Genomic DNA, 67,638 nt, shown 5'->3' on the forward strand with positions numbered 1-67,638 from the left:
TAGGTCCCTAGCACAAGGTGAGAAGCATGGCAGATGCTGTCACCTACCAATGTCTTATGCAGACTCCTCCTATCCTCAGCGTATTTGACAGAGCAACAAAAGGTTTGATGCAACTATTCAAGAAAAGGACTACAGATATTTATCAGGTCCTCTTTGTTTTCAGAGGTTTGCTAGACTCTGTCCCTGAAAGAGCATGTTGCAATGAGGAAGGCATAGTTATAATTACAGTAAGAAACTCCGGTGTAGACCATTCACAACCTTTTACCCGGTTGCAAATTCCTCCCCTAGCTGCTAGTCACACCAGTGGCTCATAACTTAAAGCCTTACCCTTTCTCTAGGGTGATGTGAAATGCCTTGCCTGGGCTTCCTCTCTGCCCTGGCCATAGAACTAGGGCACAAAGTTCCATCCCCGTCTCTTCATTCTAAAACAAATCTATGATGTAGTTTATCTCTAGAGTCTCCTGTACCTTAGACCAACTTTTGAGAACACCTAAAACCATCTCTTTGTTCAGATTTCTCTTGCTTTTCTTTTTTCTTCTTCCAAAGCTTCTTCTTGAATATGTGTCTCCTCAAAAGATATGTTGTTGAATCTCTACCCTGGCTTCAAGTTCCACAAACACCTGGCTCAAAACAGAGGCCTCTGGGTAGAGAAGAGTAAAACACATGGAGTTTTACTAGTAAACAGATGGAGCAGGAATTAGGAGGGAGTCACCTTGGTTGAAGGTGGCTTTGATGAAACAAGGGGTTATGAAAATTAGAAAGTACTTGAATTAATTTTGGCTTTCTGTCTTGGGGTCATGATCATTCCCACCAAGGCGACTTGTTATAAAATAGAAGCTGTGTTGCAAACAATGAAGATGCCACAAAGAACTAAGGTCATCTATGTACACACATTCTTCCCATTTCATCTCTGTACCTCTTTCATAGTTTCTTCTCTATTCCTTAGGCCTTGGGGGAGAAGAATCATAAACCCAGCATTCTTGAACACTATGGATATTAACCCCCTCTTCCACTCAAAAGACTGAACTGGACTGTGGCATCCCATTACTTTGTTCAGGATAAGGAATTTTTATTGATTCATTTGTGCCAAGGAAACTTTGAGCCAATCAATTTTAGGCAAGGGACAAACATTTAGGATCCATGTAGCATGCAGCATTATAAAATCACATTGCAGAGGCAAAGCCTTTGTGGGTCACATAAGAGAGTAGAGATGGTTCTCCCAATACCTTGTGAGTGTTCACCCCAGTAGTGAATGCAACATGCTCTGGGAGTATATGTAAACCCTCCCAACCAGAAGGTGATTTCCACCTCTCTTTTACCCACCATGTTTGCTAATGATGGAGGCAGTATGTGGATCACTTCCTCACACTGACACTTCAACTGAAAGGAATGGCTAATGTGCTAGAGGAGAGAGCAAGGGTACTTACTGAGAAACTTCAAAATACTTAGTGCCCTCAGCGATAGGATTGTATGTAACAGGATTAATAAAGGCTTTTTTAGCTGGATTAACATTGAATTGGTAATAATAGCTTGAAAGAAACATGACTTGACAATAGTTAGCAACAAAAACCAAACCTTGGGATTTTACAAGCTGATTGTTCATTGACTCGGCTCCTAATGAAGGTTTTATCATTCCAGTTGCATTTGTGAGTATGGTATCCAGGTCAGAATAGGAGGCATGGAGTCTGGAGAAGGTTATTTTTTCAGCGTTCTGCACTTCTCAGGCCACAGGGATGTCAGCTATAGAAACTATACTTTAAAGGCCAAACAGACATGAACTCAAGAATGTCTGTTCATGTCATGCCTACTTGTTGGTTAGACACTACTGACAGAGAGATTTGAAAATCCAGGGCATGGTTAAATGGGTTACCTGGAAATACATTTGTACAGAAACAAAACTGGAAGTGTCCAATGAGTGATAGCTAGAAGCCACAGAGTTGTGTTCTGGTATTTGGTAAGTCGTCATGCGAGGGAAGATGAGACTGATCTTGGCTGTTTAAGGGAGTGAAAACTGCCTACCAGATGTCTAGAAGAGAGAGGCTGAGGTGGAGTTCACCTGTAACTAAGCTGGTCACTGTTCATCATGCTAAAAGGAGTTATGTGGGCTCCCAGGGAAGAAAAAGCATCAAGTCCTTTCTCACCCAACTGTGGATCCTGTGTCCTACGATACTGGTGAATCTGCACTAGTTCAAGATGTTCTCCCTGGTGCAACAGCGGATGACTGTTTTGAGGTAATCAAACACTTTATGATTATATTTTAGACCTGCTCTGTAGGAAGAAATATGTATGTGCTACTATAAATCTTACAAAAGTCTATGTCTGGGGATGTTGCGGTCAGATGGATACGTAGTCAAACTATCTAGTAAATATTTCAATTTACACCTATCCGCAGCACTCTATCCACTTTGTCCAGTGAATCGTCTATTTAGAGTGAGTGACGGTTAATACAAAGACTCATAACTAGTAAAAATGCTAAGAATGAATGACTTCTGAGTACCCAGCCATAAGTGGGATATCTATATCACCACCTTTAAGACCCAAGGAAGATCATGGAGGAAAAATTGTAAGAGCTTGAGGGTGGAGAGAAGTGCTATGAGACACTGTCTTCTGGATATGCCATGGCCAAGGCCATGGTGAACATTCAGTAGCTATGGCCACCTGCACAAGGCCGAGACACAAATATGAGACGGGGAAGAAGAATGTGGCATTCCACAATTCTTCTAGACAGGATTGTTTGGGAAGATTAATGGGATAATAGACTAGCCACACTTCCTCCGCAGGATCAGAACAAAAGAAAACAGCTAGTAAGGTTCAGCTAAAGAACAATGTCCAGACTGATGAGGCTTAACTCACCAACTCTAGCAGGGTGACAAGGGAGTTGTCCTACCACACTCAGGGACGTTTGGTGACAGAGGACCCATATCCCCAAGGAGAGGACAAGGTCCTACAGCAGTAAGAAAGCAGGGTTAACTTTTACTTGTTCTTATACTTTCTAGGTGGGGTGATATACATCCTATCCACACTGCTAGCCCCCACTAACATTTGACTTCACAGATAAGAAGCAGTGTCTGGACATGAGACTCTCTAGTAGAATGTTATGCAGATTTGGGATACACTAGTGTTAGTATTCAGGCATCTGTACTGGTGTGTCTTTGGGGTTCTGGCAGGATGCGCCCTCAGCTGCAGCCACTAAGAGCACTGCCTGTGCATATTCACTAGGTTCTCTTCCTTTCTGTCTGTTCCCCTCTCTCTCTACCTCTTTCTTCTCTCTACCCTCTTTCCTTTCTCCTCTCTTCTGCTGCTCCTGTCTCCAGAGGCTAGTCTTCCCCCTCCCCTTTCCCTTTTTTATGATCCCTTTCCCTAATAAAAACCCCTCTACTTGCACCCTGTCATATGGCATCTTTTTCTCGTGTGCTGCTTTCTTAAATTACAACAACTAGTATTTTCTAAGATATGATTTTGATGGCAAAAAGAGTCATGGTTAGTCTTTCAGTTAAAAGTGTGTTTGGTCATCAAGAAATTCCTGAAAGTAGCCAGGTTTGGAGGCACACCCCTGTAATCCCAATATAAAAGAGATTGAGGTAGGAGAATTGTTAGTTCAAGGCCATCTTGATCTACATAGTGAGACTTCTTTAAAACAACAACAAAAAAATCCAAAGGGTATTGTGGCATTCATTCTCCTAACTTTAGGAGGTCAATAAATTTTATGAACTATGTTAGTGAGTCTTCTGCTGTGGGATTCCCTCCAATGCTGTTAGAAGAACAGAGGGGGCTCTGGGTTCCCTCATTCTTTTGTCTGCTACTTCTTTTATATGATTTATGTGGTGGTGGTGAGTGTGTGTGTCTGCAGGTGTGTGTGTGTGTATTCATGTATACTTGTATCTGTCTGAGCAGCTTACGTGTCTGAGTACTCTGTGAGTACATGCATGTGTGTCTATGTATGCATGTGTATAAAATCCCCCTATCCTGTGGCTATCTCATTGGCTTCTTTTGCCTGTAACCTAGTAACCCAAGTTTATGATGCTTCACTGCACTTTGCCTCATTGCTAAAGTAACACATTTGGAGACTAGATAAATTCAGGTGCTGCCCATAGTCCTGTGCTTTCAAGTTTATAAAGCAACAGGGAAATGTTCTCTACAGGTCTGGAAGCTATTACAATATATGGATCACCATCAGGAAGTGTGGAAAGATCAGGATGAGTGGTACACCTGATTGGAAAGTATCCCAGTATCCCTCCAGCAACCTTCCTGTGCTGTCCTGTAAGCAGAACTCCCTCAATATCCAAGCATTTAAAAGCTTCATGCTTGCTCATGGGTTAAAGCTCTATTATCTGGGATTCCCAAACTTGAGGCCCCTGTCTGTGATGGAGAGGAGGGGCATTTTCACACACACAAATTGACTTTGAGTGAGATGCTCTTTAGGTTTGTGCCCTTTCTGGACAATGGGGACACCATTTTCCATGAATAATTTGTGCCATCCTGGCACCTCCTCAATCTTCCTGGCTGATATTTATGAGTTTAAATATAGCTAATGATATCACATGGCTGCCAGATGGTCAAATAGGAACTACCTGGGATATTTGAGCATCAGGCACACGTTTTATTTCTTGAATTAGGACTCAACTATGAAGCCATTTTTGGATGAGAATTTAATTGTAGGGCAATTTATAAACCTTGTAAGAGGTAAACAGAAGTGGTCAACGCAGATGAATAAGACAAGACGTTTCTGAAGACAAACCGTGCATTCTTCTTACTGGGATGCATAGCTCTGTCACGTTAATGCAGTTTCTTGCCCTACTGCTCTGCTTGTGTGTTGTTTTAGGACTCCTGGTACCACGTAGGCTGAGAGCTAGCATGCTTTCCTCTGTGATCTGTCATCCATCAATTTACATTGCTCATACGGCCTTGCTACTTCTCCACAATGTGCAGGAGTTTCCTCAGTCATATTCTTCCATATGTTGTGTTGCATTCCTTCTGGTCATCATTTTTTTAAGTGGTCTGAACGCTCCCTGTTATACGCTACCCAAAGGTGTCTTCGTGGTCCCCCTGCTTTCCCTGGCAGCTCCACACTGAGTATCTACCTGTCTGGGTAACTACTCCTATCTCCCTTACTTGATTGTTGATGGTCTTCTCTGAGCAGCCACTGACTCATTCTACAGCTGTATCTATAGTTGGCAAACAGTTGCTAATGCCCCTAGAACTGAGTGCTTCTTCCTGATTACCCAGGATGCAGTCTGATTCCTTCCCGCAAAGGAAGACTGACCTCTCAATGGAAAACTGTTGAAAGAACCATCACCCAGCCCTCAAAACAAACTTCTCCTTTTAATTGCATGTTAATTTGTGTTGTTTCCTGATTTTAAAACCACTTGCCTGGTGGGTGTGGCCGCCTACTTGTAGGCTTTGAAATCTGGAGATGGGCCCTCTGGAGCCAGATGCTTAGCTAGACAAGCCATAGAGGTCAGCTTTGAGCTCAGTTGAGAGACCCTGCCTCAGTGAATAAGGTGGGGGGCACTTAAAGAAAACTCCCAGCACCGACTTTGGCCTTTCACATGGACCCACATATGTATGCAAACACGTGTGTGCCTCTACACACATACAAGAGTGCATGTGAAATAAACAATAGATGGCCATGAAAAGGCAGGTGTATTCCAAGGGCTATGGGCATTGCATACAAATGATACTCTGTGCATTGTCAGTTAAATTATTCTTAGAACTAGGTGTGGGTATGCGGTAGGGAAAGTTTCCCAGAAGGAGATCTCTGGGAAGAACACAAAACAAGGTTCCAGTGGGAGAGGTCAGGGAAGACAGAAAGCAACTAGAACGCAGTCTCTGCACACCAAAGACTGGGCTTTTTCTTTAATTATCAATGTCCCTTGAGGATTTCCCAAACAGCGCACCTGGCTCGCCTCATTGTTCTCTATGTCATATCAGGGACTCTGACAGGGTTCATAGAGCTATATGCAAACAAATATACAAACACAAGACATTTGTAAAAAGGAAGTCAACCTCCCTAGCTGTGAACACTCCCCCATCCCCACTCCTGCCCGGGAGAGCTCCATGGAGATGCTGAAGTGTCATTCAATGCCCCTTGCCTGGTCTTATCAGGCTCATTCACTCTTAGCATTGTGCCAGTGAAAACCAGAACCCCCACCAATAGACCAGAGCTGGGAAAAGTCCTCTCCACCCTCCTTTGTTTTCTCCCTACTTGGTCCTGGGATGTCCCCAGCAGGCATTGGTAATCACAGGGTGGGTTGCCTCTCAGGCAAAGCTCTTTCTCCTCTCTTCCTTCTCCTGCCACCTCTCAGGGACAGACATGCTCACCATGCTCTTCACCCTGGACAAGGAGACATTTCATTTAAAAAGGAAGGATGCCTGGTCTCTGAATTAGGGTAATGAAATAGTTCTTGTAAACCTAGAATTAAGATGCAGACAATATAAGAGTCCTTCAGTTTCCTTTTATTGGTTTTCAGAGGTGAACCCGTGAAGAGTTGTAAATAGGCTTGGGGGGGGATTTCAGTATTGAAACTCCATTCACAATAAAGCTAAGTGCCCCTGATTTGTCTCCCTGATTCCCCTCCCTCTTTTGCCTTGTGTCTCCCAGGCTTCCATCTCCCTACCTTGGTTGCAGTGACTTTGAGACTGGTAAGAAACATTGGGAGGTGACACTCACAGCTGTGTGGTCTGGAATGCATTATATTGCTATGTCTCAATTACAATATTCTTAGGCTGATAGGGAAAGCAGGCACAGCCTGCCTTAGAGCGCACTGCCACCTCCTGGAAAACACCTGCTTCGTGTCTCCTCAGATACCACCACCCGGAAAACAGGAACTCAGACATGGCCTCCTATCTTTAGCAGCAAAGATCTGGGTACACACAGCCATGCTCTTCAGTCCCTTTCAAATTGGAACACAGTGATCCCTGAAGGAGACAGAAAGGTGTCGCATTGCCATCTTAATTAAAAATAAGTAACTAGGTCGGGGAGGCCACTGGCGTGGAGAGCTGCTATCATTATGCTTGCCTTCTGCTCCCAAGGTGGGTAACAGACACTGTAAAGAGTACCTGTCACCAGTAGGATTTGCTACCCTTGGGATCTCTGGAAGTGGCGCCAACCTTATTTACACCAGGAAGGACTGGACAGAGGACAGAGGGCAGAAGCTGTGTGCACAGGCAGAGTGGAGACGGCCCTGAGCCCATTGGTCTTTGGAGCAATTGTGTATGGGGAGTTCACCATGGGCTTGTTGGGATAAGCAATGATCTATTTCCAGAAAGCACTGAAGAATAGATGAGTGACAAAGGTTCATTTAAGCTCACAGCATCAGAAGGCCAGTTTCTGTCCCCGAGGAGAGTCTTTAAGGGTTAGAGGCTGGGATTGGCCCAGAAAGATGAACACATTAGAGAAGGTCTGAAATTTGACTGTGTGAAAAAACAATGGGTTGACATATTTCTCTATCAACAGCCTTCCTTGGAAAGTAACAACAGAAAAAAACAAGATTGCTTACATAAAGACAAAATCATTCTCATTAAATGAACTAAACCCAACTAATTAAGCAAATTGCCTAAATTCAGCTAGTGTCCCTCTGAGTCATTAGTTCCTGCCTTTTGAAAAGAAGGTTATAGACCCTTTGAAAAAAGATAAAAACCTGAAAATTCTTCTTTCTCTAGAGAAATACATTCCCATTTTCCCTGTTATTTAAGAAGGTGGGCTGGCGAGATGGCTCAGCAGGTGAATGCGTTTGCTGCCAAACCTGATGCTCTGGAAGTTTAATCCTTGGAATCCACGTAGTGGGAGAGAATCAGCTCTCTCTGACTTCCATATATGTGCTGTGACATGTGTGTCACGCACATGTTCACCCCAAGTAAATAAGTATAAAATTTCTGTGCAACCTCACTCACATCAAAGTGCCTGGAAAGACATTTATTAAAGCCACCCTTTGCAAGCAGTGTCCTTTGCAAGCCTGGGCTTAACTTTGGGATCTCTGGTTGTATGGTGCAGGGAGGAAGAAGCCAGGGGAATATTTGCAAATGAGAGCTCTACTTTTGGCAGCACCCAAGAGTGGCTAGGGTATTTCTACAACTCTCCCCTGGCCTCATATTAAAGCAGTTACATTTTCATCCTTTAAAAAGCCTGGACTTTCTCAGAGGTGAGTGTCTGAAAAGCTCTGATAACACCTGGCTTCCGCCTGGCTCCAGACAAACAAAGCTGAATCAGAGCCCTGCCTTGGCACCTGTTTGGATGTGTCCTTTGTCTTCACTCCTGGAGAGAAACCTTAATGAAAGCTTTTTGGGAACACAGCCTTCTTCCCTTGTGGCAGGAGGATCACACACAGCGTATTCTGACAATGTCATGGCGATAGCCCCACAGCTCTCCCAGGGAATTCTAGGAATGATAAAAAATATGAGATGAATCACAAGGACTACATTAAAATGTGGGCATGGGGGATTTATTCCAGGATTGAACCCGTTCCTCTCGGACGCTAGTTCCTAAAAATGTCTTTTATTGCTTTCAGTTTTTAGCATCTGTATCATCAATTCCTGGAAGGAAGCCTTTTGTCTTCCCCAGTTAATCTGTTGAGAGAGGCTACATGGTCACACAGTTATTTCCTTGTTTGAGCTTCTGAAGAAGCAGCAGCCCTCTCCAGCCTCTCTTCTTCCTCAGCCACTTCAGAATGTCCTTCAGACTAACTCATTCTTGGTTCTCTACCTGAAAATGGTGGAAAAGACAGTCTCAAATTCACGTGGTACTTTTCACACACACACACAGACACACATGTATGCACACATATACATGTATAGACACACATACATATATAGACATAAGCATACATATATACACACACATACATATATATGTACACACACACACACACACATCCCATTCAACCTCATCTCTTTGTATAGCAGATGGGAAAGTTGAAACATGCATGGCTGGTGACAGTGAACCCAAACTTCCAGCACACAGAGGTGATAATAGCAGATAAGTAGTGATTTGGTCTTGGGCTCAGTACTTCACAATCATTGTCTTATTTCTTTCCTAACCCCCTCGTAAAAGGATACAACATGGACTGGTGAAACAGTGAAGCAGCCAAGGACATTTCCTCCCAAGCTGATGACCTCACTTTGATCACCAGAGCCCATATAGTAGAAGAACAGAACAGACTCTTGAAAGTTGTTCTCCGAACGCCACACTTGTGCCATGACATAGGGGCATGTGCCCATATGTACACAATCAAGATAAATAATGTAGTAATAGAATTTCTAAATGGCTACAATTTGGGATCCTTTCAAGTTAGAAAAATGGGTATATTTTAATATTGCCATATGCTTACCAAATGACCACAGAGCCTCAAAGACACCCAACTGGTCACAGGGGTCTATGAGTTCCCAGAATTTGGCTACACTAAGTTAGCTTCCCATGTGGTGACTCCTCACTGGACTGGTAGTCTAGCTGAGGTATGTTCTTCTACAATGGTAGAGAGAACACCCACAAGCGTGGCACAGGAAGCCACTTACACTTAGAACTAGCATAGGGACATGGGCACCCACGTAAAATCAGTCAGCCAAAGCATGTGGCATCTGAAAATTAAGGAATGAGGGTGCTTAAGATGAAGTATGATGACAAAGATACATATAGACAATGGTAACTAGAATCCAAGCTAGCTAAAGTTGGATCTGGCTTTGTAACAAGGTCACCTGGTTTTAAAATCCTAGTTTATTTTGCTGTAGTTACATCTAGGGAGACGTCACAAGACTGCCATTGTTATCAAAGAGACTCAGGTTGATCAACAAAGACAAGAAAGTGTGAGTGGGCGGGGACATTCGGAAGAGTATGGAGTGGGAGCTAAGTTGAGGCTGTAACTCCCTTTGCCTGCTGTCCACTATTAGAGTAGCTGCTGGTATTTTACTTCTCCTTTTCAGCCCAAATGAATAAAATGCCCCCATTTCATCTCCTGAGATATTGATATTGACACACAGCAAATGATTTACGATTCAGCATCAATTTTAAGTGATACATGGGTAGATGGGTGCGGTTATAATGCTGTGTTTGACTTTGGGTGTAAAAGATGATGCTCTCTAAAACATGGAAGACACCTCAACACCATGCTCAAGAGGAGTCAGCCCAGGAAACAGAGTCAGCCCCACCAAGCAGGGGAAGACACACTGAAGGGAATGCAATGTCATCTCAAAGTGACCTTTGAGGATAAATGGATTTACAGGCAATAACAAAGGCAAATGGAGAAACAGTGGGTAACTGAACACACTAGAAACATTCACCTGCCAGGGGACAGATAATCCATTTTCTATTTTAGGAAACTGAAAGACAGTTTAGTTAGTGATTGGTGTAACATTTTGTACCTGTAACTTTGGACCTCAACCTGGAGCAAGATTGCTAGTGTCTGGCAGCCGTAATTTCACTGGATAGTGGCCTGTGTCAAGATTAGCTTCCAAAGGTCATCCTCCAGCAAGAAGCTGTGAAGACTTGAAAGCATCCTTCCTAAAGAGAGATGACTAACTCCAGGCCATCTAGTGCCTTCTGGCTGCATTGTGACTTCAGACTTCTGTGCTTTCTTTGGCTGTGACTTATCTGGAAAACTTCAAACAATGATCACCAAGTGTGACTTTTTTCTCTTTATCCAAAACATTTAAGAAGCCAGTGATAACTCACTCTTGCTTTATACTAGGTGTGTGTGTGTGTGTGTGTGTGTGTGTGTGTGTGTGTGTGTGTGATACAGGAATCTGGCTCATGAAGAGACATGGAGAGCTAGCTTGCCGAACGCCAGAGCTAACTGGGAAAATCCCAGTAGAGGCAACAATGGGAATGAGGCCAACAGAGGTTCTTACAGGACGAGACAGATTATCTCCTGCTGGTGACACTGATGAAGAATGAATGTTAATGTGAGTGCAGGGGCTGAGAAGGCTGCAGGGATGTGGAGGACCACTGCGATATTTGGACAAGGATGCGGAGGACCACTGCGATATTTGGAGAGATTCCTTCATCTGTACTTGATCATTTTTCCTTATATCATCAAGCCTTCCATTCCTTGTGTCTTTCTTGAGGGGCACAGTCCTTTTTAGTGATGCCTTATGGGTTCCAGAACGACAATGTGCTGGAGACTGGGAGATAGAGGAAGGAATAGTGGGAATATCTGGTCACTGAGAATCATATCACATACAACAAAGCAAGTCACCATAACAGAGGATGGTAAGTGGCTCAGTTCTCAAGATACTTTTCTTTTCATTCCTAAATAACTGTCAGAATTCCCTTCCCGTATTGCACCTTCCCTACAAAAGCTGGGGAAGAGGAAATAAGAATCATAGTCTTAATGACTAATATTTACTATGCTCTTATTCTGGGATTGGAAAAGTAGACCAGAGTGCTTTAATATCTCTATGTAGAAACATCAACACCACTGAAAGTACTTGATAGGTACACACACACACACACACACACACACACACACACACGCACACAGACACGAACACACACACACTTTACAAGCACTCATTGGTTTAATCTTGTCCAATGCTGTTTAAGGAAAACATTCTCCTCAGAACTTTGCTCTTTACACTTCTTGAAAGCAACTCCTATATACATAAAACCCAAGCATGGTCCATGAAACAGTTACTTAAAGAATCTGTGTCAGAGTACACTACAAGCAGAGGACTCTGTCTTTCCTTCAGGCGACCCTGATTCTGATTTTGGATGTATGCCCAGCCCACATTGAAAGGCAAATTAGTTCTTTTTCTTTGAGAAAATGTGATACTCTGAATCTGAAAGTATGGGTTCTGATGCTTGGGAAAGCCCTGTTCTTTTCCTGTTGCATTTTGATTGGGCCAGTATATTCTCACTCCTTTTCCAACAAAAGCACCATGACATCATTTCCTGTCTCAGTCTGTGGGTCATGTAGTCAGTCTATGAGTGAGCAGGTGACCTAGATCTAGAAAGTTGCATATTCCAAAGTTGTTCTTAAACCCAGGAAGGCGATACAATTGTCTTCGTGGACTGTGAAAAAGACAATCAGCTTCTTCCATGGTCATACTTAGGATAAGATCAAGGCTCAAAGTTGCTGAAGGGGTTGCTACCTTGTTTCCACCAAAAAAGAATACTCTTAGATAAAAGCTTTAGGGTGAAAAATCTATTACAAAATTTAATACAGGAATCTGCTAAACATTATAAGATCTCTAGAACCTCTGGATGCTTCTGTTCTGGAATTTCCTCTAAGTTTATTTTAGTTAATTGGATCAAGCCATTTACATTTAAATTCTATCCATTTACATCTGTGGCTCCATAGAATAAAGGCACATCTCTCAATGCTGGGCAAAGAACTTAGTCCTCTAAGAGCAGGGATGTGGAGATTTCTTCCTCTAATGAGACAGCAGCTGCTGGACTATATCAGAAGAAAAGAGCCAAAGACAGCCATGTATTTCTAAACTGTGCCCTAGAACTCTGTGTAGAATAGTTATTCCAGACTCATCTTCTTTTCCCATGTTCTACTGACAACCCCCCAGACTCCCAACTCTCCCTATCCTACCTACCTCAGGTTACTTGAAATTACAAAATAACTGTGGTCAAGAGCCCATGACTACTAATAGAACCCAAAACTATGGATTCTTGCACAGATCATAGGCCATTTTGGCAGTCAGACCACCTTCAAATTCTGCTGAAGTTTTAGCACAACTAGGAAATTCCCTCTCTACCTCTATCCTACACCCAGCCCACCTGAAGTAAGTCAATGGCTCCTCTCAGGTCCTTATATATAGCCTCCATTTCAGTATTTATCTTTATGCTGGTTGTTTTTACTATACTTTGGGCTAGATTCTAAGATAAGAGACTTTTCTTCTTGTACTCAATGAATGCATAAATAATTCCCCTGCACACCAAGTGGCAGCTTTATCCTAATTATAAGCCAATTTCTCCAGCTCAGATACCACATTCTCTGGGGAAATTTTATTGGCCTTACCTGGGAACTTGTTAGCAATACAGGTTCTCGGGTCCCAGTCACTGAATCACATTTTTGAGATGGAGTGTAGTAGATTTGAACAAACCTTTCAGATGATCCTGACGCCTGTTAATGTTGGATATTCTTTGCTCTAACTTCTTGCTACTTGATGCATAGGAGTCTAAGGAGCATAAGTATCAACATCCCTTAGGAGCTTGTGAAACACATCAAATCTCAGACTTCACCACTGACCTATTGATGTAGCCAAGAATCAGTGTTTGAACACGTTTCCTAGGTTACTTATGTACTCTGAAAACAACTGGGGTTATCTAAATTGTCAAGAGCATCAAATTACCTAGGAATCTTGTTTTTTTTTTTTTTTTAGAAAACTAATGGTTAAGAATCCAGTACACTATACTGGTGCTATCAGTTCATGTATCACACTATTGAGCGAATGTAAATTCTCCAGGACTGTAGAAATATTATGGAAGGGGAGGGTCACTCTAGACTCACCATCAAGCCTTCACCCCAAATCAGACGGGAGAGCTATACTCTCTGACTTACATGCTGTACTTCAAGGTAAAAATTTATTTCAAAGGAGAATTCTCTACTAAACAAATCTTTTAAGTAACAGCCTTAGAGAAAATAGTCAACCTTTAAAGTGATAGACTTGTGAACCTAATTATAAAGTAAATGTCATAGGGTAAATTAGCGTGTATGCAAGAGGAAGTTGGTGGGAACTGCAGTTGTTACTTTTTTTTTAAGTTTTGTTTTGCCAAATATCCATATTGAATAAAATTTGGAATATGGGGTTGAAATGAAGACCACTTATCACTTTTATTTAGAAATCACCTGATTTCTAAAGGAAAACCAAAGCTGGGTCTCAATTGGCACGGCAAATGGACAATTCTGCGCTTCCTACTTCCTGTTTCAAGCTGAATGGCTCCTCGTGCTTACATATTGCTTTCCTCTGGATTCTGTGCATTTAGAAGTCACATTTAGGCGGTTTCATTGTTTTCCAGGCAGAGATGGAAGAAAGCTCTCTTAATCTTACAACAGCACAGTTTTCCTAGTAGCATCAACTCCTCTTTCCTCCATTTTCAGATGGGTGCCACATTCAGTCTTTTGAATATCTCTGGCTTCTCTCTCTTCCTTTGTAAGACCATCAGTTCAACTCATATATAACTCTGTTTATGTGTGCAGGGCATAGTATTTAACGTTTTGCACTCCCTTTTTCCCCTACCACTCTTTGACTTTAGTTCATTTTTCTAGGCAAATCTCTCTGCAGCATATGCCACACTCCTGCCACTTTTCCAGAGTGTTAGTGATCTCAGAAGCCTGTAGAGATATGTAGATTCCTGCCTGATGTTGGTGCTTCCAATTTTATAAAACAAATACTAGAAGATATAAAAGGTCAGAGAGGTCCTAAAAGAATGATGATGGGAGACTTGAATGCTCCTCACTCATCTCTACTTACTTATTTATTAATTTATTTATGTAGTATATGAGTGTGTGCTATATGGATATGTTCATGACAGTGTATGTAAATGTGTGTAGGTACACACACACATATGTGCAGGTGTATGTGGAAGCAAGGTCAGATATCTTCCTCAATTGCTTTCCACCTTATGTTTTGAAATATGATCTCTCCAGTGAGTCCAAGTCTCCACTTGTCTCTGCCCCTCTAGTGTTGATATTACAGACATGTATGGCCACAACAAATTCTTTTTATTGGGGTTCTGGGGATCCAAACTCATGGCTTTGACTTTGCATTGCAAACACTTTATTGACTGAGCCATATCCCCAGGTCCCTATTGGAGTCTTTGAATAGGTCTCCTAAGCTAGAATTCAGCAAAGAAACCAGAGCTCAATTAGACTTAACAGATGAGTACGGAAGGTTGGACTTCACACTCTCTTCAGTGGCTCATGGAACCTTCTGCCACCTTGATCACTAGGCCACAAAATAATTGAAATAATTGCACCTTGTCAGACCATAACAGAATAAAACTGGGAATTAGCAAGAGAAATGACAGAAACTGCACACATACTCATAGACTCAACAGTATACTTCTTTGTGAGTAGTGAGGCATTGAAAGTATCAGGGAGGAAATTTTAAAAATTCCTAGTATCAAATGAAAATGACTGTACAACTTATAAGAGCTTCTGGAAGACACCTAATGCAGTTCAAAGAAGAGGACTTATATCTGTCTGCTTCAAAAACCAGAGAGATCACAAAGAAGTGTCTAACGATGTACCTCGAGGCTCTAGGAAAACAAGAAAAAGCCAAATCCAAATGCAGTGCTTGGCAAAAGAATCATAAAACTCAGGGTAGAAGTTAATGAAACAAAGACTAAAAGAATATTATATGGAACCAATTAAACAGAGAGTTGGCTCTTTGAAAAGATTGACAAGGAAGTTGTAGCCAGAGCAACGGGACAAGAAAAGGACAGAAAACAAATACAAACAGAAATGGGAGAAGTCAATATCGCCCTATTTGTAGAAGGCATGATTCTATACATAAGAGACCCTAAAGACTCCACCAGAAAAATGCCTAGAGCTGATAAACACATTTTGAACAGTAGCAGGACACAAAAATTAACAAAAAATATCAATAGCTTTCCCGTATACCAGTGGCAAACATACTGAGAAAGAAATCCGGTACACAATCCCATTCATAAATGCCTCCAAACAAAAGATATTTGGATTAAAGTGAAGTGAAGAAATGAAAGCTCTCTACAGTGAAAACAGTAAACTCTGAAGAGATTGAGGCAGATAGTGAAAGACTTGCGAAAACTCATGGACCAGAAGTTTAATCTTATAAAAATGACCATCTTTACAAGACTATCTACAGAGTCAACATGATCCCAATCAAAACGTCAAAGAAATAGAAAGAAAAGAAACAGAGAGAAACCTCTTAGAATTAATGTGCAAACACAAAAGACACTACCAAGTCAAAGTGATCCCGAGCAAAGAGAGTAATGTTAGATGTATTTAAATGCCTGATTTCAAGTTATATAATGAAGCCACAATAATTAAAACAGAATGGCACTGGCACAAAAACAGGTACATAAGCGGGTTAAAACAAAGGACCAAAATACAGCTCCACACTACTATAGTCACCGAATTGTTGACAAAGAGGCCGGAGCTACACACTGGAGAGAAGATAGTGTCATCAGCAAATGGTTCTCAGGAAGCTGGATATCTACCTATGGAGGAATGAAACTAGAGCCTTATTCTCACCCTGCACAAAAATCAATGGCAAATGGAACAAAGACATCAACACAAGGCCTGAACAGCTAAAGGAAAATGTTTAAGTAGTACATACCATGATATAAGCATTGGTACAGAGTTTCTGAATAGGACTCCAGTCAGCAGGAACTGAGTGAGATCAATAACTTACAAGTAGGACCCTATAAAATTAAAAAAAAAACCTTCTATGTCACAAAGAAAGGTGTTGATTGAGTGAAGAGGCACCTGCAAAATGGGAGAAAACATTCAAGAGCTACTCAACTGACAGAGGATTAATATGTAGCATATGCAGAGAATTAAAAAAAACCCCACCAACTTAAAAACCAATGGGCTACCATACTAAAGAGAGTTCTTAAAATAAAAGCAATAGAAATGGCTACTTTTTAAAGTGTTCAACACCTTTAGCCATTTAGGCAAGTTAGAACTATTTTGTAATTTCATTTTTATCATCGTCAAATGTTATCACCAAGAAAACAAATGACAGCAAAAGGGATTCCTTATTCACTGTAGGTGAATCAATGTGGAGGTTTCTTAAAAAAGGAATAATAGAATTTCCCTATGACCCATCAACAACACTCCTTGGCATATATCCAAAAGAATCTATACCACTGCAGAGAGATACGTGCACATCCACATTCATTGTTGCTCTACTCACAATAGGTAGGGAGTGGAACCAGCCCAGATATCACCAGCCAATGAGTGGATAGTGAAATTACAGTACATATACACAATAGAATTTTATTTAGCTATAAAGACAAATCGTGGCATGTGTGTGAAAATGGAGGGAACTGGAGAGTATTATGCTGAGTGAAGTAACTTGGGCCCAGAAATCCAAACACAATATGCATACACTAGCTTTAAATTCTTAGGTCAGTATATTCCTGTAGGAACTTGTAGTTCCTGTAGCTAGAAAGCTCAGGAAGGGACTACTAGGGGAAGAAGTGGGGAAAGTGGCCTTAAGTTGGGGGTCATAATAGAATATATGTATATGAAAGTCATGGGAAAATATTAAGGATGGAAAGGTTTAAGAGGAGATTAGGGTGGAAGAGGAGAGGAGAGGATGGAGGAATGATTAGTCAAAACTAAGGATACTTGAAAAATGCCATATGGAAACCTACTATTTGATGGACTTATTTTAAATTATAATTTTTAAACACATTGAACAAAGGTGCCATAAATGGGTGGGTGATGCCCTGCCTGAAGTCATAGATTGCTGAACAAAACTCCCAGTGATGGATAGGAGATACCTCACTAGGAGCTGTTGGCCATGGAGGTCCTAAAGACCACTGAGTTCCCTTGCATCAAGGTGAGCGCCATTGTTCTTGGTTGTCCACCACAAGTAGATGGTAAGAATCATCTGCTCAAGCCATCACACTTGGTTTTAGGAATAGAGAGGTCTGGCTGGAACTGAGCTGAAAGGCTGTGTTCTATAGGCTACCATCCATGGTGCCAGAACCATATCAGATGCTGGAGAAGTCATTAATAGTCTTACACAGCTCTAATCTCTGCAAATACAATATCAACCTTCCAAGCAAACATATTTATGGGTGTAACAGTGGTATGACTATTATGGGGTTAACCAATGTTTCAGGGTACTTTTTTTCAGCCATTTCTTTCCTTTGTTTACAGTTTGTGTTCAATGCAAATCAATTCCATAACATGAGAAGTTACTATGAATCAAAGCATAAATACACAAACACAATATACAATCAAATAGATGTACAGCATTCAGGTAGGAGGTGGGAGGGAATGTTCATTCACACACACAATAGCTTGTTCCCAGGTAGGTTTCTAAAGATGGAGAAAGTGACTCTGGTTATCAAGACTGCTGTGGCCATATTAGATCCCAGAATGTGTAAGCATCAGTGTGTGACCATGCGAACAAAAGATTTTTCTATATTATAGAAGGTATGTGTGCATCAAGGCAGTCAGAAAACCTTAACTGTAGAACCAAACCCCCTTTCAGGCACAGGACCAATGTCAAACTATCTAAAAATATGAACTGATAACCAAAGTATTCCAAATGTGGCTATTCTGATCCATTGTTTTGTTTTTCTCTTAAAAAAGTATTTACAGAAATTGTATAAAAGACTTTGTGAATTCAATGCAAGTTATCGTCCAGTCTTCATGTCCCAAATACTAGGTTTATGGTTTTGGCTCCTGTTAAGAGAAGCTTTTTCCTTGAGAAGGATGCCTTCCCGCCCACCTGGTTCCAGATTCTAATCAGTCCCAAATAAATACACAGGAGGCTATGTTAATTATGAAGCTGTTGGCCTTGCTTGTTTCTTACTAGCTAGCTCTGACTTAAGTAATTACCCCATAATTGTTAATCTAAGTATGTTTCTTACCGGAGAATAGTTCCAGGCTTCCTACCCCCATGGCGTTACATGTTGACTCTCTTGTGTTTCTCCTTCCCAGAATCCTCCTGGACTCCTAGCCCCACCTATCTAGATTCCTATAGGTTCAACAGTACTTTATTGACAAATAACAGGCAAATAACAGGACTTCCCCAACATCTCCTCTTTTCTGTTTAAACAAAAGAAAGGTCTTAATTTTAACATAGTCAAATTGTATATGACAGAACAGTTATTAAGTAAGAACACAGTTACAACATTTTGTCAATTAACATTTAGCAAGATCTAAAGAAAATATCATCTATCTCATTCTTGTGAGTCCAAAGTCCTATATGTAGCTTTTATCATAACTAAGGAAAACTATAATTATAACTATCTATCTTCAACTCCATCAAAGACCACAGAAGGATAATATATAAACACTAGGATTGACAGAGACATCTTACTGCCTGGACAGTCACCCGAAGTTCCTCTGTAATGTTGGGGCATCCATCTTCAGCCCATAGGCCACAATGTGTCCAGAAGATTTCTCAGCAAAGCAGGAAATTTCAAACTGTCCATCTGCATTGGCAGTCTGTCAGTAATTTCTCTGTCCTGTAGAAAGTCTGGTAGACACTTCCATGAAGCAGGAACCCTGTAAGACTGAGTTTAGTAGTCACTTCTCTGTGGGTCCTGCATGTCCAGTTTATACAGCAACAGTCAGTCTAGGCAAGAGCAGTTTCTTGCCCAAATGGCTAATCTTGCCATGTTGAAAGCAAACTCCATAATGAGTTTCTTCGATGCCCATCTTCCTCTCAGACGTAATTGGTGCTGCCAGGAGCAGACATTTCTCATTGTCAAGAAAAACCCTAAACCATTTTTAAATGTCATTTTCTGAAGGTCTTTGAAAGGTTTGAAGACTATCTATCTGTCTCAAATATTATCTCTATATATCTAGAAAACTTAACTTACCTAACTATAAATTCTATTATAAGTAACTATCTATAGTCTGTATTCAATTATGTATTATGTTTTAAAAGAACAGTATAAGCACAATACTTAATCAAGAGGAGAAATATACATATCACAAAATTGACTTTGAATTTGTATCAATAAATGAAAAACAATACCCATACCATAATTCCCTTTTTTACCATTAAAAAAAGATTGGCTGTGATAACTAGCCAATTATAAACAACCCCATTTAAATGAAAACAAAGATTTATAAACAAGATGGGAATTAGGACGTCGCTCATTTCAAACTGCTTCATGCTGGAAGGGGGCGCTGTTCATACCATGGGGATCATGACAAAACTCAGAAACCTGCATCAGTCCTTATTTTCGGGGTCTGTAAGACTGTATCATCTTAGCTGTTTTGATTGTTGGAACATCTGATCCACTGCTTCCGGGGGTCTTGGTTTGTCAAACCACAGAAGCATGGAAGGAATCCTCAGCTTTTCATTTTCTGTGGAAACATAAACTAAAACTCCTTTTCTGAGTAACATATCCCTATACTTAAATTTTGAAGTCAAGGCATTTTCAAAAGATATAAGTTGAATTAATTCAGCAGCATTTATAATCAAGTGTACTTCAGTAGCTGTTCCTTCCTTAGCAATGAAAAAACTGAAAAACATAATAGCGTACATTATCCAGACTCTCTGTGTATTTTCCATCTTTACGTGGCTTATTTATTTATATATTACTACTTTATTTATTTTAATTTATTTTTCTCTGAGACAGGGTTTCTCTTTGGAAATCCGCCTGCCTCTGCCTCTGGAGTAATTCCTACCGGCGTGTGCCACCACAACGCCGGCTTTTGTATTTATTTACCACTTTGCCGTTTCATTTTCTCTCTCAATCTCACGTATATTTTTAAACACACTGTAAACCTTTAGAGGTTTGTTCATCCAAGTCTGACTTTACTGTAAATCTTTAAGTTTTTCTGGCCACGTGTCTTATCTGTTAAAACCGCGGCTGTTTTAAACTGCTGCCTTCCAAGATGGCGGGTGAAAGCGTGATTGCAGCTTACCGCCTCAGTCCATGCTGACCTCCAGCAAAAGCTGCCACTTCCAGCTGTACGTACACACCTTTCGATCGTTAGCAGAGTCTCTTAAAACAACCTTGCTGGTTTTTTTTTTTTTTGTTTGTTTGTTTTTTTATGCCGAGTCAGGAAGACTCCTGTAAGCGAGGCACGTGAATCTCAGCTTGTCACTAGCAAAACAGAGCACACCTGAGAAAAATGCTGCTACCAAAAATCTGTGCTTCTCTCTGTTCTTCTGTTTCTAAAATTCCTTTAAATCTTTTGTTATTTTGCGTGGAAATTCAATCCCATTCCTGACAACCATTCTGTTAAGAGACGCTTTCCTTGAGAGGAGCCTTCCCGCCCGCCTGGTTCCAGAGCCGCTTTCCCGCCAGCCTGGTTCTAGAGCCGTATCAGTCCCAAATAAATACACAGGAGGCTATATTAATTATGAAGCTGTTGGCCTTGCTTGTTTCTTACTAGCTAGCTCTGACTTAAGTAATTACCCCATAATTGTTAATCTAAGTATGTTTCTTACCGGAGAATAGTTCCAGGCTTCCTACCCCCATGGCGTTACATGTTGACTCTCTTGTGTTTCTCCTTCCCAGAATCCTCCTGGACTCCTAGCCCCACCTATCTAGATTCCTATAGGCTCAACAGTACTTTATTGACAAATAACAGGCAAATAACAGGACTTCCCCAACAGGCTCCTTTGCATATTTGTCTTTAGGATTTCAAGATTCATAATTTTACCTTCCTAACAGATCACACCTTAAATCATGAAAACCCTCAACATACGAAGAAATAAAAAGCAGTGATTGAAGTTGGCTGAGGTCAATGTAATTCTGCTGTCTGGAACCAGTTAAGTGAACCTGGCACTCTTGTTGAGTGAAAAAAGATGATGGAAAATGCCTACTATTTGACTTTTGAAATAAGATTTATTCAGTGATGACTGGATTTGGGGGTGGATTCCAATCCATAGTTGCCTGGCACATGACAATTACTAATAAAGGTCATATATAATGTTGAACTTAAAGCCACCGGAGGGGGTAAAATGTTTAGTTCCAAAGAGAACAGCTCAACAATGTGGAACTTTACCTAGAGTTTAGCATATTAAATTAGTAGTAATGAAACAATACATTGAGGATTTAAAGTAACACCTGGTAGTTCCTTCCAACATATACATAAATAGCATCAGAGAAACCTTTAATATCAGCTAGCTGTGTTATAGCCTCACAGGTAATGAGCCAATGAAAACTAAATCTTCATCCCACATCCCATCCTTATCTCTACATAAATCCTATGCTTCATTTAAAGATAGAGTAAGCGTCCACATTTCTTAAGCCTCGTTCAAGGAAATCACGTCGTCAACACTGGATGTTATCTCTTCATCTTGAACATAAAACTCCATCAGATTTAATATTGGCGTTCATCATCTGTCATAATACCCTTCACATCAATTCTCAATGTTTTCTGTTGAGGTGCGGCAATAGTAGATTTGATGTGGACCTGTTTCTTCCGGGTCACACTGGACTTGTGGTTACCATTTGGGCTGGGTCTGGAAGATGGGGAAGTAGAGACATTTCTTGGCCTGAGTCTCTAACAGTAGAAATGTAGGAGAGAAAGTGAGATGGCGAGAAGACCAGCTGTTGACTGCAGGGCACTGGCACCTGCTCTGGTGGTGGCATTGGTTGGATTTGGGGCAGTAGAGATATTCTGGTTACTTGAAAACGGTGCAACAGATGTTTGGTTGCAATAAATCTGCGTGGGTAGGAGCAGTGCCAGAAGCAGCAACCCCAGCCCCAGTCTGACCACCATCGCTCTGCCCATATCCGCTCCGTCGGTGCGCTGCGCGACTCTCTGGATGCTCGCTGCGTGGAGATCTGCTCGTTCGCGCGGACGCAGGCAAGGTGGGGGTTTCAGGATACTTTGATTGTGCTCTGACAAATAAAGCTTCCTTGGAGGCAGAGGGCAGAGCTAGCCACTAGCTGACCTAAATTAACCATAGAGGTTTGGAAGACTGTAGACAGAGAGCAGACAGGAAATAGTAAGGTAGGACAGAGAGAGGATCTCAGCCATTTTGGATGGAGAATGCTAGAGGTGGGAGGTGACTGGTGACTGCTCCCTGCTTCTCTGATCTTTACCCCATATATTGGACTACTGATTTTTTATTGATAAAGATTAATTAGATTAATGTTTCAAAATAACCACTATATAGTTGAATTTGAGGTTCGCTCAGGAGAGGGAACTTATGCCTGCTATTATAAACCTAGTCATATACCCTAAGACCCATTAATAGTATTGATTAATACATTAATAGTATTGATTAATAGTATTGGTCTTAGCTTATAGTGTGTTGAGTTGCTCATTTGTTAAATGGCAATGTGTTTGTATCTATTGCTTGGCACTGTTCTTGGCCTTGGTCAAGGAAGCTTTAATTTTACAGTAGGCATTGGTTAATGCAAACACTAATAATTGGTCATTGTGCTGAGAATAAGTCACTATTATTGTTCAGCCCTAAATGTTACATCACTCCTTCCAAGGCTCAGCAAACATTGTGGAAGAGGAAGCAGAAAGAATGTAAAAGCTAGAGGACAGAGAAGAGTGCTACAAACAATGGCTACTAGACAAGTCATTCTCTCACACTCATGAACTCCCCGTACTGTGGGTACCTTCACAAGACTGGGTCTCTCAACATTTTCATGAGTAGAGGAAGGGTTCGTGTTGTCCTCTGGGGAACTATTAGTGGTTACCAGTAACTGGGAGAAGAAAGTGTCATTTTTCTTCAATGGTGTAACTGCTGGCAAGTTGCCCATGCTTCAGTGAATAACCCATTCTACCCATGCTTGTGCAAGCAACCCTAATTAAACTCAGTGGGCCATAAAAAATAAAGTTTAAAGTAAAAACAAGGAAGTAGGAGGAAACATGTTGAGAAGAATGATTTTTGAGAGAGAGAAGGATGAAGAGGATAATTAGGGGGTGAGAGAGAGAGGAGAGAGAGAGAGAGAGAGAGAGAGAGAGAGAGAGAGAGAGAGAGAGAGAGAGAGAGAGAGAGAGAGAGAGGAAAAAATAAATCCTTGTTAGGAGGAGGGATTCTCTGGGAAAGAACATGTTGACAAGATGAGGATGAACAAACACATCTATCACTAAAGATTTCTTTATTTGTATTATTTTAAATGAATTAATCCTTCGAAATAAAATGCCTTTTTGGAATAGTAAGAAAATACCACAAACTCTCACTTACAGGAGAACAGAAAGCTGGGTATGTGGTTATTATTTTCACACAATATCAATTACTTCAAAAATGCACTAATTCGTAAATGTGAACGTTTCCTCCTGATAGTTTGGTGGGAAGAAATGGAGACAGGAAATGCAGTCATTCAAATGTCCTAAGAAAAGGAGAAGAAAAAGCATTAAGGAAATTGTTTTATTAGCATGGACATGATATTAAGTTGAACTGTATTAAATTACCAATGCTCAAGTTTTTAAAACCTTTGAAAGCAGCAATTTCCTGTGATTCCATCTGACACATAAAGCCTATTGGGAGACAGTCCTTTACTGACCTTTTTGTCTCTGACATCCCGTTAAGGACGCTAAGAATGCTGGGAAGACCACTCCTCACCAGGTCAGTTGTCTGTCTGCAGCACCCAAGCGACCCAGCAGTTAGTGTGATGAGGAAGGATCTGTGAGATGGAGATGCGACACACTGGCTGCTTGGACCCAAGCTCGGTGTGCTCTCCCATAGCAGGCATGCTCTCCCATAGCAGGTGTGCTCTCCCATAGCAAATCTCTCTTTATACGGCACTGGGCTTCACTGCATCAGCCCGTCAAGACTAGAGTGCAGGACATGGATGTAAATATGCCTGTGTTTGTGTTCATTAATGTGCTGTGAGAAAAAAATAATGGCCTTGACTTTGACCCAGGAATTTCATGGTCTCTGACACCCATGAAAATAACAGAATAATTTAACTTTAAAGTAGGGTCAAAATCAAATACAAGTCTCAAAAACTAATATAGTAAGGCTATTCTCGAGATTATAGATTATAGGCATTGAGTTATTGTAGCAATCTCGACTTCTCAATAATCATTTTAGAACCAGGAGTCTGAAAACATCCTTAAGAAAAACCTTCCATCATCTTTCCAACCTTATCCTATAGGATCCTTCCACAGGTTAAAAGATGCAGGGAGAAGCTAAAAACAGGTCATGGCCCCCACGCTTCCCTCTTAGGTATCATATCAATTTTGTAGGCAAGAGATCCTATAGCATGCAAGCATGCAGATCATTTTATTTAAAACAAAACAGCACAGGGCTACAGAACAATGACCTGAGTATGGCTGCCTGCTTGCTTCGTGAACGTGCCATTGAGTTGGTCACATCAGCTCTCTTCTTTTCCAGGCTGACCATGGATGAAAACTAACTGGCCCCCGCCCCATGCTGCAATTGTGGAGTTGGCATTTTCATGTAAATCTCTGTTCCTTGATTCATGAAACACCACTGGCCCTGACATTTCCTTTCTGACCCTTATCAGCCACACACTAGGAAAACATGGAGAAATTAAGAGGACAAAGAAGGACAACAAAAGGGTTCCGACTGGGAAGTGTATTGTGACTGTGACCAACAAGGAAATTTGGAAATGGGTGACTAAACACTAGGGACATCCTGTCAGCCAGTCACAGCTGCATTTGCTCAAAGCCTGTCAAATGCTTAGCACCATTTCAAGGTGTCACATGGAGATACACAGGAAATGACAGCACTTGAAATTTAATAGACGAGATAGTGCAGTTAAGTGCCTAGATAGTCTCAAACATACAGGCTGGCCCTTTTAGCTCTTAACTCTGTTTCTTCATAGCACTTGGAGTATTTCATTTATTTCTTTGTGTTCATGCTATATTGCTTCCACTAAGCTGGGGCTTGCCCTGGATGAGACAGTGTGTCCATTCCAATTACTCATGGCTGCTATTTGAATCTCACTCACTGTAATATAAAATCCAAATACATGTGGACCGTGCCTAACTTAATCACCATTGTGAATTCCTAGCCATTCAAAACACACTTAGGTGATGCTATAATATTAATAATAATAACAAAAATAAGCAGAACAATTAGATAAATACTTAAAGCTAGCAGCAACCCTATAGACAAATTATATAACCTATTTTCTAGTTGCTGCCACTAACCCATGAATACAAAAGATCAAAGACACAAGCAAATTCCTAAAGAATTCATACGGTAACGACTGAAACAAGACCCAAGGAACTTATTTGTACTTCCTCTCCTCAGTGAATATTGGGATCATAAATTCAAAATAATAAGTAGAACACAGACGCTGGTCAGCGGGTTTCTAATTAGATTCCAGGTACAGTGGGATTTTTCTGCACAACCCCCAGAATCCTAACAATCGGAGCTGAGCATGTCTCTGCTGGGCTGTCTCATCTCCAAAGCTAAACCGTGAAGCTCAGGGCTGTGATAACAGCAACTACAGTGATTGCAATGAAGACCCCAGCTCTCTGCAAGCCTCACTTTGTATTCTGCCCCACCCTTCAACTCACTCAGACAACTAACATCCTTTGCTCAATGGTGAGGTTTCGATTGCTGTGATGAAATACGTGACCAAAAGCAACTTGGGGAGGAAAAGGCTTATTTTGCATATACTTCCACATCACAGTCCATCACCGAAGGAAGTCAGAGCAGGAACTCGGGGCGGGAATCTGGAGGCAAGAACCAGAGCGGGGGCCATAGCGGAGTGCTTGCTTCTCCTAGCTTGCCCAGTTTGTCTTCTTATATACCCCTTCTAGAAGCACCTGCCCCAGGACAGCTCTGCTCACAATGTACTAGGCCATCCAGCTTCAACCACCAATCAAGAAAATTCCCCCACAGACTTGCCTACAGGCCAACAATAGAGGCATTTTCTCGATTAAGATTTCATCTTCCCAGATGTCCTTACCTTGTGTTGAGTTGACATAAAAAAAAAACTAGCCAGCACAAATGAGATGTTAACAGTACAATGTAGTCAAAAGTTTGAATAGTGTCTGTAGGCTGGGGCTTGATCCCCTCCTGCAAGTCAGGCCAAACCTGCTGGAAAAAAAAAAGATACAGGAGCACAAATATAGCACCTCATCCAGGTTCAGACTGAGCCTGGTCAATCCAGTCAGCTGCTGCTTAGCTCAGATGCATCAGTGAGCACGGCCACATCAGCAGAATTTTCTCACTGGTGTACAGGTGCACGCACCACTGGATTTTAAGAGGGTTTAGTTTATAGCTTTATAGTTGTAATAGCTAAGTAGTACAATATTCTTCTAGAGCAATAAAAATTAATTACCAGCAAAGCAAATGTTTAAAATGCTAACATGACTCTTTATTAGAATATAGAGTATTTTTAATTTCATGCTTTGGTTTCTGTACAACAACACATACCTTCACCTTAACCATATTCCCATCACTGGGACTAAGCAGGCCAAGGCAGGAGGCCCTTAGAGGAGAGATGTGAGGAAGCGCAGCGGTCAGTGCAAACATTGTGGCTGTTGCCTTCCTGGCACCGTTGGTGAGCTAGTAATTCCTGTACACACCATCAAGGAGTGAGAGAGAGCATTGCTTCCAAGGTCTCCTCACATGTGGGCTGGATGAGAGCTTCAGGCAGAAGAAAACCCAGTGGGTACCATCGTCCCTCAGCACAAATGTATATGCGAAGGAGCTCCCCAGTGTCTGGAGCCCAGTCTTTGGAGGATCCTGACAAAGCATCTCTAAATGAAGACAGGAGATAAATGTGGAAGTCACACTTTGAAAGGCAGGCTTCTAAGGCCATGTCAGGGCATAAAGGATTCTTGGTAAAATGAAGGAGCTGTCCCTGATTAGGACCCCTCCGGCCTTGGTAAGCATCCTGCATTTTATTTGGCACCTTGCTCTTCCTTGTGCCTGGAACATAGCAGAGGCTTAATTAAAGTTTCTCAATTGATCAAACAAATGAGGCGGTCTTGAACTGCAAGGCAAGAATGAATGGAAGCATCGTCACAAAGAAATTTAAAAAGAAAAACAAAGACCAAAAATCTGAGACAATCACAGGAAAATTATGATACAAATACTAGGTAAGTGGGGCCCAGGGGCTCCCTGGGGGAGGTGCTCTAGGCTGGGAGAAGGGCAACACCCTCCCTCCCCTGAACCCTTTCTTTGGACCCCTCCCCAAGTCCTGCCCTGTTTTTCCTTCCTGGAAGGCGGATCCCCTGGGATTGTAGTCAACTGACCAAGCTTGAAAGGACAATACCCTTCCTGTTAACTCCTGTGCCTTCTAACTTGACAGCTCTTTTTAACTCAAGCCAGAGAAAATTCTGGGTTGAGCCAATGTATCATTGTTTTTCCTTCACTCATACTTTATCCCTAGAGAGTACAATACTGAATCACACAGACTTCCTTTTATCCTGGGTCATTTTGATTCGTACAGCTCTCTGTGGGTCACAGGAACTCCTGCTCTTTGGCCCGTCTCACCATCTAAAACTTCATTGATTTCTTCTGTGCCTTAGATACCATTAAAGAGACAAAAAAGTATTCTTACATAAAATATCTGCACTCGATCCAACTCTATAATTGGTTCCATGCTTTGCTTTGCTTTCAATGCATTGCCGCCTTCTGTCCAACTTGAATCTGTAGGTGGGAAATGCCGAGAGAGCTGGTTTTAAAAATAAATCCGACAATCCAAGGGTTTTATGTTTTGTACAGATCTATCCCTGAGGCTTTACACTATCTCTCCAACCTCCCATTGGGCATTCGTGTCTAGGTAGCTTGTTGGTATCCCATACTAACCACGCCCACATCCCTTTTCATTATGTCTTCCACCAATGAAGCTGTCACTATTTCTGGTCTTGCATATTGTAGATATCTTTGACTTCTTCTTTTCCCCCTCAAAATCACCAAGTGGATTTTCATTGCTATTACTCCTTGTCAGACTCATTACCTCAGAATTGGTCTGTTGCATCTTCTAACACACTTCCCGCCAGCCTTTATCCCAGCTGATCCCACATGGTTTCCAGATGCATATATCTATGTTCATTATCCCTGCTGAAAAGCTTTCAGTATCTCCTCATTGCCCGCTGCATTAAACACAGACTGCCTAGCCTAGATTTTGAGATGCTCTACAATGTGTTCCTAATCTACCTTTCCAATACTGTATCCTAGACACTTACTCTACATTGTAATCAAATAAATCTTCCTCACTGTTCCTAGGACACACACCATGTCCATCAACTTCCCTTGTTTCTCAGGATGTTTCCTCTACTAACCTCCCCACCTACTGACCCAACCTTGAGGGGTTTCTCCAACTTCTCTGCCCATCTGCCTTTTCCTGATCTCCTCTACTGGATTCTCTTTTTTCTGGCATTGTTTCTTTCACAGTCCTTCCGTCATGGCCCTTTTATGGTTTTACCTGTTTGTTTTTTCTCACAGATATCTGATGCATCCCTCTATTCCATGTCTCCTGATTCTGCAGGCAATCTCTTGGGATTCGAAGATCCCTTAGGTCTCTGCCTTCCCTTCTGCAGGTTCTTTCCTGAGATCAGTCACTATTGAAACACAGCACTTACTGAGCTTCTGCTGACTCCTGTGTTTACTGACTTCCTGATAAATCTTTTTAAGTAGGTCTGTTTGCAGACCTTCTAAGTACTTCTGATTCCAGACGTCCCAACTTGATAGCCTATCCTCCACATACTACACCCCACAGCTTCTGCTTAGATTCTACACAGACACCACCAAAGCCTCTTGTCCCTCCTGCCAGCACTGTGGTGTTCAGTTGTGTTGGTCTTAAACAACCAGGTCACTTAGAGGTATATTAGGTCCCCTGACTCTCTCAGCTAGTAGAGGCCTAGTTTTAGAACCCCCTCTCTCCTTTCCTTTTCTGGAATTCACAGGTGAGTGCTAAAAATGCTACTGAGAGGTGCTTGGGTAGAGGTGGGAGGAGCCTAGAGAAATTCCAAGGAATCAAGCAGGCAACAAGTGGTGGTAGTACGGTCAGGGGCAGCATCTTCTAGGTATTTGGAACTTTCTGCATATTCTTTACACACACACACACACACACACACACACACACACACACACACACACAGGCTTCTTACTTCTCTCCCCTCTCACTGCTGAGAATTCTGTCTCTGCTCACTGATTCTTTCTCTTTTCACATCAAACAGTTCTGAGTCTGTCTCAGTTCCCAGGTTTGTGTTGCCCAGAACAGAGAAAGGGGTCGAAAAGGCTGATGAAATGCCAGGAATAAAGCAGTCGCTTCACTGAGAAGAGGACACTGTGAGAGGAAGGGGGTCGGAAAGAAGAAAACTTAGCTATGAAAATGAGAGTAGTCCAGGGGAAGGACTCAGGGAGCTGCTGCCTGTCACCCGTGAAACTAAGAGCAGTTCTGGGGGACAGCGACTTGCCAACTATACTCACTTGTGAAAATCATCTACCGAAGAAACAAGTTGTTTCTAATCATTTTCAATTCACATGTGCCCCAGTCCTTCCCTGGATCAAATTCCATGCCAACTGGTCTGACAGGGTCCTTATCCTCTATTTCTGTCACATGAATCAGCCTTAGGCTACACATTTTCATTCAAATTACTCCTCGATTTTTTTTTCCTTTTCTGAAACTCATCCCAGCTACCTCATGGCCCAGCCTTTACCTATTTTATTCTCTGTAGTTCATTCTCTTCAAATCTTAGCTGTGGAATAGCACACAAAGATTTCCCCCTCTTCATTGAAAAAAGAACCCTGGGAATTTTTCCCCATTATTAATTACTATAAAGAAGTAGAGAAACAGAATTGTGATGATTAGCTTTTAGATACATTTGATTCTTCCTGAGAAGACAAAATAGAAACTCCATAGATTTCTTTCTGTTGTTTCAATTTTTATTCATTTTTGTTTGTTTGTTCTCAGTTTTTCACTTTCTTTCTATTTATTCTTTGTGTCTTTCATATCATGTATCTTGATCCCTTTCATCTCCCTGTCTCTTTGCATCTGTCCTCTGCCTTTGTAACGTCCCCCAAAAAATAAAATTTAAGAGAAAAAAAAGAAAAAAATTCATCATGAATGCTGTAGTGTGATACACTGAATCTTGTAGTAAACCCTTATATCCAAACATCTTTACTTAACTGTTCATTGCAAAGAGTCACTGGTCCGGTTCAAGGCCTCTAGTTTCTGCTACACCATCAATACTGGGCCCTCACTGGGACTCCTCTTGAGTATCCTGTTGTTGTCCTGTGTTGTGCAAATCCTGCAGTGTTGGGTCTGCAGACCAACCTCTTCACGTTTAATATTTCTTTGAGACAGGTTCTTACTATGTAGCTCTAATTGGCCTGAACTTGATTTATAAACCAAGCTGGCTTTGAACTGACACAGATCCACCTGCCTATGACTCCTGAGTGTTGGAAATGAGGTGTGTGGCACCAGGCCCAGCTTCCTTGGATTTACTTCATCTCAGGATAGAGCTCCAGAATAGACTTTTCTCCTAAACTGCACTGAGGGCCAGAAAGGGTTGTTATGTTTGTGTCTGTCTTTTCTACTTAGAGGTGCTTCCTAGAAACAAAGGAAATCCACCTTTCCAGTGGAACATGATATATTGCTAAAGCCTTCTAGCCTTCTCAAGAGCTCTTTTGCTGGGCTGTAAGGACATAGTTACAGGCAGATGTGCAAAGACTTTTATTAAAGACCCTGATGTGTGAAAGAAACAACTTGAGATGGAGTACAGAGATTTGTATGAAAGTGTTCAAGCATGAATAGTTCTAGCATGTAAAACTTTAAAACATTCTGATAGGTGTTCTGATTTCAAGAGCAGTTTAGAAAGTGGATGTATATATATACATATATATATATTCCTGTTTCTTCTACAATAGTGACTGTCAAGTTTTGGCTTTGTAAATACACAGTCACTGTAAATAATTCCAGAAATGGAAATCTCCTTGGAGCAAGGGGATTGGTTCAGTGCTTTTGTGCAGTGTTATAGCTTCTCCTCAGGAATCTGAAAATGTTGACAAGATTCAATAAGATTGACACATAATACAAAATTTTCATACTTCCTATCAAAAAGTTTAAAGATAAATATTTATGCTTATTCTTCCGCACCCAATGCTGCAAAAGACATAGAAGTCTACTGGTCTTTATGTGTGAACCCAATGATTTACCAATATTTTCGTCTTAGAAGCACTTTCCAGCAAGCAGTTCCTATGTTACTAATCTAAGCCTCTCTCTCATGCTCTCTTTCGCCTGTGGCCATAGGGCTCTAACAAGAAGGGCAATCTGAAAGAGACCCTCTGACTTTTGTATTTGTATTCCTGAACTAAAAGGAATGACATGAAAAAATACTGAGGTATTATATTGAAAGATGATACCTTCCATGAAGACCTTTGGTTGCTGGAAGATACCTTCCCACTGAAGATCTACAATGTCTCTGGAGATTCACCTGGCTTTGCTACAGTTCTCTCAAAGAGAGAAGAAATCTATAATGACTCTCACAAAAGCTGGTAAATGAGCCTAGTTCTGGACTTCATAACTAATACCCGTATATTTGCAAATTTCTCTACCACAGGAAAGAGTGCCAGGAATTACAACTGAGGATGAAAGAGCACAAGGTTGATGGGAAATCTACATTGATTAGTGACTTCAAAAAGTCAAAAATCCTTTCTAAGCAGAGAAAGGCTTTGTGGAGATGATACAAGGGCTTCCAGCAAGCAGAGGACTAACCCAGGCACCTCCATGCTCTCCCTGGAGGGGTCTGGGAATGTAGGCAACCCAAGCTCTATTTATATATTCCCAAAGTGAGTTTATTATGTCATCACAGGAGTCAATTGATATTGGCTTTAGAATCTCTCTGTAGTTGTAATAATTCCAAGCAAATATTAGTTATTTCTACAAATTTCAAAATAATCACATAGGATAAATTTTTGTAACTGTAGAAGGAAAAAATGACCTGAAGAAAGGCATTTAGGTATTGCTGAGTATTTTTGACTTCTGGGAGCTTCCTTCGGCAAAAGGTCTTTCGGGGTTATCTTTTAGCCTTTGCCTGTACTTCATGGGTCATGCTCTAATGGGGAAAGGACAGGAGACATAAAATAGCCAAGAGGTCACCTGGCCTCTGTGACATCAATGGGATAGGATTTGCTCTCATCCACCCTATCATCTGCATATCATGAGGACCTTCTTTTTAAAAGTTAAGTTCATTTTAATAAATATAATAATAACGAACGTCGGCAAGACTATGAAGAAGTGTGAGCTTGCACGCTGTAGGTAGCTTTATTAAACAGTACAACCAAAATGGAAAGCAATATATCAAATAAAAAAAATAAAGCAAAAACAGAATTACCACATATGACAGAAACTATGCTTCTAGATATATCCAAAAGAAGTGAAAGTGGAGTCTTGGAGAGATGCCTGCACAACCATATTCTTAGTGGCCTTATGTAGAAAGGTAGAATGAACCTAAGTGCCCACTGATGGGTAGACAAACAAAACATGACACTTGACATGCAGTGGACTATTACTTGCTCTTAAAAAGGAAGAAAATGTTGATATGAAGAGATGGTTTGGCCATGAAAGTCTCACAACCAAAAAGACAAAAAAAGGGAATTGTGACACATCCTACAGGAGATGCACACTGAGGACATTGTGCTAAGCTGAATAAGCTAGTCCAAAAAAGACCCACCCTTTACCATTCCATTGATGTGAGGCATCTAGACTTGCCATAATCATAGATGTGGAGAGAAAACTGGTGATTGCCACAGCTGGGCATAGAGGAAAATGGGGATGTCACATGATGGGTACCAGTTATACACAATAAGACAGTCCTGGGGGTTGGTACACAACACTGAAGATTCTGAACTCTATACTTAAAAATGGTTGCCATTGTACAATTATACCAAGTGTATTTTACCACAATTAAAACAGAAAGAAAGCTTGTTTAAAAACATAGTAACTATTACAGCGATTCTGCATTTTTGTCTCCCTTTGATTTGTGACTGTGGTCCTCAGATTCTCTGCAGCAAGCCTGTGTACCAGAGCATTGGTAAGCATGGCTCCAGAGAAGAACCTGGAAAAAACAGCACAAGATCATTGCTCAGGCGTGCATTTCCCTGGCACGTCCTCTTACAAACGCTGCAAGAAGAGTCTAGAAGGAACCACAGCGCTGTGCTTAGTAGAAAAGAGAGCAGATATTATTTAGCTGTATTATTTTAGACATGCCATATTCCACTAACAGCTGGCAAAATTTTTAAGCATGGTTCAAAAGCTGTAATCGCTGAATGGAGCTTCGAGAGAACATACAGGAAGGAGAGTGCATTCCTGCAGATTATTAACATAATCATCTCATTTATATTATAGCCAAACACCTAAGATGCCTCCCAACTTGACACTTCACGAAACAGGTAGTTAATTAGCATAGGTAAAGCAACATTTAACCCAGAGTCTTCCCAGCAGGCATCTGGCAAGGTATGAAAAGCAGGAAAAAGAAAATAAGGATGGTGTGTGGGGGGGTGATGGAGAATGGAGCCAAAATCTCTTGGAAATGAAAATCAGAGGAAGAAAGGCAGTAGCCCTGTGGAAGTTTGTCTAGAGAGGCCTTGGCACTTTGGACTCACTAGTTCTTCAAAGCTACTTGATTTATTTTTGGTGTATCCATATGGTGTGAGAGTGAGCTGCCCATCAAAGTACATGGCCAGAGAGCAGAGGATGTCTTTTTCCTCGCTTTCTGTAAGGCTGGAGACTGCTCTAGTCTCTGATTCTGATATTGGTTCCATTCCATAGAACATTAAATCTTGGCAGTTTGTGGATGTGCTGATACCTGGAAAATACAGGAGGCCACGGAAACGTGTCATGATCTCAGTTTACAAACTGAATAGCGAACCTTGCTCAGGGTACTCCAGGCTTGTCTGTGACTGTCAAGTCAGTCCTTTAAGTTAATCAACTGCATAGCCACTAAAGTAGCCACCCAGTGAGGAGCTCAAAACAGCATGGGACCTGGCCTGAAGATCTAGACTCAAACTGTGCAAACTCATGCAAAATGAAATGGCAGTGTAATAATCTGTTCTTAAACCTGTGGTAAAACAGGGGGCTTTGGCGGGGGTGAGAGGGTGGGGGTAGTGTTGGGAATCAAATATCGGGTTCTCACAGATTTGTCCGCCATGTCTTCCTTACTGGCTTCTGTCTCATCACAGCTATTTTGCAAGAACCCAGGCAGTCTGCCCACATTAATAACAGTAAGTCTCCTACATGCTAGATCAGTGCATCACAATTAACACACATAATGGACTTTGGTTAAGATGGGATTGTATGACCAATGCTCTAAATAAAAAACAAACAAACAAACAGAAAGACGAGGCATTTTTTTTTTCAAGACCAAGCAATGGAGATTGCATCTTAACCCTTGCCATTCAGTGAGTGCAAGTATTCTTACCACCCCCGATTCATCATTTGCTTCCAGTGCTTTGAACATTTCGAGATTTGCAGACACAGAATTGCTTCAAGGAGAAGAAAATGTTTACTCTGCTTGCTGTCTGCCTCCTGCTGTAAAAAATACCCAAAGACAGCACTCTGGCTTTAATCTTCTTGGTGGTGAGCTATATATTTTAAAAACAAGTGATGGCTTAAAACATATTCTGACTGTTTATGCTGGCTAGTTTTATGTCAACTTGATACAAGCTAAAGTCATCTGAGAGGAGGGAACCTCAATTAAGACTGGAGAGATGGCTCAGCCATTAAGAAAATACCTCCATAGGATCAGGCTGTAAGCAAGCCTGTAGGACATTTTCTTAATTAGTGATTGATGTAGGAGGGTCAGGCTCCTGATGTAGGTTGTGCCATCCCTGGGCAGGTAGTACTGGGTTCTATAAGAAAGAAGACTGAGCAAGCCATGAGGAGCAGGTCAATAAGCAACACCCCATCCGTGGCCTCTGCATCAGTTCCTGCCTCCAGGCTCCTGCCCTATTTGAGTTCCTGTCCTGACTTCCTTCCTTGATGAATGTCGCACCTGCTGCATCCTAGAATGTAGCGAGGTGGTCGGGATAGATGACACAGAGACCGGTCGGTTGCTTTAAGAAAACTTTATGCTTCCCAAGTTGGCTTAGGAGCACCCCGCAAGTTGGCTTAGGAGAACTCTCCAAGAAAAAAAAACCGCTTCCCTTTTTAAGGACTTCTGCCATCCATCTACATACAATTCTCCAACCGAGCTCTCTTACAGCTCTCCCAGACTTCTCACCCTCCTGGCTGGTGGTTTAATCTCAGGCCCCAGAATCGGGGAGAAACAGCAGGGAGAACAGGAAGAGACATCTAGCCGTAGGAGGTGTCAAAGTCATGGTGTTTCAGTGAGCAAGCCCTTATCTGAGCCCTATCAAGAGCTTTATAGCCCTGAATTGTTTTCAGTAAACATTGTCTCACAGCTGCCTGCTCCCAGGCCGAAGGGGAAGTGGGTCTCTGCTCAAGGTCTGGTGTCCCCACAGATGAACAGTGATATGAGAGCATAAGTCAAATAAATACTTTCCTCCCCAGTTTGCTTTTTGATCATGGTGTTTCATCATGGCAATAGAAATAGAGCTAATACCTAAGATATTAGTCTAGATCTACTCTGTCTTTGTTTAGCCAATCTCCCTAGAAGAGAGTTCTACCCATGAGTACTGTATAGATGATACCATCTCTTTAAAGAGAATAAAAGCAGTCAGAATGCCCAAGAAGCTTGCTTCTCAGCCCTTTGAGGTAGTTGGTGTTCATGAATTTATCTGCTGAGCAGGACTTACGGCACAAGGAGACATTGACATTTTGATTGAGATCTGTTCCAAAGCATGTGCCATTATTATGGGATGAGTGGGACTTCCTCCAGAGAGGATCCTGAAACAGAGGAACCACGGTGTGTTGATAGGCAGAGGCTTCATAAATCAGTGCCAGTAAGGACAAGTGGCTCTGGAGCATAGACTATCTGAAACAAACAAACAAACTTGCCTTTGCCATTGTAAAATTTGTGCATATGTGAATTTTGGTTTTACCACAAGGCCAATGGCACCCAATATTAGGAACATCTGTACAAACTAAAGTGAACAGATGTGTAAGCCATCTAGTTGAGGACTAGCTTGGCTTTTCATTCCTGAGCAGATGAGCTGGGTCTACGAACACTATCTTATTCACAGAAGCTTTGGTTACATTGGAGGATTGAGTTATATAAAATGCAAGGCAAACAGCTTATCAAATGGAAAGGGCCATTCCAGGTGTAACAGAGATATTTATGTTTGTTTGATTTTCATTAGTTTGTTTGCACTTTTGGGGGGTGTAGAAATGGAGATAAATACAAGAGTCACCAGGAAAGCTTGTGTGTGTTTGTGGGGGGGGGGGCTCATTTCACACACGGGACCAGAAAGGCTGCTCTAGAAAAGGAGTCTCATGAAAGAGCTTTGGAAAGGGATGGAGGAGGAGAAAGAGGGAGTGCTTTTGAGAAAGGGGGAACTCTGAGAAGTAATGAAAGAGAGGAAGAAGGTGCTTTCTAGAAATGGGCTCTCATTCGGGAGTGATATGCTTTATAAACACTGTATGGAGAAAGCTTTTTGCTATTTACTGCATTAGAAGCCTGAGATATTTAACCTTGCCAATGATGATATTGAAAGCCCCAGGCTAGTTTAGTATCAAGACATCATTTGTTCCCCATCATGCATCTAGAACTGATCTGACATAGATGTAGGTAGATATGAGATCTATATCAACATAATGCTAATCATGTAGTAGGAAAATCATAATACTGAAGATGGCAGAAGAAACCCAAATAAGTCCAAATGGAGAATGGTAGATGGAAAACAGTAAACGGGACTCACCCTAGATCCAACTCTAAGGAGGTATTAGGCTTCTACATCCTAACATGGACTTTAATATAAAATTATCAAATGGGGTCTCTTTCTTTACATGGCTACGAAAGATTTTCATAGCTAGAAAGGCTGACATCGTAATCATGACCCTAGTAGAGCTTCAGTACATGAACATAACCCTGGCCCAAGCACAGTGTCCATACCATTGTCCAAACATAGATATAACCATCAATGTTGAGGGCTGGAAGCACATGGAAGTCCAGCCCCTTAAGGAGCCTGCTGATCCTTGCATTGTCTTTATCATCCGGAAGTTAAAAGAGAAACATCTAGAATGATTCTTATTATGGGATAATCTTTTTATATACTGTGAAAAATGTGTTTTGGCCAGGACACCTTCTGATTGGTTTAATGAAGAGCTGAATGACCAATAGCTAGGCAGGAGAGGATAGACAGGACTTCCAGGAAGAGATAGGAACCCTGTGAAGCAGAGAGTTGGGAAATTCGACAGTGAGACACTGGGAAGTCAGATATACAGTACGGAGGAGGGGTAACGAGTCACATGGCAGAACATAAATTAATATAAATAGGTTGATTTAAGTTATATGAGCTAGTTAGGAACACACCTAAATTACAGCCAAGTTTTCATAACCAACAAGAAATCTTCATGTCATTATCTGGGAGCTGGCTGTACAAAGGAAGTCTTGAGAAAAAAAAAACATTCTTTTCTAATTTTCTGTAAATTTTGACTTAGTCATAAGCAACGATTGCCATCACAATTCCAGCCTCTAGCTTCTCCTTAACTGCATTGGTCTTTTATAGTAGTGGCTCTAAAATTTGATTGCAAAAAGAATCATCCAACAGACCTGCTTTTGCACTGGTCTGGGTGGTGTGGTGTACCTGTAATCCCAGCACTCTGGAGACAGAACAAGGCAAAAAGACCTCAAGTTCATAAACTATATAGTATGCTTGGGATTACTCTGGACTAAATACTGTGACTGTCTCACAACAACAATACAATACTGACTGTCCTACTCTTCTGCCTTCCTCCACTGGCCCCTTGAAATCTTATAATTCACTCACTAGGTGTAAGATATGGAGCTAATTTGTGCATCTCCCAGTTTACAGTTCTGCTGTTGGCCTTAGAAATTACTCTTCCTGGGCTACTTTTTATATTTGTGTTTCAAAAAAGACTATCAAAAATATATTATTTAAAGTTGTCTCACTCCATAAAAGGAAGAGGAGAAGGGATATATGAAAACCCACCATGCAATGTGTTTTCCATATGGGAAATCTCTTGATCCACAGACACATGGGTTACTATTTCCAAGTTTCCTTAATTGATGAAAAACTAGGTGAAATGTTTCTCTCAATGTCAGAAACTTTTCCCAATACTATTTGACAATATTCAATATTATTTCTGACTTCCAATATGCATCTTCTTCTACACTTAGGTAGGCTTACCTTCCAATAAAAGTAATTTTGGATGCAGTAGAATGGAGTCAGGATACTCAGTTTTTGGCAAGGCTACTCACTAATTCCATTTCACTTGACATGAATTCGGTACAGTTAACAGCTAATGGGAAGGAAGAGTGCTACTAAAGAGCTTGGAAGTGACAGGTACTCAATGGCATGATTTAGCACTATGAGGAAACTAAAAACACTTAACTCTTTCACGAAGCATTGGCAAAAATCAAGGGACAATCCATTCTCTGGCATGAATTCCAGCCCATCCAAATGATCTTCTTGGGACTGTTGGATTGGTTTGCTGATCTGGAGAGGACATTCAAGTTCTATAACCGAAGATCACTATTTCAAGAAATTGTGCAAAACCACCAGGCTTTAATACCCCTACAGTGCCCTTTCTTACTTCCTCTGGGATGGCAAGGATACTGGTAAAGAAACCCAGCAATTTGTTCTTTCTTCTGCTACCTTATTCTTCTTTCCATTATCTTGATGGTTGTTTTCAGGACTGGACACTGATTCCCCAGGGCACCCATGCAAAAAATCATTTTCCCCTGCACCGTAAATTATCCAGTGGTTGCAAATAAAAGCAAAGTAAAACCTTTATTGCACACAGAAACACCTGACAGTCATGTTAAACTCTGGGTCTGGTGACACACACTTCTAATCCCAGCATTCTAGAGAAAGGCAGAGGCAAGAGGACATCAAGTTCAAGTCAATTGCCCACAAGCTAAGAGGCTAAATGTATAGATGGCTTATATGTCTATAGGCTTTATATACATAATTCACCCAGAGAGGCAGAGCATATATCTGCCATCATGTTCAAGAATCAAAAGTAGTTTTAAATGAATCAAATCTTCACTTCTCAGAACTATGAATAGGTCCAAGTCCACGCCCCTGTATGGTGCTTATTAAAGTCTCCAGCTACTCTACCCATATTCCCATCTTCCTCCTACCCTGGTCACCTGCCCATTTCCTAGAGGCAAGTGGGGTTTACACTGACAATTTTAAGTTCTCTTTGGTGGAAAAGGGCTCTAAACAGTTCCAGGCTATAACAGTTGTATCTGTTTTGGATTTGTTAATGGCCTAGACCAGGCATTTTGTCAAAGTCTTGGGAACTGAACTGATGAAGGCTCTTTCCCTTCACATAAGAAACTTACAAGCTGAGGCAAAGACATGGTTGAGATTGTCATATCCAAGGTACTTTCTTCTCATAGCTTCCCCTGCCTCTCAAGGTTTCTGGCATGGTCCCTGACCTCCCTCCTACCTCCATTTTTTTTAATTAACCATTTTATGACCATATGTATACTTCCTTATTACCCCTTCATGTTCTCATTCTTTTATGTATCCTTGTCCTGGGTAGAGGACGATGAGTCATGTTGGCCAGTTCAGTTTAGAGTTTGAGTGTCTATCAAAACCCAGGTTAACTGATGCCCTCTGCTTAACAACACCAATTAGTCAGTCTCTGAGTGAATTCTATGTAATTTTGACACAGTTATGAGTGGTTCTCAAATTTGGAGCTGGGTTTTGTAAATTAGCATGACTGCAGCATCCCACAGAGGTTTGAACTTTGAGGCCCTGACTAGGGGCTGCAGTGAGGGAAGGAAGAAGAGACAGACACATGCATAGTAGAGCATCAGGTTTCTAATCACAGCTTAGCAGGAGGGCTTGGCTAATCTCTGTAAGAACTATATGTAGGTAGCAGTCTCAGGCTGCAAACATTGGAAGGGAGCTGCAGCTGCTAGTTTTTGCATACACTCACCAACCCTATATGAACACTCATTTAGACTCCTGAGGAAAGCTTTGCCATCCCTCTTGAGTCTGGCCCTTATGGATAACAGCTTGAACAAGTAGTCCATGGGTCCAAGGCCTTGGAGTACTCTACATGTCCATGGTCATGTCAAAATGCACACGACTTCCCTCAATTGGGTTTTCCTCTGTCTTCCATATGACTGCATATGTGTAGAGCAACAAAATAATAATGCTAGCTTTTGAAGGCAGTTTCCTTGGATGGTAGTTCATGATATATAGTTTTAAAACAACCATACCAATGTCACCTGGAACTTGTTGGGCAAACAGCCTTGAGTGGGCATCAGAATTATCAAGAGGAGGCCTGTTAAAACACAGATGGCTGGGCTCTCAGCATGCCTCCAGAGTTTCTGATATGAGAGACCTGAAAACGTTCATTTGTAACAAGTTCCCAGATGCTGCTGATGTGGGAAACTAAGGATCACCCTTTGAAGATCACTGCTTTGTCACGTGTGGTGGCATAGGCATATATTCCAAGCTATGTATGAGAATATGTCTGACAGAAAATATAATCAAAAGGATGGGACGGAAGTGAGTAGTAGACAGCTTGCAGGGTATGTGGAAGATTGTAGCTCTGATACCTGTCTGACAGAAAAGGAGGAGTGGAATAAAGGAAGAAGAGGAAAAGGAGAGGTTATTGTTTTGGTGCAGTTAGGCTGGCCTGGGAGCTTTCAAAGCATGCTGTGTCTTAGAACATCAGGCCATCTCTTTGGGAGGGACTGAGATAGAGAGGTCATTTGGCCACACTCCACAGTTGATTTTTAATGTCCAGTCAGGATAGACATTTCCTGGGCCAGATCTAAAAGCTTAGAGATTCTGGCCCTAAGGAAGAGTTACAGACCCCAGACACTTGCACCACATTACATGCCAAGGGGTAGGAGAACTGGGGCCCTAACTATCTCTTTGGTTATACAGTTATCTGGTTATGTGACCTTGACCTTGTATAAATCACCTTACTTCTGTAGGTTTGTTTCATCTGTGGTAAAGCCACAGAATAATGAATGAAGGTTTCTGTGTATTAAACATGTTTTTAGGAGGGGGAGGGTTCTCTTTTTAAAACGAAACATTTAGACTAACAAGATGGCTCTGCAGGAAAAGACACTTGGCCCCAACCCTGATAACCTGAGTTTGATCTCCAAAACTTACTTACATAGAAGAAGAAAACCAGCTCCTGCAAGTTGTTCTCTGACTTCTCAAGCATGCCTAGGCACATACATAAAGGGAGGGGAGGGGAGGGCAGGGGAGGAAACAAAACCACCACCACCAACAAAGAACATGAGAGATGAAAAGTGAGCCAATTCTAAAGAATCTTTATGGTGTGATCTGCTTGTGGATTCCCCTATGTTTGGGTCCTCAGAACCCTAGTTTTATGAAGAAGGCATGGGCAAAAGCCCAGTTTGGTGGAAAAGGCACTGCATTTTGAACTCTTCTCCAAAGTTCTGGCAGAGTCTCTGGGTGGTAACTTCTGCCTGGGCAGATTCTGCCAATAAGGTCAGGCTCAGTCTCTGTACCCACCTTCAGGTAGTACACAGGCCAGGTCTCATAGGTCATACCCAGGAAATGCAGCACTTCCGAATACTTCTCGCTGACCTTGCTCATCCACTTATAGACCTAAAACAATCCGAAGGACAATGCTGTGATCAGACTACTAGGCAGGTTGCTTGATTGCCTCTAGTTGAGATAAACATTCTTTCACTTACGACCACACTCAACTCTATACTCTGCTATAGACTGCAAATGTCACTTGACAAGCAAAACAGAGAACTAAAGCCATGATTTATTATCTCCCACCTCTCACTTCCTGGGCCACCGAGTCTTAGGACACCCCTACCCCCCCCCACTGACATTGACAAATAAGCAATTGAGAATGAACAGTTTTAGTAATCAACCAATGACACGTCAGAGACTGTGTATATTAGCATGTCTTTCACACAGTCATCAGAATTGGTCTTCCTGCACCACACATTTTTATTTTATTTGTTTATTCATTATTATTGTCATTTGTGGGATCCTCTTTCCTCCTTAGGAACCTAAGGTTCACTTGGCTTGATCCTTTGTATAACAATGTGGAGGGCTATAGAACTACAGAACCGTGAAGAAGTGTGAGTGTGTGTGTGTGTGTGTGTGTGTGTGTGTGTGTGTGTGTTGGTGAATCCCTGCCTCACACAGGGAATGCTGGTCTCTTGGAGTGAGTGCTCTCAAGAGTGAATGTGGTAAGGTCTTGAGCCTAACCCCTGCCATTCCCTCTGGCTTCCTGATTGATGATGTCATTACCCCCTATCCTAAGGGGATGCAGCTGAGGTAGGTGGTCCTCACCAGAGGGTGACCCAAACTGTTTGGATTTTCAGCTTCCCAAACTATGAATTAATTAAACCTCTTTTATTGATAAAGTTAGTCTGCTTTTGGGTATTTCATTATAGTAATGAAAAGTAGATTAATAGACCAATAGCAACATCCTTTGTTAATGCTCTAAGATTAGACAACACCCATGTATGCCCTTCCCAAAATCTGCTTGCTGAAGACTCTGTCAGACCCACATTAATAATTTTGATTAAACTTAATAGACCTGGATAGATATGATTTAATTATGGGTCATATATATCAAGCTTTGAAGGAATCTTATACTGTGACTAATAAATCCATAACTGGGGTTCCATAAGAGCAAATGTAGTGATAAATGAAGACATATTAAGGCAGCCATCATCATGTCTCAGGACTCATGACACCTGAATTTCTCTGTAGTTGATATTGAGCAGTCTAAAATTATAGGAAATAGTAGTTAACTGGAGAAAACAGATAATTTTTACAATTTAAATCTTAATTGACATAGAGATTATGGAGAAAACTTGTTAGTACCTTAATAAAACTTGACTAAAGGCAGTTTCAATTCAGTCTGTCCACTATGAAAGAATAGCATTCTATGACACAAGTACTTTAAGCATTTGTGATGGATCAGAGCAGGATACAGATAGCACAAATCTCAATAAAGCTATAAATAGCAGCAACTGGAATTAGTAGATGTATATTTACTTATTGCCTAATCAGTTGTAATGCTGCCAACTTTATCATTATCACAATGCTTTAAGATAGATGTTACTATTCCAGTTTCACAGATGAAGAAACTAAGAATTAAAGAGATTAAATGTCTTTTCTAAGGTCACACAGTTAGCAAGTATCCTAGCCAGGTGTGATCCTATCATGGAAACCATATCTTCCTTACTTCTCCTGTTACTATGACTAAAAAAAAAATGCTCTGATAAAAGCAACTTAAGGTAGAAAGGAACTAGTGGGCTCACAGTTTGAAAGTACATTCTATCGTGACAGAAGTGCCGAAGGAAGGAGCTTGGTAGCTGGCTACCCTGTGTCCACAATCAGGAGGAAGAGAATGCTGAATGTTTGTGCTCAGCTAGCCTACTGTCTCATGCACTTCAGGTCTCAGGACCAGGGACTGCTGTCTTCCTTCAGGGTGGATCCTCCCTCTCAGTCAATAAAATCAAGAGCCCTCACAAGCATGCTCAGAGGCTAACCTAATCTAAATAACCCTCCACAGGCACACCCAGAGGCTAACCTCATCTAAATAACCTCCCACAGACACACCCAGAGGCTAACTTCATCTAAATAACCTCTCACAGGCATGCCCAGAGGCTAACCTCATCTAACTAACCCCCACAGGCATGCCCAGAGGCTAACCTAATCTAGCTAACCCCTCACAGGCATGCCCAGAGGCTAACTCATCTAAATAATCCCTCACAGGTGTGCTGGAAAGCATGTCTCCCAGGCAATTCTGGATCCTATCAAGTTGTCATCTCTGACCAGCACATCAGACCTTTGGGTTTCCCTGGGCATAACAGCATCTTATTCAAAGCCCTGGAACCAATAGCTGTTTGAGGTGATGTTTACAGAGGAAAGTGTACATTCTTTTTAGCATTGGGAAAAATTATTCTAGAAATATAATACTATATCTTCAAATGCAGAATGAAATAAATTGGTAAAAACCTCTTCAGAAGGCAATTTGTGTGTTTATATACAATATGTATGTATGTATGTATGTATATCTTTTAATTCAACTGCTCTAGCCCTAGAAGTTTATACCAAAGAAAAAGTATGTGGCATCCTATAGACATACACTCAAAGACATTTCTTTTTCATTATCTACTTTTGGAAGCCACTAAGCATCTTCCTAGCATTACAAATGCTTCTTCACAGAAGGCTTATCCCCCAAAGAACAGTTGTGGAGGCCCCTGGACCCATCAAGAGAAAACAGTTTCAGCTAAACAGAACTCACTGAGGAACCTTTTCTCCTTGTGTCTCATGCTCACACAGGCACCACCTCTGTGCTCCTCAAATCTGCTCGGGCAGACCCAAAGACATGTTCCTTATGGTTCATGTTCAAATTAGGCACATGGGGCTGCTCCCCTTCCCTTTTCTTTATGCTATTAATTTGTCCTTTTATTTCCTATTACCAGGTTTTGTAGTTTCCATGGTTGAGGGACAGATGCTTGGAAATCCTTTCAACTTAGCACACAGGCAAATCTTCAGCTCATGGTTTGTGTCATCTAGCTTGTGAATATTAATATTGAAAGTAGCTATCCTGCTGTATCCTAAAGCTGGTTGTGACCTCTGGCAACACCTTCCTTCACATGTGTGTCATCACTCACATCCCCATGTGGTGATATCTCTCACAGGAGTAGATCTCAGGTCTCCTCTGGACTGACAACCCTCTGTCTGTGTTGCACTGAGGATCTGGAATGGAAAGAAAGATATGAAATAGTGAAGATACCAGGATTTCCTGAAGAATAGAAGATGGATTTAAAAGGTCACAAAGGGATTGGAGAGATGATTATCAGGTTAGAAGCATTAAATTCTCTAGCAAAAGAATTGCTCAATTCCCAGCACCCATGTCAGATAGCTCACAGTTGCCTTATTACTCCAGTGCTAGGTGATCTGATTCCCTCTTCTGGTTTCCATGAGCATTTACATGTGCACTTGCACACACATGCCTGCCTACACACACACACACACACACACACACACACACACACAAAATAAATAAAATTTCAAAGGTCACAGAAGGTAGTGCACATGGAATTTGAAATCTTATAGCCAATGTTGAAGTAATAACTCTATGATTTACCTGCTATGAACCTTGGGCAACTGTTTAGCCATTGTGAAATGTGATTTCTTTGTCTACGGAGTGAGGACGATCATGCCAATTTTGCAGGGAGGCTAGAAAAACTCAATAAAGCATTGCAGATAAAAAGCATTTGTAAGTTTGTAAACGTTGTAATAGCTAAGATTTATTGAGCTGAAACTTTTTATGGGACGGGCGTTACTCTAACTAATTTAAATCTCATTTTCTCCTCTCTAAAATGTTGACATAGATTTCTTTTTATTTCTTCTCTGTCTCAGAGAAGAGGAAAGCAGACCACAAAGAAAGTGATAACTGGACCTGAACCCTGGCAAGTTGATATAAGAGCCTCTAGTACTAACTACTACTGTAAATGGTGAGAATGAATCCCTATGCAACAGTTGAAACCATTGACAATCCATTGTGACAGCATTACCCAAAGTCATATTAGGGTTCATTCCTAGTGTAGTATATTCTATGGCATTTGACAGCAATATTTATATTGCTGCCCAATATAAACCAGTGTAGTATCATACAGAACAATTTTAATGCCCTAACTGTCCTCAGGACGCTGCTTATCCATCCTTCCATTTTCAATCCCATCACTTACTATGCATAGTTCCACATTTTACAGAATATTATATAGCTTGGGACACACTGTGCAGCCTTTCTAGATTGACTTCTTTCACTTATTAATATGCATCTTAGCTGCTATTCTATTGTGAAGAGACACTGTGACCAAGGAAACTTATAAAGGAAGCATTTAATTGGGTGCTTGTTTATAGTTTCAGAGGGTGAGTTCATGACTATCAAGGCAGCAGGCAGGCAGGCATGATGTTGGAGCAGCAGCTGAGAGCTCATATGTTGAGATAACAACAGCAAGGCAGGGAGTGAGCCAACTAGAATGGCATGGTCATTTGAAACCCAAAGCCTACCCTCACTGACACATCTTCAACAATGACGTATCTCCTCCACACCTTCTAATCCTTCTCAAACAGTTCCACCAACCAGGAAACAAGCATTCACATTTAAGAGCCTTTGGGACCATTCTCATTCCAACCACCACAACATGCTTAATTTTCTTCCATGTCTTTTCACAGCTTTGGCAGCTCCTTTTTCAGTGACAGACAATAATCCCTTCTCTGGATATGCCACAGTTTACCCCTTTATACATTGAAAGACATCGCGGTTGCTTCCTATATTGGCAGTTATGAACAAAGCTGCCATAAACACACATGTGAATGATTTTGTACAGACGTATTCCTAGTTCATTTGGATAAGAACTAAAGAGTACAATTGTTGAGCCATATGATAAATATATCTATAGATTTTTCTACGGGTATCTGACGAACCACTGTCCAAAATTGGTGGAGACAGTTTTGTGTTTTCATCAGCAACGAATGAGCTCTGGTTGCTCTACACCCTCACTAGCCTTTGATGTTGGCCTTCTAGATGTGGGCTGATGTAGCAGACTGTAGTGCATCTGGTAGCTTGAATTTGCAGTTGTCTGGTTACAGATGAGACAAAGAACCTTTCCTAGGTTCTTCAACTCATTGTGTTTTCTTTGATGAGGCACCATTATGGTCATCAGCCCACATTGTACTTATCATACCTTTTATTAATGTTTGAGTTTCAGGGTTCTTTATATATTTTAAATCACATACTTTTTATCATATGTGCCTTTCATAAATATTTTATCTCTGTTCCTGTCTTCTAGTTTTCTTTAAAAGCCTTAGAAGTTTATACATTTACTAAATTTTGGCATATCAGTTTTTCCACGTGGATTGAGCCTTTCCTGGCTTGTCTAAAAGGTCAATGTCATACTCAGAGTCATCTAGGCTTTCTAAGCCCATCTTCTAGAATTTGATAGTTTTGTATTTAATATTTAGGCAAAGGGCTTTGTGAGTGAGTGTGTGTGTGTGTGTGTGTGTGTGTGTGTGTGTGTGTACATGAGAGGTCAATCTTGGCTCAATCTTGGCGGTCATCATCAATAATGCTATCCACCTCCTTTGAGATGAGACAGGGTCTGTCACTGATCTAGATATCGCCAGTTAGGATGGATAGGCAAAGAAGCCCCAGAGACCTATCTGTCTGTGTCTTCCCAGAGCTGGAGTGACAGGGGCTTGCCACCATCCAGCATTTCGGGCCAGGTTTTGAGGATCAAACTAAGGTCCTCATGCATGGCAAGCACTTTACAAACTGAGCCACCTTCCCAGCCCCAGTGATACATTTTTGAGTTCATATCTGTGCTTCCCCTGTTCTGTATGTGAATGTCTAGCTGTTTCAGCCTTCTCTTGCAAAGAATATTTTTGCTCTGTTGTACTATTTTTCTCCTTTGTCCAGATCAATTGACTATGCACATGTGGGCCTATTTCTGGGCTCCCCGTTCTCTTATACTGATCTATTTGTTTATTCTTTTGTCAATACCACACTGTCTGAGGACTGTAAGGTGACAGTAAATCTGAAATAAGGTAATGTCAGGCTTCTGACTTCATTCTCCTGCAGTATTGTGTTGGCTATTCAGTGTCTTTTATTTGTCCACAAATCTTTAGAATCAGTTTGTCAATAATCACAAAATAACTCCCTAGGATCTTGTTTGGGGTTGCATTGTGTCTATAAATAAAGTTTGGAAGAGCTGATATCTGGACAATATTGAGTCTTCCTTCGTGTGAACATAAATATTCTCCCATCCATTCAGTTCTTTGATGTCTTTTATTTGAGTTCCTTATGTTTCCCTGAAGAGATAGATGTATTACAAATGTTTCACTTTGGGTACACCAGTGTTTTTATTTTTTTAAATTTCAAATTCCACTTGCTCTTTTCTATGTATAGGAAATCAATGGACTTCACTATGTCAGCCCGTTTGGTCTGATGCATTCTTAGTTCCAGGATGATTGTTGCTGATTCTTTCTATTTTCCTGCCTGCATATTCACGTCCCCTTTAAACACAGGCAGTTTTATTTATACCTTCCTAAGCTGTATACCATTTCTTACCTTTTCTCGTTTTATTGTGTTATCTAGGCCTGCAAGAACTCTATTGAAAAACAGCAGTGAGTGCAGACATTGTGCAGAAATGACTGATCTCCCTGTGAAAGTTTCCAGGTTCTTGCCACTAAAGATGACATTGTCCAAAGCAGCTTTAAAAACTATTCATCAGCCAAGTGATGGTGGCACATGCCTTTAATCCCAGCACTTGGGAGGCAGAGGCAGGTGGATCTCTGTGAGTTCGAGGCCAGCCTGGTCTACAGGGTGAGTTCCAAGACAGCTAGGGCTGTTACACAGAGAAACCCTGACTCTAAAAACCTAAAATAAAATAAAAAGTATTCATCACACTGAGTAAGTTCCTTTTTCTTAACCATAGATGTGTGCTTGACACTGTGAAAACTTTTGGTGACCTACTGATATGATGCTATGATTTCCCTTCTTCTGTCTGTGGATGGGATGGAATGTTGAAACAGCTATGTTTGATTGGGATAAACCCCCTAAGCCAGGATATGCAGTTCTTTTTATCCAAAGCTAGGCTGCATTTGTCAATATTTTTTGAGGATTCTTCTGAGTTTATGAAGGCTGTCAGTCTGCACTTTTCTTTCCTTGTAATGTCTTTGTGTGACTTGAGTATTACATGAGTGCTGTCCTCATAGGCTGAGTTCGGAAGTATTCTCTCTACCCCTAACTTCTAGAAATCCTTGTGGAGAACTGGTCTAACTTCTGCCTTACGTGTTTGATAGGAACCAGTAAGCCGCCCTGGGCTAATCACAGCTTCAGGTTCTTTAGCAGCTACCTATAGGATTGTTTTAACTGTCTACTTAGGGTTTATCTTTCAGTGAACAGTTTACTAGGATCATTTGGTGCTTGCTTTATTTCAGGCATTAGGCTAGCACCTACAAAACCAGACACGTGTACAGTTTGCAATTCAGTTCTCATTTTAACCCTATGCAGTGTGATCCATGTTCCATAAACAAGAAAACAGAGCAGGAGAAGAAAGAAAGTCACTTACAAAGTGACTAATAGGTAGCTAGTAAGTCATTTGATGACTGCTCCTAACTAAAGGGTTTATTTATCAAAGAAGATGGGTTTGACTATTCCTTGGAGATCACACCGATAATCCATTTACCTAATAAATATGTATGGGCAAATACTGTGTTGATAGCACTGATGTGTCAGCTTTAGGAGATGCTGTGATGCAAATTTCTGTATAGGGATGGTGAATACGTGGAGACTTGGACAGCTAATTAGTGTTCTGAAGACTTTCATCTTTTCCCCACATTTGTGAACTTTTGTGGCATTGTGTCTCTTCTTTCTTAAGCCTTCACGTCTTTCTTTGTAAAGTGAGAATAATAATAGCACTGTTTCAAAAGACTCTTATTAGAATTAAATAAGTTAATCCACGTTTAGCAATGAGAACACTCTCTTAACAACCAAGTAGTAAGAACACAGGAGTTTGAATGAAACGCAGTACATGCCATATGTAACTGCCATGATACTAAAAGCAAAAGGCACAAAGACTAATTTAGCCTTTCAAGTGGTATTCTTCTTCTTTTTTAGAAATGTTTTTTAATTGAAATAAACATATGCCACTTCTTTCTCCTTTTCCTCCCTCTAGCTACTCCCTGTTACCCTACCCTGAATCTCTCCCATGGCCCCACTCTCAAGTTGATAGCCTCTTTTTCTCGTATGATATTTGTTACACATGCATGCATATGCACAAATGTATATGTACATATATGTATATATATACACACAAATATATATGCATACACAAACAGAATCTGCTGAGTCCACTTTAGTTGTTTGTGTGCATATGATTTCATGACTGACTATGCTGCATTGGAAAACCAAGTAACAGATTAAAACTTTTCTCCCAGACTCATGTCGAACCAGGAGATTGCTTCTTGTCTTCATTGCATCATGTCAGATCCTGATACTTTGTTCTTTTCTTTCTTTCCTATCAGTATTAGAGGTTTGCTGGAATTCCTAAACAATGCAAAAGCAAAAAAACAAAAAACCCACATTTTAAGGCAGTGTCTTTCTAAACAACCTAGGCTGTCCTAGAACTCACTTTGTAGACCAGGCTGGACTCAAATTTACAGAGATCTGCTTGTGTCTGCTTCCCAAGTGCATGCACCACCACCATCCTGCTACAAACCTTGATAGGGTCAACTAATGTACAAAGTCCAGGATGGCACATTTTTTGACTAGTTCTGAGTATCAAACTGGTGAGTGTACACCTTTGATTCTAGAACTCAAGACAATGAGGCAGGAGGAGCAGGCTAGCCTGACCTACTCAGTAAGAGCTTGAATAAAAAATCAAAAGCAACAAAGATAAATAAACAAATAAAACAGAGATCCATTGTTATTTTGGGATCATGTACTAACGATCAACTACTAGAATAGAATTCAGTTTCTACACCAGATTACACCACTCAAAAATGTAGCTACATTTACTATCATTAATTATTATCAATACAGCTACTTAATAGCTTGAATTTAATAGCTCCTTGTCTTCAAAATTATAAAGATTTTATCAGATGTTGAATTAATTTTGTCATATTTAGCTTAAACAAATGAGAACTCTTGTTTTTTAAAGGATTTTTTAAAAGAATTTTTAAAAGATTTTTTAAAGAATTACCCAAAATAATGGAAAGGAGGTTTAAAAGTAGATTAAAAGGAAACAAATGGTAGTTAAATTTTAATAGATGAGACCAATATATCTCTTCACTTATTTTAGAATAACTACCATGTACTGTATTTTTTATAAGCAGCAATTCCTTGGAGTGAAGATTTTCAATATAAAATGTATATTGGTACAAGCAATATATGGAAATTGAATGCTTTATGGAACATACTATCATTTTTATAAAGGAAAAATACAAATACCCATATAAATACATTTTCAGAACACATTCTATGTTGTTATTGCAAGTCCACAAATATCCTCTGTAACAGCACTAATTAATCCTCACTGAACATCTGTGCTAGCGTCTTGTAGTGTTTTATGTATCTATTCAATAGTCCAACATTTATGTATTCTAACCACTTTATACAAAGCAGTCATAGGTAATAGTAACAAAAGATTTATCTTTTATTTATTTTCTTGATTTTAAGCAGCTCTTTAATATATGAACATATAAAAAACCAAATGAAATAGCCTTTAAATAACAAAGTGTGAGGTGAGGTTATCTTGTGACAGACTACCAATTTTAATGGCACACAAAGCATGTTGAAGCCTGGAAAGGGAGAATTTGAACTCAAACCTGGCTAAAAATAATCAACATTTCATTAGCAATTGTGTAAGCTGGGACTGATTGAAGCCCTCCACAGTCATTTACATGTTCTTTATTTCCTTGTAATAACAATGATCTTCAGAACAAATGGTGCGGATGCTTTATTTTTTCCTGAAGACTCTGCTACATAGATTAAACATTTTCTAAGTAGCTGCTGCTGATTTGGACAACAAAGAGATCAGCAGTAAAGATCAATATCAAGGAGGTCATAAAATAGTGTAATTATTCTTCAGCATTGGGAGGAGAGAGGCAAATGAAGAGAAAGCCTTCCAGGCCCCCTCTTTTGTCCTCACATATTTCTTTCTGTCTATGGAGCCCCACCAGGAAAGGAGTCTCTCGGGGTGCTTTTACAACAGGGATATGGGTGGTGACTGGCCATCCTCCCTTTAGATAGTTAAACAGATGTTTGGGCTTTTCCTTGTCATGGTCATCTGTTTGGGAGGAGGACTCGATCATCCCTGGGTATCCATGGAGATTAGTTCTAGGAACACCTCATACAGTGAGTGCTCTTGTGCTTTATTAAATAACCTACCCTTCTCCTCCTGAACACTCTAATTCATCTTTAGATTACCCTAACACCAAATACAATGTTAACAGAGTTTATTACTGTGCTGTTTATGTTCTCAGACATGCACAGTATAAAAGAGATTCCCCTATGTGGATATCTTAGCTAGAGTTTCTATTGTTGTGAGAAAACGCCATGACAAAAAGCAACTTGAGGAGGAAAGGGTCTTTTTTCATCTTTAGTTCATAGTCCATAATTCAGGAGCCAGACCAGGAACTTAGAGCAGGGACCTGAAGGCAGGAGGTGATGCAGCGACTAAAGAGAGATGTTGTTTACTGACTTGCTCCCAATGGCTTGCTCAGCCTGCTTTCTCATAGAACCCAGGACCACCAGCCCAATGGTGGCAACAGCTAAGTGAACTGGGCCCTCCCACATCAATTATCAATCAAGAAAATGCACCACAGGCTTTTCCACAGGCCAATCCTGTGGGAGTATTATCTCAATTGAGGTCTCCTCTTCCAAATGACTCTTGTGTGAAGTTGACATACAACTAGCTAGAACATTGGATATTTTCAATGCAGGGTTAGTAGACTCACTATAGGTATCCATGGGTGCACGAAAGAGGACTCACACTGCTAAGGAGTTGTGTTTTGACTGGCTGTAATCCCCTAAAAATGTCACAGCACACACAATCCTTCACTTGAATAAATGCAGCAAACCTCTCTAGTCCCAACATTCAGTTTTCAACCATCCAAGGTCAGCAAATATTTATTGCATCTGGAACCCAGCACTGAATAGGTGGGTTCATCTAATATGTAGAATATAATGGTCTGAAATTTCAATAAAAGCCTCTGATTAATAGTTACTATGATTTTTATGAGAAAGTAACTAAAACTCAATACTTAAAACTCAGAAAATTTAACATGAGTTTAAGTAAATGTCTACCTAGTTTATTGGGTGGTACATAGCACATGTCAGTAGAGAAGGGAAAAGTTGGTTACCTTCCCCTTCCCAAGTTATCACCACTCTCACCTTTCTGAGCAAATAAAAAGATAACTGTACTGTATGTATTCTTTTTGAGCAAATGCTTAACAGAGAAAACACTCCTTTGGAATATATTACTAATAAGCACAAATCAGAAAAGAGCTGATGGAATTTCTACTGGAATGTATAAAGCGGTAAAAATAACAAATGTTGAGGCAAATTTCATACTTTAAATACTTAGTGAAAAAAAACAGTAGCATGAATATTTCATGTAGTAAAGTATTTTCAGTTTTTCCTTATAAAATTAACATATATTAAAATGGAGAAATCATAAAATATGGAGAAAAAGGAGCAGATTTTTTTTTGTAAAAAATGATAGAATAATTCTTAATACTCATAAATTCCAAAACAAAATAATGGTGATGTTTCTGGCATATTTCCTTTCAACTTTTGGTCTATGCATCTATTTCAACTGGTTATATTTAAGTATAACATGTATAGTAACTCCATTATATTCTATCCTACCAGAAGCATTTCTTTACATTGACAAACCCTTTTAAAATATTTTCAATGACCACATAACACTTGAAAATAAATATCTATTATATACTATTTTTCATTGAAATCCTTTCTTCTGTGTTGGATAGAACTGTTTCTCTTTGTGGGGGTGGTGGTGGGGAGCTATTGTAAGTAGTCCCATGGTGAATAAGTTATGCAAATTTCTGCTCTTGTTTCTGATGACTTCTTTGAGTACATCCCAAGAAGAAGAGTGAGGTCAAGAGAAAGAATACTTTCAGGTCATTTGGTTTAAATCACAAATCCCAATGGTTTTTACAGAGGCACACGTGGAGAGGAAATGTGTGTGTGTGTGTGTGTGTGTGTGTGTGTGTGTGTAAATTTAACTTCAGAGTTTTTAAACTGATGTTTAGTATATTCTAGAGAACAGAGTTTCAACACTTAAACTAATCTATGTTTAGGGTAGGGAAGCCACATAAAAGCAAATTAAAGAAAAAATTAACAAAAAAAATTCAGACAAAAACACACATTTAGTTGACTATCCCAACTAAATATCACATATTAACAAACAAAATCCCCAGTACTAGGGATGGGTTATCTCTTTTTGAGTTGTCCAGTGTGGTTCCACAGATACACAAACAGTGTAGGCTACTGTCAATGTTCTTGGTTACCCTCAAGAACTTGAACCTATTGCTGAAGACACCACATTCTTGAGTCAAAGAATGTGGTAAAAAACAAGATGGTATTCACCTGGAAGCTTCACTCCTAGTGCCTAGATTTCATAGTGTTGGAGGGTGCTATGCACACTACTGAAGGAGAAAAGTAATTAACAGTCTCACTCAGCTATGAAAATGCAAGCTACAGTAATTGCTAGTCTGACAACATAATGCCCACTGGTGAAATAATGGTAGAAATATGGAAGAAACCAACCACTTTCTTGTTGACTTTGACCGGGTGCATGAGATGGAATCCATTCTTGGCACTATTAGCAGGCCCAAGTACCTGTGGCTAGACACGCCATAGTTCCTAAACACTTTTATTCTGCTCAATTGATTAGTACTAAAAGGATTACTAGTGATCTATGGCTATATCCATAGATCAATATAATTCTTAACCTTCTTTAGAAATGCTTCTTCTTATAGTGCATGGCAACTATGGTGGTTTGAAAGAAAATGGTCCCCAAAGGGAGTGGCACTAATGGGAGGTGTGGTCTTGCTGTAGAAGGTGTGGCCTTGATGGAGGAAGTGTTTAACTGTGGGGACAAACTTTGAGGTCTCCTGTGTTCACGATGCCACCCAGTATCTATGACAGTTTACTTCCTATTGCCTTCAAATCAAGATATGGGACTCTCAGCTCCTTCTCCAGCATCATATCTGCTTGCACACCATCATGTTGCTCTATGATAATGGACTGAACCTCTAAAATGTAGACTAATCCAATTAAATGTTTTTTCTCTATAAGGATTGCTGTGGCCATGGTGTCTCTTCACAGCAACAGAAACTCTAACTAAGACAACAACTAACACAGAGTCCTTCAACTGATTAATGTACAAGGTGTAAGAGATTGTGGAGTGCTTGGTCATAGCTGGGACATATATATTACACCTTCCAAAGCTCTGCAATCTCACGAGGGCAGAAATATTGTTAGATCCAGAGGTGGTACATAAAAAGTTCAAGGAAACAGTAGCTACACATACAATTTCACAATGATTGTCACAGTATGCACGAGGTTTGAGCAAGCTCAAGCCACATAAAACTCTATCAGAGATGGGGTTAGGTAAGCATGGAATCCTACTACTAGCTGAGGAGATATTAGCATTTGATCGCATTTGGACTGTTAGTTTTCTTTAATGATGTAAGCCCTGGTAGATTGACCACATGCTAGGGTAGACTCTGCTCCCAAGACTAGTTGAACACCACAAACTGAATTCAATGAAAAGAAAAATGGAGACTAAACTAAAAGTTGGGTGGGTGGTGAGATGAGGATAGATATGGGAGAAGTTAGGGAAGGGGTGAATATGATCAAAATATGTTGTATTAAAGTTTCAAAGAGTTAATAAATGTGCTATTAAACATATTTTTCAGACAAGGTCTTCTATGTATCCCAGGCTGACCTCAGACACATGATCCCCTAGCCTCAGGCTCTTGAATGTTGGTATTACAGGAGTACATGATCATGCCCAGTTTGTAAATATCACTTTAGATCAGCAAGTGCTAATAAGAATAAAAACACCCTAAGGACAAGGTCAAGAAGCTTTGAAATGGTTTCTTCATAGGTAGTCATGAAGATCTATCCACTCTCTGTCTGCCTTATTCTCCACTACCTGAGCCTAATCACTTCCAAATGGACCCTGGGCATATCAGGCAATCTTTCCCTTAAATACAAGCGTCATATATATTATTGTAGAATATTTGCAAGATGAAAAATAGTAGGCAGAAGAGGAAAAGAAATCATTAACCAAAGGTCATTATCACCTTTTCACTGTACTTTTTTCTTCTTACTTTTTAAGTATTTAACTATCTTTTATATTATGCATTTATACTGTAGTGTGAAACATGAGTTTTCAATGTTACTAAAGTTTTTCACAGTTATTTTTTTAATGAGTGAATATCTGTCTTAGTTGCTTTTCTTTTTTATTAAAATATTTTATTTATTTATTATACAATCTTCTGCATGCTGGCAGAGGACACCAGATCTCATTCAAGGTGGTAGTGAGCCACCATGTGGTTTCTGCGAATTGAACTCAGGTCCTCTGGAAGAACAGTCAGTGCTCTTAACCGCTGAGCCATCTCTCCAGCTCCCTTAGTTGCTTTTCTTATTGCTATGACAAAATGCCTGCCAAACCAACTGAAAGAAAGACAAATTTCTTTTGACCCAGAGTTTGAGTGTGTATTCCATTGTGATGGAGAATGCGTGATGGTGGAGAGTAAGACAGCTGGTCACATTGCAATCACACTCAGGAAGCAGAGACCGACAAGTTCTCAAGCTTGGGTAGGTCCCTCCCTTTATTTGTTCCAGGACCCCAGTTATGGTATAGTGTCACACACACCGAAAGGGTAACTTCTCCTTCATTAAACATTTCTGGAAGCCCCTCCACAAACACACACAGAAATGTGTTTCCATTGTGATTTTAATTCAGGAAAGTGAAGTAAAAATTAACTATTACAATATCTGAGTGTCATATATTACGTAAGAATATTTAAATAGCTTAATGTGGGACATTGATTTCCTAATACTATAATATTTATATTGTAAATAAAGCTGTATCCCAATGCATAAAGCTATTCCACACCTCATTTTCTCAGTTTAGATTTCTAGAAGCAGAGATTCTATGTCAAAAGATGTGTAAAAGACAAGACTATTATTTACCTATCATGTATCTATCTGTCCATCTATCATTCATATATATATTTGTGTGGGATAAATGTGCATCCGTTTCTTTATGTGTGAAGAAATGCATGTAGCTGTATGTGCATATGTCTATGGGTGTCTAGAGGTCAGAGATTAATATCAAGTGTCTTCAATCTCTTTCCACACTATTTCTCTTTTAATTTTTGAGATTACAGTATAATTACATCATCTCTCCCTTACCTTCCTTCCCCCTTAACCCTTTCAAACTGATGCCTTCTTTTTAAATAATTGTTGTTACATGCATATATGTATATACATAGGTAATTTTAGATATAACCTGCTCAGTCTGTATAATGTTACTAGTATGTACATGTTCATGTTGCTGCGCATTTGGAATTGGATAACCAACTGGTATTCTCTTCCCTGGAGAAGACTATTTCTCCACTCTCAGAACCTCTTACTGCCTATAGTTCTTTGTATAGGATTGAGGCCTCATGGGCTTCCCCTTGTCCGCTTTAGCATGTCTTTTTGTGTTGGCCTTGTTCAACTTAAGCTTAGGTTGTCATGCTGATGAGCTTTTCTGGGTGTAGCTTTTAACATTACTAAAAGACACAATCTCACAACAAAATCTCCACCCTCTCTGAATCTTTCAATCTTTCTGCTTCCTCTTTCTCAGTGTTCCCTGAACCTTAGGTGTGAGAGCATTTTGTGGATGTACCCTTTGGGACTGGGCTCCACAACTCCACATTTGATTGGTTGTGGTTTTCTGTAATGGTCTCTACTTGCTGCATCAAGAATTTTTCTTGAGAGGTGAGAACTACATTTACTTTTTGAGCCAGAGTCTCTCACAGAGCCCCAAGCTTGCCAACTCAGCTAGGCTTGGTGACTAGTGACATCCAGAGAGCATCACCTTTTCGCACAAAGATCACAAACACATGTGATTACACCCACATGCCAACACACCAAGCTTTTTACATGAGTATTGGGTATCCTTAATTTAGTCCTCATACTGGAGCAGCAAGTACTATACCTACTGAGCCACCCCCCACTGTATCCCTGTGAAATATGTACGTGTCTTTGTCTCTAATTTATGGATGAAGAATGCCAGAAAAGAAAATAAATTAACTATTTGCACTAAGCCACACAAACAAAAGGTAAGAATAAGAAACAAATTTCTAAACAGTTTTCCATAGGTTGTTTAACACCAGATTCTTTTTATATACTTACAAACAGGCTCTAAGGACAAGGGGCAGCTTATGCCATGTGGTCAGTTTGTAGTGAAATTCAAAGTGGATCTTTCTAGTCAGTGAGAGCAGATTTGTTGCACAACTGGTTTAACCATGAAGCAAAAGAGGAAACAGCAGTTAAACCACACATATTTCACAAACATACACCAAGGATGGAAATAATCAGCTATGCATGAACAAGGTTAAGATTATCTTATAAGAAACTGTACACAAGCACACACAGTTGAACGTATATTGTAAATTTAGAGAAGTTATGATTCTTGGAGAATAGCAAAGATCACCAAAAGGTGGGTGAATAGCACAAACAGACAATGTATAAAACACTAAAATAAGTAAAAATGGAAGATAAACTGTTTAATCTTATCATAAACCATTGGAATGCAAAGAATGTGACTAGTGGGGAGATTTTACTTATTAAGCTGGCAAATATTTAAATAAAATAATTGTTTTCATACATGCCTGTTGAATGTATAAACTGGAGCAGCCTTTATTCAAGCCACTCTATAGCAAGACACTTAAATATATTTTTAACCCAGTGATTGCACTTCCTATAACTTATACTGGAGTATGCTATTCAAAGATTTGAAAGAAATTGCCTGGCTGTTCATCATAATATTATTTGTAAAATTGTGAAAATAGAAGTTAACTAAACGATGGAATGTTATTAAGAACTGCAATATGCTTTAAGTGGATCATGACTGCCATAGGAAAATTACTGTGATTTAGTTGAAAAAAAAAACCCACCAGCAATAGTATTTTAAACATAATTAGCTATCTATCAGAAACATTAACCATGATTATCTCTAAGTGAAATTATTTGATAATTTTAAACATTTTTAATAACTAGAGCAATATGATTTACTAATTGAGAAACTAAGAAAATAAGAGAGAAAATTTTTTATTATAATTTCCTTTTCCTACTCATAAAACATAATATATCCAGTGGTATTTGTCACAAATTGTACTAGGAGATGCTTGTTAGAAATTTATTCAAGGATTCTAAGAGTAATGTCCAATGATGGAGCTTGAATGCTCTTACCTATTCCCATCTCAAAGTGATATACATGGGTAGGAAATGGGTAGGAACCACCTCCCTGATCAAGAAAAGTCAATGTTCTATTTAAATAATTGAAACCGTGCTGGTCCATCTTCCCACTCATCTATTACATCCTAGTCCCCAGGAACCAGCAGACCTAAAAGGCCAAGAGTCCACAGTAGAAGCTCCATTGTTTTGCAGAAAGATTTAGAAAACCCAGAGCCTCTCTCCAGCCAGTTAGTTTATCACTGTTGGTGATAATGCCTTAAGCTATAGCTTCAAAAGGTCAAAGATAGGTAAGTGGGAGGACATCTCAGCAAAACAGAATAGAGCACTGACTTTCCAAACTCTACCATGGGCTCATATACCTTTGTTAAATAATGGAAACCATTTTACCATTTGATATTTTATTTCTCTTCTTAGGGCAAGCTCCTGGCTTGAGAACCCACACCCCCTCTCAAGTAAATCTTCCTTGGAGTGTTTCTAGGAATCCCATGACCTGTGCTCACTTCACTGACCCTGTCTCCAAAGCCCACCACTCTCTCTGAACCTTATGAGTTTCCTTGCTATGATGCATCACATCACTTTCTCAAACCCAGTTCTTTCTATATCCAAGTATTGAAAATGTACCTTCCTGAGTTCGAGGCCAGGCTGGACCGACAGCCTCCAAAACAATACAGAGAAACCCTGTCTCGAAAAACCAAAAAAAAAAAAAAAAAAAAAGAAAGAAAATGTACCTTCCTAAGTGGGTCTCCCCAACACCTGTCTCATATAAACTACTGTCTCAAGACCTGAGCACTTAGCTTAGTGCAAGAGCCTAGCATGCAGAAGGTCCCAGGGTCCCCAGCACCAAAAAACAGAACAAAACTCTATTAGACACCCTACCATGTTTTCCAACTTGGTGACATAGCAGGGTCTCGGTGACCAAGACAAGTAAAGTGCCTGCTGCAGGTCAAATTAAGCAAGACTAAGAAGCGTGTGAAGCATAGAGAAGATTGAAGAGGCTATTGCACAAGTGCTGTGTTAGGAAAACGTTTTCAGACTGTGGGAGTCACTCTCTGGTCAAACATTTAAAAACAGAGTCAGGGAAAGACTGGATAGAGAAACCCTTCAGATCCAATAAGAGAACAGTCCTGGGAAGAGCAAGTTTTGGGCAGTGGCAAAAGCCTAACCTTAAAGGACTAAAGGGCTCTGTGTGGTTATGATCTTCCACATCCCCTTGGTACAGTTTACTCAGAAATCTGGAACGTGAATTGTGACACCCAAAACAAGAGATGAGTATAGCACTCACAGGACTCTTGCCCTCACCGAGGAAAGAGATGGACAGGATGCTTGGTGTGCAGGTTTTAACGGGCTGTCAGCTCCACAGATGGATGGGCCAAAGGCTTGAGGGTCTTCTTTTCATCTTGAGCACACTGGGATGGGATGAAGATGCACACAGGGCCAAGAGATGCACAGGCAATTTATATAAAAAGCAAGATCACAGTGCCCCCCTCAAACAAAAATACAATTCTACTCAGTTATTCTGAATTAATATAAATGCAACATTTTAAATACATGAAATCACACAGTCAAACAATACATAAAAACTGTCAGTAGAAACCTGTAAACATTTCTTTTTCAAGTGCCTTGTGAGGCCATTTGGCATTACTACACAGGGTTTTCCTAACACTTGCTGATAATTGGATTTTCCCCAATCCCCATGTCCAATCTTACTGTAATATGTGGTCTCCTGCCAACCCCACTGGCCAAAGATTATCTTTCTGTAACCTTATGGAACGCAGGCAGTAACCCAGAGCCTCAGGGCCAGTGAGCTGGAACCCCAGGCTCCTTGCTAACAGGGGTGAATTATTGTCACATCTTTCCTGGTGATTAGATTATCCTTTATTGTCGTGTTTTATAGCTTTCTAGTTAGTCATCTCAATACAATTTATTCACAATAATAGTGTTTTTATTATTGCTGTTTTATAGTTCCTATAGCAGTAAAATTTATTCTCAACTCTATTATCACAATATTCAACTACTAATGGAATTCTTGTTTTTATTTGATTGTATTTTAAAGCCATAACAATAAAATTTACTCCCAAAATTATGACTGCAAGTTTTATGCTCTTTAAACTACTGGATAAAATGCCTACAAACACATGTGATTCTTTAAGCCCCCATGAGAAAAAGCCTGCCAAAAATATAAACGCTGTTGAGGGCGGGTGGATACATGTGTGGCAGGGGAATTGGTTCTTGCTGTGTGGATATGTGTTCTTTGATTGATTAAATAATGGAATTAAAGAAATGAAAAGTCTTTATAAATACCTGGTCTAAAGGAGTACTAAATTCTAATTGGCAGGGATATTTGCTGATAATAACAATAGTAATGATAACTATTTTTATTACCTGCCAAACCCCACTCTAACATCTTTGTTCTCCGAAATGATGTGCTCTTGAAATAATGTTTGTGATTTCTCTGAACTCCACAATGCATGGCAGGTTGCCATGTAAGTTGGAGAGAAGCTGTTAGGAAATATTACCAAAGGCCAGGGTCATTGAGAAAGCAAGCTGCTTCAGTGGCTTAGGAATCGGTAGGCACATAGCCAAGTCAGCCGGCCACCTCTGCTGCAATTTAGCTACTATTTCGACCCTGAACACAAGGACATTGTCATAAACCTTATCATTTACTATGTCTGGAACATGGAATCAAAGAAGTTAGAACATGGATTTGACAGTGTTTCAAAGCACTAGGGAAAACCAAGCAAGAGCTGTGGTAGAACTGCTCCTATAATCTAAAACAGCAACTGAACAGATGAATGGATGGACAGATGGATGGATGCATGGAGAAATCTGTATCTCTGCTCTTATCAGAGAGGCATGAGCCTTTCTGAGCACATCTGAGGACAAGAGTTCACTGGGATGTGAGTTCACTGTGAAGTTCTAAGCAAGTGCATAGTTCAGATCTTGTTCAAGAGAGAAACTTTCTAGTCTCTGGCTATGATTCAGGATTTGGGCTGAGACTGTCAACCACATGATCAGCCCCCAAACAATGACCAAGCGCAGCACGGAATAGGGCTCACCATCGCAGCTATCAAGGCAGAGTGCCTCTAAAGAGCATCTTCTTGGAGTCAAGTCCCAAGAAGCCCTTTGTAACCTTATGGCTTAGTTAGGTTTCTGTTGCAGTAAAGAACACCATAACCAAAAGCAACTCTGGGAGGAAAGGGGTTTATTTCATCTTACACTTCCATATCCCAGCCAACCACTAAAGGAAGTCACAGGAAGAGCTCAAGACTGGAACCTGGAGGCAGGAAATGAAGATGCAGACATAGAGGAACTCTGCTTACTAGCTTGCTCAGCTACCTTTGTTATATAACCCAGAACTTCCTTCCCAGGGATGGAATTGCTACAGTGGGCTGGGTCCTCCTGTATTCATCATTAATCAAGAAAATGCCTCCACAGACTTGCCCACAGCCCAATCTGATAGAGTCATGACCTAGGGTTTCTATTGCTGTGATGAAACACCATCACCCTAAGAAGTAAGTTAGGGAGGAAAGTGTTTATTTGGCTTATACTTCCATATCAGTGTTTATCATGGAAGGAAGTCAGGACAGGAACTCAGTCAGGGCAGGACCCCAGAGGCAGGAGCTGAGGCAGAGGCCACTAGGAGGGTGCTGCCTACTGGCTTGCTCAGCCTGATTTCTTGTAGAACCCAGGACCACCAACCCAGGGATGGCATAATGGGATGGGCCCCCCTCATCACTAATTAAGAAAATGCCCTACAGGCTTGCCTACAGCCTGATATTATGGAGGCATTTTCTTGATTGATGATCCTTTCTCCCTGATGACTCTAGCTGGCATCAAGTTGACATAAAGCTATCCAGCACAAGGCATTTCTCAATTGAGGCTCCTTTCCCCAGATGACTCTAGCTTGTTGACAAAAAGGAAAAAAAACACTAGTTGGGACGCTTGTACCCAATTCTCCTTTCTTCTCTTTCACAGCTGACACAGCTGCATCCTGGATGGAAGGTTCTTTTTGTTCCTTTTGCACGTTCTGCTTCTTCTCTGCTCACTGTTTTTATAAAGATTTTAACCCACCCCCTCCCACTATTTGTCTTACATGTTTAAGACTATCTTGTCATCTGCTTCTCCCATCAACACACCAGCCAGATTCTAGGACAAGGTAAAAATTAATGAATACAACTCACTAGGAGCCACAGGGGCCTTTGTGGACTTCTTAGGTAATTACATGAATACAAAACTGAAGTTTGAAAATATCATTCTACATAGCCAAGCCTTAGCAGGCTTTTAAAACACAGGCAGCAAGCTACAGTCATATACTAACTATCATACCACATTAATTAGTTTATAAAAGAAAAGATAAGAAAGAAAAGAGTATGTCCCCCAAGTCACTGTTCACTTGCCCTATGTTTTTCAATACCTTGTGGCATTGGCAAAGCCATCTACCTTTTGTGAAGACAGATTTTGCTTCCTCCCTGGCCTTGACAATCTTCTATTTGGATCATCATTGGTGCAGGAAAGAAGTCTGTACTCTTAAGAGCCAACAACGGAGAGACAGGAGGGCAAGAGGAAGACATGAAAATGGGGAGATTCCCAGAGAAGCTTGGCTGTCTGCAGGTCCCTCAGCAACCTGCCTGGACATGGAGTACCAAGAAAGGCAATCACTTGGGAATCAACCCCTGGGTGTGTTTCCATCACTTTCCCAGCTGGATAGTATTTCAGTGAGCATCAGCCATCAACTCGTTTTCCAACAGAACACTTCTGCTTCACCACCCAAAACGCTTCCTCTAGAAGGCTTGATAAAGATTATCACTCCAGGACTCTGCTTCTGTCCATCACTCAGCCTGCTCAACAGAGAGACATCCTAACTGCACATTTCCTTCCATCCTCTTGTTTTTTCTCCAGGTTCATTGTCCCATATCATTTCTGTTTATATAAGCAGCAGGGTCATTACAGATTGTGGCAGACATGCATGGCCACGTACATGCACAGTGCAGTATTAGGTAGGTCAAGTGCAGAGCCCCGGAGTTAGGAATCACAAACCTTGAGCCCTCGTTTCGGTTCCACTAATCTATCAACCATGTGATTTGTGGCCAGTTTCACTGGCTTTCCTTTGTAAAGAAACGGAAAACTATTCTTGTCTTGCTTCACACTTGTATTTATGGAGCAAATTATAAGGAGTAACGCAGGGGAAAGCCCTCCAAAGACTGGAAAACCATCAACATGCATGGTGTAATTATCCCCGACACTAATAACAATGGGCTGCAATTGGATTATGGGTCCATGCAGGGTAATTCCAACAGGAGACCACACAATACAAGAGAGAAAAACCAAACTCCCACAGGCAGATTCCTGGATCTGCTTTCTCTTTCACCACAATAGAGCTTATTTCGGTGTTCATCCAGAGATTTTCCTAAAAATGTGAGAGTGGGTGGGGGCTCCCAAACACACACGCACATACAAGGCATACATAGAAAGAGTGGGAGAGCAAAGAGTGGGGAGAGTGGGGAGAGAGAGAGAGACAGAAAGGGAGAGGGAGCGAGATTTAAAATGCACTGAGTATTTGGAATGAGCCAGACATTAGCTACTAAAATCAGCCATGTATGCTCTACTTCATCTTAGTTCTGTGTTTAGAAAGTAACATTTCTCCAGCATAATTGACTTTTTCTATAAAAATATCCATAATCTGATATAATTCAGATACTCCTTTTTCTGTGAATTTACCCTATAATCTCTAAAACGATTTCTATAAAAGGAGAGAAAATGAGACTCATACTTTATCCCATAAATTGAGAATGAATTTTATGCACAGAAAAAGAACTGCTGTTGAAACCACCTTGGGCTTTAATAAACACAAACACATTCACAAAGTTCAAGTCCACGCTGTGAGACAGCACCGATCTCACAAGCTCAGAGCTTCCTGCTTCTCTTTCTGGAGGGGTGTGTGTGAGCATCCTCTGTTTGCCCCTGTGCAGGCTTCTTTCTGTTGATATCCCTGAGCTCCCTTCATTTAAAAGAAACTGTAGAGATCTAGAGTTGTTACTTAGCAGGTATTATGTCTGTACCTCCAACCCCCAGATTGCTATTCTAAAAATCCCTCAGTGTTAAGATGCTGGGAAACCAGGTGTCTGGCAGGGGGCGAGGGGTGCAGGCTGGGTCATGAGGATAAAACCTCCCGGAATGTGGTTACTGATCTTATAACACAGTCCCAGGGAATGCGCTTGCCTCTTCTGCCTTGAGTGGACTCAGCAAGAAGGCACCATGTGTGAAGCAGAGTGTCTCAGCCATCCTTGCCTCTTCTGCCTTGAGTGGACTCAGCAAGAAGGCAGCATGTGTGAAGCAGAGTGTCTCAGCCATCCTCATGTGATGAATCTGCTGGTGCTCTGGTCTCAGACTTCGGAGCCTCTGAGCCCATGAGCAGTGAGCTCCTGTTGTCTCTAAGTTACCTAGTTCCAGGTTATTTTGTCACAGCAATAAGCAGGGAAACTAGTAAACACCTAAGTTGTAGAATTCATGCATGAAAAGAGAGAGAATTCATACATGGACTAGCTGTATCCACAGGTCCTAGGTGGACTCTCAGACCCCACCCCAGATTTAACATTTGTGTGTGTGTGTGTGTGTGTGTGCATGCATGCACATGTGTATGTGTGCATGGGTGTACATGTGTGGGTGTGTGTGCAGGTGCACATGTGTGAGCATGGTGGCCAGAGGACAACCTCAGCTGTCATTTTTCAAATGCCAGTTACCTTGTGGTTTTAAAAAATATTTATTCTTTTTTTTACTTTCTCCCTCTCCTCCCATCCCCTTTCCTCACCTACCCTCTGACCCCTCCACCAGTCTATTTCCTGTTTCTGTTAAGAAAGGGGCAGGCTTCTCGTGGATATCAACAAATTGTGGCATATCAAGTTGCTGTAGGACTAAGCTCCTCCTATTGTATTAAAGCCAACAGGACCTCTCATTGTCCTAGGATTTGCCAAGTAGGGTTGGCTGGGTGACCAGTGAGTCCTCAGCTATTCTCCCCTTGCTGTCTCCCCAACACGGAGATTACAAAGCATACACTGCAGTCTGGAGGGATCAAACACAGTGTCTGGTGCATATGGATCAGGCTATCACTCCAGCCTCAGTTTCATCATTTAACAAGACCCTTGGACCATTTCCTTTCTGTTAGTGTATACGCCTCTGCATTAACAGGGTTTCTATTTGACCTCACTAGCATTTCTACTGTACTTTAGGAATACCAGATTGCCACTGTATTTACTGTTCTCTCGGTCTGGAGCTCTTCTCCCTTCTTTCCTTTCTACTTTGAGGTGTGTGTGTGTGTGTGTGTGTGTGTGTGTGTGTGTGTGTGTGTGTGTGTTTTGTATTTTTTTCAGTACTCAGGATAGAACCCAGGCTCTCCCACTAAGTGACACTACTAGTTACACATTTCTTCTGTGAGAAAGCAGAAGAGCCCCGTGTGCCTGAGGTTATCAGAAGGAGGCTAATGACGGCTTTGAGCACCGTTTTAATTCTCAGTCCCTAGGACAGAGCCTGGCATAGTAGGCACCTGGTAAACACTTGCTGCATGAGTGAACTCTATTTCCATAATCATAATGTCACTGTTAAAAATTACCCACAAACCCTTCAGCACTAATCCAGCTTTCCCTCCTTTGAATTTTCTCACCAGCGTTGCGGAAGCTCCTCTGAGAAATCACTTGCTCTCACTAAGCCTTTGTGCTCTCATCTGTAAAACAAGGATGGAACTCCCCTCTCACAGGGCTACCAGGAGGGTTACATTAAGCCAGAATATATACATTCCACAGCTCAGCGGTTCACTAACTTGTTTCATTTTAGAATCATGTGAGAAGCTCTCCCCACTCTTCAGACCAATTATAACAGGGTTCCCTGGACTGGAGTCCTGGAATCAGTGTTTCTTATATTTCCATAGCAGTTCCTAATGTGTGATTGGTTATAAGATCCATTGGCATCCATTT

At 40.7% G+C, this 67,638-nt stretch overlaps 2 protein-coding genes across 2 annotated transcripts; both read right to left on the reverse strand.

Annotated features, from left to right (window-relative positions):
• Nucleotides 1-21,245: 21,245 nt before the first annotated feature.
• LOC121142806 (signal transducer CD24) lies at nt 21,246-22,440 on the reverse strand. Its single transcript, XM_040753452.1, has one exon. The coding sequence runs from the start codon at nt 22,368-22,370 to the stop codon at nt 22,140-22,142; it is 231 nt and encodes a 76-aa protein (XP_040609386.1). The 5' UTR covers nt 22,371-22,440; the 3' UTR covers nt 21,246-22,139.
• A 4,560-nt stretch (nt 22,441-27,000) lies between these two features.
• Nucleotides 27,001-55,504, reverse strand: Cpo (carboxypeptidase O). Its single transcript, XM_040752815.1, is given in 14 exon segments — nt 27,001-27,123; nt 27,125-27,187; nt 27,190-27,240; nt 27,242-27,279; nt 28,088-28,176; nt 33,484-33,590; nt 34,138-34,340; nt 36,289-36,379; nt 37,545-37,667; nt 39,001-39,033; nt 39,035-39,068; nt 39,070-39,106; nt 42,123-42,222; nt 55,355-55,504. Coding segments are annotated over 14 exon segments (1,155 nt in total). The 3' UTR covers nt 27,001-27,087.
• Between the last annotated feature and the right edge of the window lie 12,134 nt (nt 55,505-67,638).

The sequence above is a fragment of the Mesocricetus auratus genome, unplaced genomic scaffold (assembly GCF_017639785.1).
Source record: "Mesocricetus auratus isolate SY011 unplaced genomic scaffold, BCM_Maur_2.0 Super-Scaffold_100010, whole genome shotgun sequence".
Classification (NCBI taxonomy): Eukaryota; Metazoa; Chordata; class Mammalia; order Rodentia; family Cricetidae; genus Mesocricetus; species Mesocricetus auratus.

Bases quoted from the DNA above. Each gene is read 5' to 3' on its own strand.
- LOC121142806 (XM_040753452.1), bottom strand. From the start codon at position 22,370: ATGGGCAGAGCGATGGTGGTCAGACTGGGGCTGGGGTTGCTGCTTCTG.